General features: G+C 37.4%; 1 protein-coding gene and 1 pseudogene across 1 annotated transcript; both read left to right on the top strand.

Moving 5' to 3' along the window:
* Positions 1-40275: 40275 nt before the first annotated feature.
* On the top strand, positions 40276-41814 carry LOC124971469 (germ cell-less protein-like 1). The gene has a single exon (XM_047535233.1). It carries the CDS (start codon positions 40276-40278, stop codon positions 41812-41814), a length of 1539 nt encoding a protein of 512 aa, XP_047391189.1.
* Positions 41815-52402: 10588 nt separating this feature from the next.
* LOC124971468 (hypoxanthine-guanine phosphoribosyltransferase-like) lies at positions 52403-65398 on the top strand (annotated as a pseudogene).
* The last annotated feature ends 6691 nt before the right edge of the window (positions 65399-72089 follow it).

Genomic DNA, 72089 nt, shown 5'->3' with positions numbered 1-72089 from the left:
ATTAAAAAAAACTAAAAATATAACTAGTGCATGACCCAGTTAATCCAATTCTTGGTGTATATCTAAAGAGATGAAATTAGCATACTGAAGAGATACTCACATTCCCATGTTTATTGTGACATTATTCACAATGCTAAGTTGTGAAATCAGCCTAGATGTCCATCAAAAATGAATGGATAAAGGAAATCATATATATTTGTATATATAGTTGCGTGTGTGTGTATGTGTATGTATATATATATTAAATCTCCAGTGAAATATTATTCTGCCCTAAATAAAACTAAAATCTTATCATTTACAGCAAAAATAATGGAATTTAGGGCATTATATTTAATAAAATATGTCATGTGCAAAAAGACCAGTACTACATGTTCTTCCTCATATGTAGAAGATAAAATGATTTGACCTGAAAGTAAAATATGGATGACTAGTGATTGGGAAATGTTTTTGTTGGGTGAGAGATGAACAGAAAAAGGGACCTTGTATGTGAACAGTACTCACTAAATTAATGTATGGGAATATTACACTAAGCACCATTAATGTGTACAGTTATTAAAATTTAGCAATAAAATTAAAAAGACATTTACTTTGAATTTTATGATACAAAGTGGCTAATAATCTCTTTCAGCATAATAGAACACCATAAATTATTCCTTTTTCTGGACATGATTTTATTCCTGTTAGCTACTACCTCACCATTGCCCTTGTGCCCTACAAATCCTGGCCTCAAGCAACCACTCTTCTTATATTTCTGTGATCTCATATATTTTAGATTTCATATGTGAGTGAAGTAATGCAGTGTGTGTCTTTCTGTGCTTGGCCTATCATGCTTAATAGTTTAAACTCCAAGTTTGCTCAAACTGCTACAAAGGGTGTGATTCCATTCATTTTTATGGCTTAATATAAATCATTTTATATGTACCACATTTAATTATTCACTAGTCCCTCTTTAAATACATCGGTCATTTCCTTATATTGACTATTGTGAATAGTGCTGCAGTGCACATGGGAGTACTTTGATGCACTGTTTAACTTCCTTCTGATATATACACACCCAGTAATGAATTGAATGGATAATTTCATTTCATTTTTAATATTGTGCATAACACCTCTAATGTTTTCCATAGTGGGTGGACTAATTCACTTTCTGTTTCCATCAACATTGTAAGTCTCCCATTCTCTGCCTCCTTGCCAATATTGGTTACATTTTGTCCTTTTAATAACAGCAAATCTAACTCTGTTGGTATGACATATCATTTAAGTTACATTTGCATGTCTTTGGTGATTAGTGCTTTTGAGAAATTACTTATATACTTGTTATCATTTGCATATATTCTTTTGATAAATGTCCATTTATACAGTATACCTATTTTAAAGTATGTTGTTTTTTTATCTTCACTCTTTTGAGTTTCTTATATATCATATATTTATCCCTTTCTCAAATGCATAGTTTGCATATATTTTCTCATTCTGCAAGTTTTCTCTTCACTGTCTTAATTTATTCATTTGCTATAAATATTATTTTTAGTTTAATATACTGCAACTTCTCTAATTTTCTATTGTTGCCTAGCTGTTATATTATTTTAAAAACTGTTCAAAAGAAGAGAGTAGAGTACAAACAGAATGTTGATCTCAGCTCCTCCAGTTTGGAATCAGAAGAGTGAGATAATAGCTACTTATTCATATGGGTGACAAAGGAAATGCACTGAAGCATAACATTAGTCTGTAAGAGACTGGAAGATACTCAGATTTTGGGGGTACTAGAACAGGAAGCAAAAAATGATTTAGCTCTGAGCTTGCAAGTACAGCATCAAGGTGGGGCAGGGGAATGGGTGACAAATAAAGAAAGAGAAACAAAACCAATGAGCTTGCCTCAGACTCAGTTGTAGAAGACAAAGTCAGACTAAGTTAAGTTGTAGAAGAGAGCTGCAAAGTGGGCCAGCACATAAGTGCTCTACTTTTTCAAATTTTTTTCGAACAGTGGTGGGCAGTTATTTTTAAAAGAGAACACCTAAATCAAAAGCTCTGAAAAGGACTAAATTTCTGTAACATTGTCCCACCTAGAGGTGGGACAAATGTTTTCATGGGGAATGCCTTCAAACTGGGCCACCATGTTAACATATGTAGTGGGATTTCTGTGTTGTGAAAGTTACTGAGCCCTGACACGATCGGCAATGAAATGGAGTAGAATTGACAGGGAGGAGCAGGCAGGGTATTGATACTGTCCAAGCATGATACCTTGCTGAATAATGGGAACTATGTGGGTGCACACACATTTTGCAGCTCAGTACAGATTAATTTGCCTGATTTGTGGGAAATAAAGTGCCGTCTTTCATTGCATCACTTTCAGAGTCACCTAGGCCAAGCAGAAGGGAGGGATGAAGTCTGTAGTGAGAGCTCCAAACTCTGCATTTTCCATTGAGTTCATACTGTCTCATCTGAGCCAGGGAGAGATGTGGTCACTGGGTAGCAGGTAAGACAGGGCAATATCCTTGGAAACCTCCCAAGAGCTCTGAGGATCCCAGACATGCCACAAAACTGCTACTTTCACTTAGGATTATGCCAGAGGTGAGTGGGATAGGTCTGTGTGGAGAGGCATCAGACTTGGAATTCTGCAGCTTTTGAAGCAGAACACTAAACTAGATTGGGGGGAAACTGAATAGACAGCTCCTTGAACCTGTGCAAAGATACGTGTGACCATCACTATTCCATTCTGAGAGATTTTCAGAGGATGGGCTAATGAGACTCAGGAGTTTATTATGCTTGCCAACACCTGGAAGAATCCCAGTCAGAAAGGCCCAGTAGGATATATCCCATTTCAGCTATCTCAGCAAGCAGTACTTTTAGACTTTTTTTTTGTTTTAGACTCTTTATTGTTAGTTTTTGGATTTCTGTGTTGGTTAAATAGGTTTCCACTCATTATTTGAAATTACATATATTAATCCAATTTATTTTTTCATGTTTTGGTATCTTTACTGGTTTTATTCCTTTTTTTTCTTCATTTTTTCACACTGTATTTCCCCTCTTTACCTTCTAATATTTTCTTCTTCACTTTTTCATCCACCTCAGTTTATTTTACTGTATTTTATATTTAATGTTCCTTAATTCCCCTTAATTTTCAACTTCTATTTAGTTTAGTATTAATTATATTTCCTCTTAAAATTAATTTCAACCTTTTTATTCCCCTTCTCTAATTTGGATTAATGGAATAGAAGGAATCATTTTCAGTAACTTTTCATGGTTTATAAGTATATGGTTTGCTCTCAAGTGTTTGCAGTTGCTGGTAATTATTATCTCCCCTCAAAGTGATGCTAGGGACTGATCACACTTCTCTGAAAACTTTACTGGGATCATCAATGCAGAGATATACCCCAAGTCTGAGGCATATAGTAAAGAGAAAGCTCACTAAAAATAAGCTCACATAATAGTGGAAGAGATGCCCATCCCAGTAGATGGGTAAATCTCAATACACAAATACAAGAAACCTGAGACAACAATGAAATAAGACTTCTCAAGAGGTTCATAATCCTTTAATAACTGAACCCATAGATATTGAAGGAGAATAAATACAAAATAAATAATCTAAAAGTTGATTGTAAAAATGATACATGAGTTAAAAGAAGTTCTAAGGATTAAACTCAGGGAGAAAATACAGGATATGAAACAGCATTTCAATGAAGTGCCTCACACATGTGAGGCAAGCATGGAATTACAGCCCCAGCCCTAATTTAAGAGTAGACCAGTAGAATAGATAAAGTGGAATCATAGGGAGGTAGGAAGGGAGAAAAAAGGGGAACTGGGGAATGAATTGGAGTAAATTAAATTACATACATGTATGGTCATGTCTAAATGAATCCAATTATCATGTGCTACTGTGATGCACTAATGAAGAAAAATATTTTATTGACCTTTTTTATCATTCTTTCTGTCTTTACTTTCTTTATTTCTACTTTGATCTCTATTAGGTCTTTCATTCTACTGAATATACCATTTACTTTTTTCTCTTTTATCTATTTCCTTGAGGTGCAACATTAGATTGCTTATTTATGATTTTTCTATTTTCTTGATGTGGGCTTTTATTACAATAAGTTTCCTCTTAATGTATTTTCCATATTCCATAGGTTTTGCTAGTATGTGCTTTCATATTCATATGTACTGAGATAACTGATTTTTCAATTCTTTTGCTTTTATTGGTGTATTATGGTTACACATAAAATTGGGCATCTTTTTTCTTTATTCAAATACATATGGGACATAATTTGTTCTAACTCAATTCCCAGCATTTGTACTTTTGTTCCCCTTCTACCTTTCCCTGTTCCCTTTCCTCTATACTGATCTTCCTTCTATTTGTTTATTTTTATTTTTTACTCAGTATATAATGGAAACACAGAAAAGAGGAATTCATTATGATACCTTTCTACAAGCACATAGCTTGATTTGGTCAAATTAATTGCAGTTTCTCCCCTTTCCCATCCCTCATCCCTTCTGCATGATTGCCTTCTTCTGTGTTATTCCTGTTTTCATGAAAATCCCCCTTTTAAAATTTCTTATTTTTCTCTATTTTCCACATATGAAATAAAACATTTGACCTTTGAAATTTTAAGTCTGTCTTATATAACATAACATGATTTTCACTGTTCCATAAACTTACCATTAAATGAAAAATTCATTCTTCTATATGACTAAAACTGCATTGTTCATGTATACCACATTTTCTTGATCTATTCACTTGCTGATGGAATGTGGACTGATTCCATAACTTGGCTACTGTGAATTTTGCTACTATAAATATTGATATGCATGTTTCAAACTAACTGTGTGTGTGTGTGTGTGTGTGTGTGTGTGAGAGAGAGAGAGAGAGAGAGAAAAGAAACAAAATTAGAGATGAGAAAAGAGAGAGTACCACAGACATTACAGAAATCCAGAGAAAACTTAGGAATTATTTTTAAAGTAAGTATTCAATAAATTGGAAAATGTAGAAGATTTTGACAAATTTCTGGCACATATGACCTGTCCAAATTGAAACAAGAGGATATAGAAAAACCTCAATAGAAAATATAAAGTAAGAAGATTAAAGGTCCAATATAAAGCCTTCCAACAAACAAAAGCCTGGAACCAAAATCCTGTTGAGCTGAGTTCTACCAGACCTTTAAAGAAGAATAATTGCAAATGTTCCTGAAATTATTCCATTGAAATATAAAGGGGGGAATCCCAAATTCATTTGATGAAGCCAGTATCACTCTGATATGAAAGATAGACAAAGACACATCAATGAAAGAAAACTACAGGCCAATATCCCTGAGGATTAGAATGGTGATTATCAAGAATGCAAGCAGCAATAGGTGTTGGCGAGGATATGGGGAAAAAGGTACACTTATACATTGCTGGTGGGGCTGCAAATTAGTGCAGTCACTCTGGAAAGCAGTGTGGAGATTCCTTAGAAAACTTGGAATGGAAACACCAATTGACCCAGTTATCCCACTCCTTGGCCTATACCCAAAGGATTTAAAATCAGCATACTACAGAGATACAGCCACATCAATGTTCATAGCTGCTCAATTCACAATAGCCAAATTGTGCAACCAACCTAGATGACCTTCAATTGATGAATGGATAAAGAAACTGTGATATATATATATATATATACACACACACACACACACACACACAATGGAATATTACTCAGTCATAAAGAATAATAAAATTATGGCATTTGCAGGCAAATGGATGAAATCGGAGAATATCATGCTAAGTGAGATAAGCCAATATCAAAAAACCAAAGGACAAATGATCTCGCTGATAAGCAGATGATGACAAACAATGGGGAGTAGGAGGGGGGCAAGAATGGAGGAAAGAGGGACTGCATAGAGGGAAAAGAGGGATGGGAGAGGTAGGGGGAAGGAAAAAAATAACAATGAATCAAAAAGTATTACTGTAGGTAAATATGTGATTACACAAAAGGTATGCCTCTACTTCATGTACAAACAGAGAATAAGATGTACCCCATTTGATTACAATAAAAATAAATTTTAAAAAAAGCAGAAAAAAACATCCCTGAGGAGCCCAGATCCAAAATTCCTTCATCAAATTTTGGCAATCTGCATTCAAAGTAATTAAGAACATTGGACACCATGATCAAATTGACTTCATTGCCGGGAGGCAAAATTGTTTCAACATACACAGATCAATAAATGCAATTCATCACATAAATAGAATTAACAACAAAAATTAGTGATTATTTCAGTAGGTTCAGAAACAGCCTTTGACAGAATGCCGCAAACGTGTTTGCTAAGAACCCTGGAGAATCTAAGAATAGAAGAAACTAACTCAATATCATATAGGCCAGGAATGAAAAAACCTGAAGCTAAAATTATAACGAATAGAGAAAAAAATTGAAAAGCACTTCCTCTAAAATCATAAACAGGGCAGGATTGTCCACTATCACTAATCCTGTTCAATATAGTCCATGGAAATTTAGCCAGAGAAATCAGGCAAGTCAAATTGTCTCTCTTTGCTGATGACAAAATATTTTAGGAGACCCAAAAATACTCCACCAGAAGAATTCCAGAACTCAAAAAATTAGGTAATTACCAGGCTACAAGATCAACATACAGAAGTCAAAACCTTTGCTATACTCTAATAATGAGTCTGCCATGAAAGAAAACAGGGAGAACAATTCAATTCACAATAAACTAAGAAAAGAAAAAAGAAAAACAAACTAGGGAATAAATTTAACTAATCAGATGAAACAGTGATTAAAGAAATTGAAGTAGGACTTAGGAGATGGAAAGACCTCCAAAGTTTTTGAATTGATAGAAATAATATCGTCTAAATGGCCATATGACCAAAAGCAATATACATATTAAATGCAATCCCCATCAAAATACCAATAAAATTCTTCACAGAACTAGAGAAAAAATGTTACTAAAATTCATGTAGCCAAAGCAATACTGAGCAAGAAGAGAAATGTTTGAGGCATCACAATCTCAGCTCAAATTATTGACAGAGCTATAGAAACACAAACAGCATTATATTCATTATATTGGCATTACATTAGACATGGAGACCAGTGGAACAGAATAGAAGACACGGAGACAAAGACATGTACTAATATTTGACAAAGGTGACAAAAACATATTTTGGGAAAAAGATTTTTTTCAAAAATGGAGCTTAGAGAAGTAGATATCCGTATGTGGAAAAATGAAACTCCCTTGTTATTTTCCATCCTGCCAAAAACTCAAGTCAAATTGGATCAAAGTTCATGGAATTAGACCAGAAAATCTATATTTGCCAAAACATAAAACAGGGTCAAAATTCCTACACATTAAATGAGATGCAGACTTCCTTAAGTAGACTAATATAGTTGATGAAATAAAACCAAAAATGACCAAGTGGAGTAGGATCTAGTTAAAAAAGCTTCTTCATAACAAATTACAAACCTTCTGCATAATAGAATCAAAATAAACAATGTTGTTATTATCGTATGGAAGTGTGCAAAGAAATACATCTTGGAATGGGAGAAAAATCTTTGACAACTAGTCCTCCAAAGGATGTTAATATCTACCAGAGAAACCCAGAAAACCAAATCAATAAATGGACATGAGATCAATGTAAATTTCTCAAAAGAAATAAAAAGACAGAAATGACCAACAGATACATAAGAAAATGTTTAATGGAATAATTGTCACATGACTTCACATTTAATCTGTACATGTCCTTAACACTGAAGTGAATTTCTTGTATACAGGACACACTTGATTCTTGTTTTCCATTTTATCTGTTTGATTTATCCATTCTATGTATTTTATTTTTTTACTTAAAATATTTTTTTATTCATTATAAACAAAAGGGGTACAGATTTCATTTCTCTGATTGTACAGGAAGTAGAGTCACACCCTTTGTGTAATCACACATGTACATAGGGTAATGATGTTTGTCTCATTCCATTACTTTTCCTTCCCTCTCCCCTTCCCCACTCCTCATTTTCCCCTACACAATCCATCCTTCCTCCATTCTTCTGTACCCCCTCCCACCCCCAATTATGTAGCATCATCCACTTATCAGAGAGAATATTTGGCCTTTGGATTTTTAGGATTGGATTTATCTCACTTAGCAGGATATTCTCCAACTTCGTCCATTTACCTGCAAATGCCATAATTTTATTCTTCTTTATGGCTGAATAATATTCCATTGTGTATATATACTACAGTTTCTTTATCCATTCATCTATTGAAGGGCATCTGGGTTGGTTCCACAATCTAGCTATTGTGAATTTTGCTGCTATAAACATTGATATACTATAAACACTATACTATGCTGACTTCAAGTCCTTTGGGTACAGGTCAAGCAGTGGGTTAGCTGGGTCAAATGGTGGTTCTAGATCAAGTACTCTAAGGACTCTCCACATTGCTCTCCAGAGTGACTGCACCAATTTGCGTTCCCACCAGCAATGTCTGAGTGTACATTTTCCCCCACATTCTCGACAACACCAATTGTCCCTTGTATTCTTGATGATAGTCAATCTAATTGGGGTGAGATGAAATCTTATGGTAGTTTTGATTTGTATTTCCCATATTACTAGAGATGTTGAACATTTTTTCATATATTTATTGATCACTTGCATATCTTCTTTTGTAAAGTATCTGCTCAGTTCTTTAGCCCATTTATTGATTGGATTATTTGTATTCTTGGCATAAAGTTTTTTAAGTTCTTTATAAATTTTTGGAGATTAGTGCTGTATCTGAAGTGCATGTGAAAAACTTTCTCCCACTCTGTAGGTTATCTTTTCATATTATTGATTGTTTCCTTTGCTGAGAAAAAAGCATTTTAGTTTGAATCCATTCCATTCATTGATTCTTGCTTTTTCTCTTTTGCTTCAGGAGTCTTACTAAGGAAGTCTGGTCCTAAAACAGAATTAATATTGTCAAAATGGTCATACTACTAAAAGTGCTATACAGATTCAGTGCAATTCCACTTATAATCCCCATGCTGTCCCTCATAGAAATAGAGAAAGCATCATGAAATTCATGTGGAAAAATAAGAGACCCAGAATAACCAAAGTAATCCTTAGCAGGAAGAGCAGAATAGGAGGTATCACAATACCAGACCTTAAACAATACAGAGCAATAGTAACAAAAATGACATGGTATTGGCACCAAATAGACAGGAAGACCAATGGTACTGAATAGAAGACACAGAGACAAAGCCACATAATACAGTTATTTCATACAAGACAAAGGTGCCAAAAGCATACAATGGAGAAAAGATAGACTCTTCAACAAATGGTGCTGGGAAAACTGGAAATCCATATGCAGCACAATGAAACTAAACCCCTATTTCTCAACCTGCACAAAACACAACTCAAAATGGATCAAGGACCTAGGAGTTATACCAGAGACCCTGCACCTTATAGAAGAAAAAGTAGGCCCAAATAGTCTATGTATTTTAATTGGACAAATCAACCAATTTACATTCCAGATAATAAATGATTAATAAGGACTTGTTCCTGCCCATTCTGACTTGTTTTCTATTTGCTTTATAAGTCTTTTCTACATTACTGCTTCTCTTGCTGATTTCCTTTGTGATTCATTGATTCTTCTCTATTTAGTAGGATTTAAATCTTTGATTTTTAGTGTATCTATCATCAGTTTTGATTTGTGGTTACAATGAGGCTTAAAAATATATCCTTTTTATAACAACCTATTCTGGGAAGAGAACAGCTTGTTTTGATACACCCAAGAAGAAACAAACAGAATAAATTACCTCCAGTCACTGTGACATACTTAGAATATTTTTTAACGTATGGAAATTATTGATTTTAAAAATGTCATAGGAAAGCTCCGTTACAATTCTATTTTTTAGATTACCATAGAACCTTTATCAAAGAATATGATAAGAATATGAAAGAATAACTTTTTTTAGGTTTCTGAGGTTATATTTCTTTTAAGATCATTTCAGACAAATGACTAGAAGAATTCCATTTCTTCCTTACAGTTCAAAAGATACAGATGGATCTTTGGCAAAATTCTTTCAAGGCTTGCCCTCCAGCCCTTCCTAGGAGGCAGATTGGGCTACAGCAACTAAAGAATAATAAAAATCCCAAACTGAGTACACGGAAAATAGCAAAAATAGGTGGAGCACAGGAAGGAGGCAATGGGCAGGAGAGCAGGAAAAGATGGGGAGAGATGGGGGTCTTTCCCAGGCTCTACAGCCCATGGTGTGTTGTCCTTCCTCACACTACTCCTGAGCTTCAACTGCTGTGCCCTGATCCTCTGGGTGGGTGGACTCACTGGTTGATGGTTTCCTGTGCTGTGCTGTGTGAACTGACCTTGCCCCATCTAGGTGAGGCCTGTTTAGATGAGTCTTCTGTTATCTCCTGAGTGCAAACCATTATGTGAGGTACACAGGGATATTCCAGAAGAGTCCAGAACTTGCCTCTCAAGACACTGGGATCCTAGAGGTATATTGTTCAGTTTTTCAGTTTACTATTCTGTAATTTTCTGTTGGGACCTTTGTTCTGTAGGATAGTTTAAATTTGAAATTTCCGTATTGGTATTTTTTCGTATGACCTGTCCACTGGTGAAAGTGGAATTTTGAAGTCACCCGTTACTCCTGTACTGGATCCTGTATCACCCCTGAGATCTAATAGTGTTAGGGGTAGTCCAACATTAGGGGCAGGCACACTTACAATCATTTTTTCCTGTAGAATTGACTCCTTTATTATTATATAGTGGCCTGCCTTGTATCCTCTACTGGTTGTTTTACATTTTCTTTTCTCTTAAGGTTACAGTGTTGGACAAATATTTTGTGTCGCTCATTTTTAATTGTATTTTTGTGGAATGATTCTTCCATCGTTTTGCTTTCAGTCTCTGTGTGTAGTTTCTTGTGTAGTGACATTTTGCAGAGAGCATATCATTAGTATTGGTTGTTTTTTTTTTTTTTTCTCTATCACACAGTCTATATCTTTTATTTGGGAGAATTAAGGGCATTAACGCTAAAGTTTATTATTGAAAGGTCAGAAAATATTCCTGTCGTCTTGTTAATTTTCTCTTTATTTATTTACTAATTTATTTAGGATTGTGTTTTAGGTTTGGCTCTTTCTATTTGTCCTTTGTGTACATGCTCTTTGGGTGGATATTAGAGTTTCTTAATGATAGTGATCTTTATTTCACTTCTGGATGCAGATATCCCTTAAACATGTTTCGTAAGGCTATCATGGTTTTGATTAAGATTTTCAGTTTTCGCTGTTTTAGAAGGTCTTAATTATTTTTTCCCAAGAGAGAGCTTCTCTGACTATAGAATACATGGTTGGCATTTATCTTCTATCCCAACATGGATGCCATTTTATTTCCTCTGGGCCTGTAAGGTTTCTTCTGTGTTTTTACAATTCTTTCCTTATCTCCTGCATGTAACAGTTTGTCTACAATACGCTGAGGTGACAAATTTACTGCTCAAATCCATTTGTATTTCAATGGACCTCCCATGTATGGATGCCTGTATCTGTCCCAAGAGGATATGGACTATTCCAGCTATTATTCCATTGAATAGGGTTTCTATTTTCTTCACCTTTATATTTTACTTCACCTTCATCTATCCAATAAATGTGACTCTTCCTTTTTGTATGTTCTCTGAGAGGCCTTGAAGTCTGTAAGTCTGTCCCTTGCCGTTTTCCCCCTGTATTTTTGTTCTAATAGGGGTAGTGCAAATACTGATAGGGATACTGCAGATGTTCCTTTCTGTGCTTGATCAACAAGCAGACTTTCTTGGAATCTGCATTGTTCTGGAGGCTTTCAATTGTATTTAATTTGATATATTGAGTTCTTTATTTCCTTGATTTCCATTTGGTTCTTTTTGAAGATCTCCATCTTCTTCTGAATTTCTTCCTCATGTCATGAATTTTTCTTAATTTCATTGAATTGTCTATCTGTGTTCTCCTGAATCCTTTTAAGTTCTCTTATGATCAGTCTTCTGTACTTTTAATCAGGCATTTGTTCAATATTATTTCCTTTGATGTCTACTGCCACAGTTACTTTGTTCTGTTGCTGTCATGCTACTCTGTTTTACATTTTTCATGTCTCTTGTGACCATACACTGAGATTTGTATACCTGGTATATGAGTTGCCTTTAACACTTTTCTAAGCTGACTATTGTTCTAAATGTCTTGCTCTTGAAGGTATGACTTGGGGCATTGGTTTGGTAAGCTATGTTGTCTTTGGCTCCAGTTGTCTGCCATAGATTAGTGTTCCTACAGGTTATTCGGCTTTAAATGAGTAGTTAGATTCTGGTGCATGGGGTGGTGGGTTGATAGAGCCCTTTGTCTCCAGGGGCCATGGGAGGATACTGGTTGTACAAGATGGAACAGTGTATGAAGAAACATGGGTGGTTCACCCAATGTGTGGCTACCGCCACAGTGGAATTGATGAAGGAAAAAGCAGGGACAAGAGTGGGTTGTTTCTTCAACTGTGGGGCAAAACCCTTACAATATTGCAAAAACATAGAAACTGGCAAAATGTTCTACCCAAATTCTTTGGAAGAGAACTACAAATGTACACTCAGAATGCATGGGAAATCCAGCATGTGACTCCTTTCTAAAGAACTAGTAGAAGTGTTCTCTTATAGCATGACTCATTACCGTATGTGTGTGTTTATGTTTGTGTACGTATGCATGTGTATGTGAGCGTATACATGTTTTACAATACTGGATGGTTAAGGTTGGTCCAAAATAACTGTGAACATTTATCATGGAGTGGAACGTATGCACAGGCCCAGTGGTGACTGGGACTGTGCAAGTGACTCTGGTCAATCGGGGAATTGGCTCAGAAAATTTATGGAGGCGGTTCAGACTAACTTTGTGATTTGGGTCAAATAGGGTAGCGGGGTGGCTGACTTTGCCCCTTGAATTTATTACAGAGGTGGCACAGGCGGCCAGGTGTCCTCAGGCTCGGCAGCATAAGTCAATATTGGGTGACTGTGTAGCTTCAGCCCCAATAATTTGTGCATGCTGAATCAATCTGTGCCCTAAGAATTGGAATTGGGTGTGTAGCAATTCAAAGCCATGATGCAGTCTCTAAGAATTTCCTTTTGGTTTTTACAAGCCAATAGGTTCCTTGCTTGCACAATGAAGAGGCCCGGTGGGACCCTCTCCTTCACTTTTTTCCCTGAAATTGAATGTCCCTCCATCTGGACAAGTGGGGTTGTGGTTGCCAGTGTACTATATCTCACACTCTGTGCTGCTATTCCAGGTCTCTGTGTCTTATAGGGTTCTCAACTCTACCTTGCTTAAAGTCCAATATCACTCACCTAGAAATGCATCCATTTATTTATTATGGTTCCTCTTCATGGAGGAAGAGGTGAACTTGGAGCTGCCTCTGTTGGGCCATCTTGCCCTTCCATCTGTGTCTTTTTTTATGGTTATGTCTTTCTAGTGAAGTATAAGGTAGCTGAATTCCCTTGATCCGAGGTAAATGCCTACTTTAGACACAAGATGGCGTGATAAGCCCAGGTTTGCTGCCAATTTGCAATAATTTTGAATTGGGCAAGGTGTAAGATCTAAATGATCCTAAAGAGGAACCCAAGCATACACTGAGAATGCACTGGAAGGCTAGCATGGGACTCCCTTCTGAAGGACCAGTGGAGCAGGTCTCCTGATACAGCCTCTCAGATTTGGTCCTTCCCCTGACTGAAATGGAGAGTCACCAGAGTTCTGTGCAGCAGCTGTGACTAGCCCCACCTCTGTTTTATTTTTAGTTTTATTTTCGCTTTAGCTGTCTTAAGGAGCCTGGCAAGCCTCCCAATAGCTGATGTAGCAACATTTTTGTTTAGTCTTGAAACTGTGAGACTGCATGGAATTCACCACACACAAAGTATTGCTGATGGAGGGGGTGGAGTCAGAATTGCTGATTTTTCTTATGATTCACTCCCAGACCCAGCTTTCTGCTGCTCTGTGGCCCTGAGAGATGGCCACAGAGTCCGTTTCAAGTTCTGAAGTGTTCTGGCTCCAAGTTTGCCACAGGGTAGTTGCAATAGGTTTCCTGTGGGAGAGTGAAGGCTCATTGTTTCTCTTCTGCCACATAAAAGGGGTGACAACACACCCCTTTTATCACTCACTTGATTTCTTCTTTGGCCCCATTGTTCAGGAGTGTGTTTCATTTCCACATATTTTTTGAGTTTTCTGAAATTACTCCTATTATTCATTTCTGCTTTCATATTGTTGTGGTCGGAATTGATAATCAAAACGATTTCCATCTTCTGGAATGTGTTAAGACTTTCTTTGGGTCCAACATATCATCTCCTAGAGAATGTTCTGTGAGTTGTTGAAAAGAATATGTATTCTTCAGCAGGTAGATAGAATGTCCTGAGTACATATTTAGGTCCGTTGTGTCTATCGTGTTGGTCAATTTTGCTGTTACATTAGTGATTTTTTTATCTGTATTATCTATCTATTGCTGGCGGTGAGATTTTGGTGTTCCTTTATTATTGTTGTATTTTGGTCTATTTCTCCATTCAGTTCTGTTAATATTGTGTTATATACCAGTGTTGGTTGTGTATGTATTTAAAACTGTTATATCCTCTTAATGAATTGATCCCTTCATTAGGTAAAGAACTTCTTTGCCTCCTGTAACTGTTTTCAGCTTAAAGGCTATTTTCTGCTGTTACAAGAGCCACCCGTACTCTATTTGGGTTGTCATCTGCATGGACTATTGTCTCCAAACCTCGCCAATCAGCCCATGTGTGTCCTTGCAACGGAAGTGATTCCCTTGTAGGTAGCACATAGTAAGATCTGAATTTTTAATCCATCAGTCACACTACGTCTTGTGATTGGAGAATGTAATACATTTACAGTGAAGTAATGACAGGTATGGACTTATTAATGACACTTTCTCTTTTTTCTGTTTGTGTATCCATAGTTCCATTCTCCTCCTCCTGCTGTCTTCCTTTGCAGTTTGATAATTTTTTTGGAATTGTGGGTTTTGATAATCTCTCTTATGTTTTTTGTATCTACTAAAGGTTTATCCTCTGTGGTTAATATGAGGCTTACATAATACTCTTGGTGGCCAGTGTCTATTTTACACTGATATCGCAGAACACACAAAACGTCTACTCCTTACGTTCTGCTCCCTCCACATTATGATATTGATGTCATAACTTCCCATCTTTTATATCTCATGTATCTATTAGCTAATTATTATAGTCACAGTTATTCAAATATTTCTGCCTTCTCATTTTTAAGCCAGAGGTGGTACAGTTATGTATGTACCACCGTTACAGTATCACTGTATTCAGAACTTAATTACATTTTACATTTAGAGTGAGTTTTTATACTTTGACATGTTTTCCTGTTGTTAGCGTCTTTTCCTTTAACATCAAGAACTCCCCTTTTAGTAATTGCTGTAAGGTAGTTCCAGTGGTGATGAAGTCTCATGGCTATTTTGTCCTGTGTGGGAATATCTGTACCTCCTCCTCTTCCCCCAAAGGACAGCCTTGCCAAGTATAGCATTCTCTGTGGGCAGGTTGTTTCCTCACTTTCAGCACTTTAAATATTAGCTCAAGTACCCCTGACCAGACAGGATTCTGTTGAGAATTCTGCTGATAGGCTGGGGTGGGGACACTCCTTTTCATGTGCTTCTTTCAAAACCCTCTCTATTCATTGTTTAGGAGAGTTTGATTATAATACAGTGTCTAAGAAATGTCTTGGCTCTAAGTTTGCCACAGGGTAGTTGTAATTGGTTTCCTGTGGGAGAGTGAAGGCTCATGGTCTCTATTCTGCCATTTTGGTGACAATACATAAAATGGCTGTGTTTGGGTGATACTGGCCATCTGTATTGCTCCATCGTTCCTCAAGTCTTGGAAGTGTTCAGCCGTTATATCCTTACATAAGCTTTTTCACCTTTTTCTCTTCCTCTCCACCTTATTATACTCCCATAATGTATATATTAGTTCATTTGATGGTATCCCATAAACCTCATGGGACTCCTGCACTCTTTGTTTTTCTTTTCATTCCTCCGACTGGCTAAATTACAAAACTCCTCTCTTTGGGTTCACTGATCCATTTTTCTGTATGACTGAGCCTGCTGTGAAAGTTCCCCATGGAATTTTAAATTTTGGTCATTGTGTTCTTGCAGCCTAGAATTTCTTTTTTTGTTTTTATTTCTTTTTCTTTCGTGATTTCTGTCTCTTTATTGTATCTTCTCATTTTATTTTATTTTTTTACATCGTTCCATTGATAAATTCTTTTTTCTTCTTTCTCTTTCTTTCTTTCTTTTTTTTTTTTTTTATGGGGATGGTACCAGGGATTGAACACAGGGGCACTCGAGCACTGAACCACATCCCCAGCACTATTTTTTACTTTATTTAGAGACAGGGTCTCAATGAGTTGCTTAGTGCTTGCTTTTGCTGAGGCTGGCTTTGAACTTGCAATCCTGCCTCAGCCTGCCAAGCCGCTGGCATTACAGGCATGCACCACTGCACCCAGCAATAATGTTCATTTTCTATCTGTGTTCCCTTGCATTTTCATGATCTGACTTAAGGCCTTTATTTGGAATACACTGTCAGGTAATGCATAGATGTCCACATCTTTAGGGTCATGTACTGGTGTTGTACATTGCCGTTGTGATTCCCTGATTATTCATGATACTTGTGGTTGTGCACTGGTTTCTGGGAATGTAAAGGGGAAGGCACACCTTCTAGTCTCCAGAGACCAGATTATTCAGGGCAAGCTATTTGGCATCAGTAGATCCAGAGATTGATTCTGATCAGACCATTTTTCAGAGTTCATGTGCGGGTTTGCTGCTGGAGTGCTTGTGTGGGATGGCCCCATGCTTGGGTTCATTATGTGGTGCAAAGGTGCCTGGTGCATAGGTGTGCTGGGGAGGGCCTAGAGCCCGGGTCTGTGGGGATTGTTGGGCAGGCATGCTGCGTCTTCTGGAATGTGAATCCAGAACCTGGGTGCACAGGCAGTTGGTGAACAGCAGAAGGGCTTGGTAAATGAGTCTGCAAACAGTCTGGTGCTGGCTGAGAGCAGAAACTTGTGTGTGTAGGAGCCAGCCTGTAGCCTGGGTCCACAGGTTCTACACTGGCACTGAGTTTCACTGAGGTAGGCATGGTTCTGGGGTCGGTGATGCAGTCAGTGGTTCACTTCATTCTCCTTTAAGCATGTTAAGGGTATCTTTTCTGAGGTCTTTCAGCCTTAGTGTGGGGGAAAGGTCACACAGTTAGTGTGAAACTGTCATTTCCACCTTCTTCAAAGGGTCTATTTCTAAAATTTTTTTTTTAGTTGTCAATGGATCTTTTATTTTATTTATTTATATGTGGTGCTGAGTATCAAACCCAGGGCCTCCCACGTGCCAGGCAAGTGTTCTTCTATTGAGCCACAGCTCTGGTCCCTCGATGGGTCTATTTTAAATCTGTGTTTACTCCCACGTGCTGTAACCTCTCACCTGGATTCCTTAGCTCCTTGGTGAAGGTAATTTTGTGCAGGGATAGCTGTCCAGCATTATTTTTCTGGAAAATTCCATTCTGCCATGTTGGTGAGGTTAGTTTGCTCATCATTTCTCTACATGAATTTTAGCATCAGCTTTTCAGTGTCAAATGGGGTGTTGATATGGAGTTTCATTTCATCTACAGATGGACTACTTCTGTCTTAAAACATTGTCTTCGTCTATGTGAGCAGGTTTTGTTTCCCCACACATTTAAAGCCTTGATTCTTTTCAAAGATTTTCTTTTGTTTCTTCCCAGGTGCACCTCTTTTGTTAAATTTAATCATAACTATTTCATTCCTTTGAATGCTAGTGTAAATGAAAGTTTCCCAATTCTGTTTCCATTACTAGCATATGGAAATACAGATGCTTTTTGCATGTTTGTCTTCTTTCTTGAAATCTTAGGAATAATGTTCATTATCCCTGGCAGTTTTGTGAATTCTTTTGTATTAACTACACACAAGATCGTGGAATGATCACTTAAGACCTTATTTTTCTATCTGGTTGCCCTCCATTTCTTTTTCTTTCTTACTTCCCCTAGCTGGAACCTCCAGTGTGATGTTGAACAGAGGTGGTGAGAGCACACTTCTTTTTGTTCTTAATGCTAGGCAGAAAACTCTCCTTTCACCATTAAATGTGTTGTTACCTGTGAGTTTTCCTTAGATGACCTTAATCAAGTTTAAGAACTTCCTATTCTTTTGACTTTGGAGTGCTCTTTTGTTTATTGTGTTTTTTTTTTTTTTTCCTTTTCTACAAATGTTACTATCTAGTTTGTTAACAAGGTAACAGTTAAAATGAGAAGAGAAGTATTCCTTATTCCTTTATTTTGGGCAGGAATTTCTGAATGTGTGCTGTTAACTTTTCTTCAAATGTTTTTAGAATTCACCGGTGTAGCCAAATGACCCCAGGATTTTCTTTTGGACAAGTTTTACTGTTTGTTTAATTTCTAATACTATCTATTTCCTTGTTACACACAGATTATCGTTTTATCCTTCCTACACAATTTTGACATCTTGTGTCTTTCTAGGAATTTGTCAAGTTTGCTTGGGTTATCTTGTTTGTAGTCAAACAATTTTTCATAGTATTACCTTATAATACTTTTTACTTTATTAAGGCCAGTGGTAATTGTCTTTATTCCATTTTTAAATTATTTACTTCCTCTCGATTCTTTGTGTCCAATCTAATTAAATTATTGTCAGTTTTACAGATATTTTCGAGGGAATAATTTTGACAATGTTAATTTTCCTTTTCTTTTCTCGGTTCTCTACTTTTCTCCCCGACAATCTTATTTCTTTTCTTCTGTGTGCTTTGCATTTTGTTTGGTCAGTGTGCTCTCATGCCCTCAGGTGGGTGTTTAGATTATCAACTAAAGGTCTTTCTTCTTTAAAAGGTAATTTTTCACAGCTTTATGCCTTCTTAGCATTGCTCTCACTGCATCTTACTTCATTTCAGCCTGAAGGACTCCCTGAGTACTACTCAAACACAGAAGAGCAGTGGTCAAAAGAAAAGAATTATAGAACGGATCCAAGGATTTAATGCAGAAGACACTCCACCCAGAAGAGTTTCAGGCTTCTAACGCTACTGAGTACAATAATGAATGTGTTTCTTTATATTCCTCAGCTTCTTTCAAGTCTTTTCCTCTTTCCAGCATTTTCTGAAGGTTGGTATAGGCAGCTTCTAAGCTGTGCTGGCAATCTGGGGTCATCATCTGAGGCTCTAGCAGGAATTCTGCATGCTTTACAATGGCATAGCTTTCGCCACCTTCAACTTTCATCCATTTAAATCTTTTCTTGTAGTTTTTTCCGCTTTTTCATTCATCAGTTTTCCATTGACCAATTGCTCTCTTGACTCCCACCATACCACTCTTGATCTTGATCTGCTCACTCCAGAAATTCAGCCATGGTCCCTCAAGTTCCATCGAAGAGGGAAAACCAGGGTAAACCTGAAGTCTATCTCCAATTTTCCATGGCAGGATTCCTAATGAAAATTATTTCATGCTTTCCTTTATATATGAGTGTCTCCAATTTCCTAACAGTTTTAGGGGTCATAGTTATGCTGGGTATAGAATTCTTGCTTGACACTCTTTTTCTTCCAATACTTGGAGTATTTCACCCCATCATCTTCTAATATCCACAGTCCTAATGAAAAGTGAGCTGTTGACCTTGTTGAAGATTCTACATATATGATGAGCCACTTCTGTCTCTCTGCTGTTAAGATTGTCTCTTGATCTTTCATTTTCAAGAATTTCATGTTGTTGTGTCTAGGCTATAATCTACTTGAGCGTTTTCTTCTTTGAGTTCAAGGAACTATTTGGTTGTGTAGATTGCTTTTCTTGGCAATTTGAAAGTCTGTAGCCATTATTTCATAGAAATCTATTATTAAAATATTATAAGAACTTTTTGCTTTATGAAAGGTCACCATAACCCGATTATTTACATTTTTGCAAATTGCAAGCATATTTCCACCAATTAGTGCATAGACACTAATTGTAATACTGAAGTCATTTTGAATTTTCTTTGTTCACTTAGGGGTGTGGCAAAGACTATCTATCCTACTATTCTTATAATTGGTTAGTATTCTTTTATAAATAGTAGTGGACTTCAAAGGGCATTAAATTAAATTTAAAAAAAATAAACTTTAGGATTTAACAATTCAGTGGTACTTAGCACATGCACAGTGCCCTGAAGTCACTGCCTCTAGTAAGTCTTAAATCATTTTCATTCCTCTAGAAGGAAAGAGCTGAACGTTAAATAGTCAGTCTTCATTCTCCCCTTCCCCTAGAACCTGGCCACCAGTGATTTTTCTCCTGGTCCTTGTGGAATTACTCCTCTAGATATTTCCTAACTACCGGGAACATACAATATGGAAATTTTTGTGTCTCACATAATTTAAAATAATAATTTGAGTTTTATGCACATTGGCACGTGTATCATTATTTCATTACTGTTTAGGTTTGAATACTGTTCTATTTTACATACATAGCACACTTTATTTATCCATTCATCTATTGATGGACTTTTGCATTGGTTCTATCATGTGAGAAAAATGCTGCTGTGAACGTCAAAATACAAGTATTTGTTGAGTTCCAGTTTTAAAATATTTGTGGTATAAACCTAGAAGTTCAATCACTGTGCCATATGGTAATCTGGCTTAACTTTTGGAAAAAGCACCATGGCAGCCACTGCACCATTCTACCGAGATCCAATTTCTCCACGGTCTTTCTAAGACTTCCCACTTTCCATATTTCTGAAAGTAGATAGATAACCCTGTGCCTAAGAAGTAATGTGCTACTGCGATTTTTATTTGTATTTCCAGAACGCTTAATGATGTTGAGTGTCCATTCACATGATTGTTGGGCATACGCTGACGTTCTTTGGACAACTGTCTATTCTTATTCTTCCCCATTTCTTAACTTTTTTGGTCTTTTCATTTTTATGTTCTTTATGCATTATAGATTCTTGACACTTAGAAAATATATTGTCTTCATATATTTCTCCTATTCCGTGGGTATCTTTATATTTGGGACCAAACACCAAGAACTTATAGATGTATGATCCATTTTTGAGTTATTTCTGTGTCATGGTGTGAGGTAGGTCTCAACTGCAGTTCTTGGTATGTGAATATCCAGTTGTCCCTGTCAGTAGCTCAACTGAACTGGGGGAAACTGAGCCTCCAGGTGTCCAAGCAACCAATTAAAAAAATGAGACAAAATGAAAGTTTATAATCAAACCTTTAATCCCTTGCTTTGATGGTGTAAGAAACAGCACAGAGGTTGAGGGTCGAGGAGATCAATGCTGGCATGGGGTTTATTTCACTGCCACATGAAACACCCAACCCCCTGCCTGGAAACATTTGTTGTAGAGATCATTCTTTCCCCAGTGAATGTGTTTGGCACCCATGCCAAAATTAACATGTCAATGATGTATGGGATTATATCTTGCCTCTATATAATATTTGTTTGATCTATATGTCTCTGCCTGTGCCATTATCTGTGGTTTTGGTTGCTGTAACTGTAGGATGTTTTTGACATTGGAATGTGCAAATATTTGCTGGTAAGGAGGTGTGTGCATAGATTCTTGTGCTGATTGGTCACTGTTGTAAGTTCAGGGTTGGCCTAATTGAATGGGTGTGGTAGTTTACCCACTTCTGGTTCTAACTGACTAGGAGAAGAATTCATTTTAATGCTTAAATTTTGATAGAATCTATTTTGATAAAATTAAATGGTGAAGTCAGTTGTTCCAGAGATTTTTCTTGCTGAGAGTTGTTTTTTTTTTTTTTTTTTTGATCCAGTCACTGTTTTTGTTTTAGGCCTGCTCATATTTCTTATTTTCTTTTGTATTAGTTTTGCTAATCCGTGTGCATTTAGGGAATTGCCCTTTTCATTCGGGTATATAATCTGCTGGCATAAAATTGTTCATAGTTTTCTATTTTTACCATATACTATCTTTATCTTTGGTTGTTATTATTATTTGAGCTTTATGGTTATACACAGTACTTGGGTTCGTGCCAACAGACTCATATATGCATAGGAATCAAATTCCATTCATGAAATTCCCACTTTTCCCCCCTGTCCTCCCTCCTCTTTTCCATTCTCCTTCTGCTACTCTAGTAGACTTACTTTCTCTTGGCTATTCATTTGTATTTGATTGTTTCTTCAATTCATCTTATCCTTGCCTCCCTCATTTCTTCATTTTAATCTAGCTTCAACATATGACAGAAAACATTCGACCTGAGATTCTCTGAGTTTAGCTAATTTCAGATAGCATGATATTCTCCATGTCTATTCATTTACTGGCAGTAGCCATGATTTCATTGCTTTTCATGGTCGAGTAGTAATCATGTGTGTGTGTGTGTGTGTGTGTGTGTGTGTGTGTGCACGTGTGTGAATATATATCTATATCTGTCTATCTATATATAGATATAGATATAGATACAGATATAGATATAGATATGCTACAATTTCTTCATTCATTCATCTATTGACAGGCATCCGGGTTGATTCCATAATTTAGATATTGTGAATTGTGCCGCTATAAACATGAGTGTGGCTGTATCACTGTAATTTTCCAAGTTTTGATCTTTTGGTAAAACACCCAGGAGTGGGATAGCAGGGTCATATGGTGATTCCATTCTTACTTTTTTTGAGGAATCCTATACTGCTTTCCAGACAGGTTGTGCACGTCTGCAGTCCCACCAACAATGTATAAGTTTTCCTTTCTCCCCACACCCTCACCAGCATTTTGTGTTTTTCATATCCCTGGTCATTGCCATTCTCACTGGAATGAGGTGAATTCTAAGTGTAGTTTTGATTTGCATGTCTCCAGTTGCTAGAGGCATTGAACATTTTTTCATGTTTATTGGCCTTCTGTGTTTCTTCTTTTGAGAAAATTCTCTTTAGTTCCTTTGCATGTTTATTTATTGGCTTATTTGGGTTTTTTGGTGTTAGGTTTTTTGAGTTCTTTGTATATTCTGTACATTTATCCCCTAATGGAGGTGTAGTTGGCCAGGATTTTCTCCCATTCTGCATACTCTCTCTTCATGCTCTGAATCACTTCCATACCTGTGCAGAGGCTTTTAAGATTAATGGCATCCCACTTATCTATCATATCTTTAATTTGGTAGTAAGGTCAATATGATCAGTTCTTATTTGATATTAGATCCTTCCCTCTTCTTTTCCTAGCTATTCCTGTGTAAAGTTGTGTCAATTTTGTAGATCTTTTAAAAAGAACCAATATTTGCTTGCGTGAATGCTTAGCATTGTATTGTTTTCTTTTTCTTTCATTTTTGTTTTACTTCTATTCTAATCTTTATTATTTCTTTCTTTCTGTTGCCTTGGGTTGTTGTTTGCTCTACATTTTGTATTTCTTTAAGGTATTGAGTTAGACTATGGATATAAAATCTACCTTCTTTCCAATGTAGGCACTTAAATCTATAAACTTCTGGGAGAGCACTGCTTTCTCAGTATCCCACTGGTTTGAGTACATCCTGTTTTTATTTATGTTTTCTCAATGTATTTACTGATTTCCCTCATTATTTATCCTTTCATTATTTGCACAGGCACTGTTTACTTCCTCACATTTAGCAATTTTGGGGGTTTCCCTCTGTAATTTATTTTTCTTACCTTCATTCTACTGTGTTCAGAAAAAAAAATATGTTTTGTGTGATTTAAATACTTTTAGTATTGAGACTTTTTTGTGGCCCAATCATGGGCTATTGGTGGAGAATGTTCCATGTGATTGAACTTAGTTTATATTCTTCTGTCACTGGATGCAGTGTAGTGTTCTTTGTGTGTCTGTTAAGGCATAGATATGTCGGGGCTTTGTTGTGTCCAAGTGCTCTATTTATTTACAGATCCTCGCTCTTGTGGTTTCATGCATTAATTAAAGTAAAATGTGGCATTCTCTAGCTACTTTGAAGAACTCTGTGTTTTCCCTACAGTTCTGCTCACCTGATTCTTGGACTATTGCATGCAGCATACATATTTAATTTTTTCTCCCCTTTTGATGAATTGAACTTTATACCCATACCTTTCTTCTGTCACAATTTTTTCACTTAAAGTTAACATTTTTTACAATTAATGGTGGCTGATTTTATGTCCTTTGGGTATATGCCGAGGAGTTGGGTAACTGTGTCAAATGGTGGCTCCATTCCAGGTTTTCTGAGGAAACCTCATCCCGCTTTCCAGAGTGGTTGCACCAATTTGCAGTCCCACTAGCAATGTATGAGTGTAACTTTTTCCCCACATCCTTGCCAACATTTATTGTTACTTGTATTCTTGATAATCGCCACTCTGACTGGAGTGAGATGAAATCTCAGTGTGGTTTTAAGTTGCATTTCTCTTGATGTTGAACATTTTTTCATAAGTTTGTTGATCAATCATATTTCTTCTTCTGTGAAGTGTCGTTCAGTTCTTTAGTCACTTTACCGACTGGGATATTTGGAAGATTTTCAAGTTTTTTTTATATCCTGGAGATTAATGCTGTATCTGAGGTGCAGGTGGCAAAGATTTTCTCCCATTCTGTAGACTCTCTCTTCACATTCCTGATTGTTTCCTTTCCTGTGAAGAAGATTTTTAGTTTGATGCAATCCAATTTATTGATTCTCGATTTCACTTCTTGTGCTTTCAGAGTCTTGTTGAGGAATTTGGTTCCTAAGATAATGTGATGGAGGATGGGGCCTATGTTTTCTTCTAGTAGGCACAGGGTATCTGGTCTAATACCTAGGCCCTTGATTCACTTAGAGTTGAGTTTTGTGCAAGGTGGGAGATAGGGGTCTCATTTCATTTTATTACATATGGAGTTCTAGTGTTCCCAACAACATTTGTTGAAGATGCTATCTTTTCTCCAATGTATGTTTATGGCAACTTTGTTTAGTATGAGATATACCCAAGGGACTTAAAATCAGCATTCTATAGTGACATGGCCACATCAATGATCATAGCAGCTCAATTCACGATGGCTGTCCTATGGAACCAACCCAGGAGCCCTTCGATAGATGAATGGATAAAGAAAATGTGGTACATATAAGAAATGGAATATTACTCAGCCATGAAGAGAAAGAAATTATGGCATTTGCCAGTAAATGGATGGAACTGGAGGTTATCATGCTAAGTGAAATATGCCAATCCCAAAAAAACAAAGGCTGAGCATTCTCTCTGATATTCTGATGGCAGCTCACAATAGGCGTGGGGTTGTGGGGAAGGAAGGAGTGGAGGTTCACTGGATTGACAGGGGAGGGAAGGGGATGGAAATGGGAAAGACAATAGAATGAATCAGACATAACTTTCCTATGTTCATATATGAATCCATGACCAGACCAGTGTAAATTCACATCATGGGAAGTTATGCAACATGTACATATGATATGTCAAAATACATTCTACTGTCATGTATGACTAACAGGAACAAATTTTTAAAAAGTGGGAAAAAAATTAAAATTAATGGTGGCACCACCTGGGTGTCTTTCGTCACAATCTTTCAATGCAATACCTTTTCTCCATCCTTTCCTTTTCAATGTATGTTGAGCTTATGTTGAAGTGCTTGGATATAAATCATCATTCTCTTACAGACAGACAGCAGAGTTGGATCATGTCTTGATTGTACTTTTTTTTTTTTTTTTGCTGGAACTCATTCTGTGTATCTAGGACTTTGAATTGATGAGCTCAATGCTTATAAATTTAAGGTGAATGCTGATAAGGAAGCCCTTCACTTCTGTCAGTTAGCCATTCGTATCATCTAGTTTTCATTTGCGTATATCCTCAACACTGCCTTACCTTTTGCTTGACTGGTTTTCCTACTGTACCGTTTTGACTTTCTCCTAACATTTTTTTCTTTATATTTCCCAATGTATTCTCTGTAGCTGTCTTAATGTTTACTAATAAACCATTCCTATTTGTTCCATGGACCCCAATGCTGGAGGACGGCCTGGTACACCGGCTCACCACCACAACACAGATGGAGACCTGAACACCGCAATCATGGGAAGGACTCAGTTTACATGCCGAGATCTGAGGAGAAGAGCTTTATTCGGGGGAGATGGAGCACTTGTCACAAGGAAGCTGCTTCTGTCTTTACTGGGTATAACACTGTCCTTTATATACTCGCAGTTAAGTTAGCCATACATCTCAAAGGTCAAGCCTTGCATAAGCAGTTACTAGCCTATTTGGCAAACTATCAGCCGGTAGCAGAAAGTAACAAGCAATTTTGTGAATTCAGGAGGTGACAGGCTCACAGAGCAGAGAAGAACGTTTTTACCAACCACAGGAGAGCATCCTGTTCACAGAACACAGGACAGGAGGATGGGTCCCTAGTCCTCGAGTGGCCTGAAAGGCACTCGCCATGTTGGCCTCCTTCCAGGGGGCAGAGTAGAGCCCTAGTCCCCAAGTGGCCTTTTTGGTGTGTCTGTCTCCTGACAGATTGCCACATAGGCCTCCTTCCAGGAGACAGGTCACATACCCATTTGTTAATTAGCTTGTTTGAATAGATACCCACTTAAGCTCAATAGCATATGAAAAGTATGCTCCTAAGTAGCCATCCCCATTATTTTCTTGTTTCCACCAATTCCATATTCATAGACTGCATGTTTATTAACATGCTTTTATAATTGCTGTTCTATGCTTTTATTTTCTAAATCATGTAGCAAACAGAATGTATTTTTGCACACAAAAAACATAGTTATACCAGCTTTACTTTTATCTACAGAGTTTTACCTGTGATCTTCATTCCTTTTTAAAATGTCAATATAATGTCTCATTTAATTTCAGCCTTTGGGACTCCCTTTAACATTTCTATATGACAGATCTTTCAGCATTAAACTCCCTCAGTGTTTTCTCATCAGGGTATGTCTTCATTTCTCTTTCATTTTTGAAGGACAGTTTTGTTACTTATAGAATCCTCTCACAGCAAGTTCTTCTTTCAGCATTTGAAGTAAGATATTCCACTGCTTTCCTGGTTTCTGATAGAAATTAGATCTTAAATTTATTGAGGATAGCTTGTACCTGAATAGTCCATATTGTCTTGTTACTTTCAAGATTTTCCTTTTGTTCTTCTTTATCTACAGCTTAATTATAATATGGTCCAATCTAAATCCCTTTGATTTTATTCCACTGCGAACTTATTGAGATTCTTAGATTTGTAGTTGCACATCTTTCCTCAAATTTGGGGAGTTCAATCACCATTTCTTCAAATATTCTCTTCCCCTGTCCCTCTGTTCTTCTGTCAATATGTGTGCTCATGCAGTTCATGGTGTCTCACAGGTCCCTTGAAATCTGTCCATTATTTTTCTTCTTTTTTTTTTTTTCCTGTTCCTCAGAATGGATTATTTCAATTGTCCTGTCTACATATTCACTGATCATTTATCCCTCCTGCTCAAATTTTCTGTCGAAATCCTTGGTGATGTTTTCATTCCTGTTTTTTATTGTGACTTTCAGGATTTCCATTTGGTCATTTTTTTAAATATATATTTTTATTTCTTTAATGATATTCCAAATCATTCACATACTGTTCTGTTTTCTCCACAGATTTTCTTATTTCTTGGAACATATTTTCAGGCAAAAGTTTTCAAACATTTGTCTATTAGGTTCAATGTCAAGTTTATCTGATTAAAACTTGTGGCAACTTCATGTTTTTTTGTTGTTGTTAACTTTTACCTGTAAATGGGCCAAACTCTTAAAACATTTATATGCCTATTAATGTTTTTGATTAAAATCAGACATTTTTCAATATTATAATGTGGTCTCCAGAATTCACATTGAACTACCTCTCTTAGATTTTGCTGTGGTTGTCTTTTGAGGATTGCCAGCATCCATTGCTTTAGTGCATATTTAAAACTATTTTTGTATAGACAGATTTCCTTGTCCTGTGTGGTCAGAGAAATCTCTTTTCTGTTATCTCATTCATCTTCCACTGCCCAGAGAGAGGTTTTCCTAAACAATTTGCACCAAAGCAAGAGAAAAAAAAAATTCTGTTCATTTGCAGAGCTGGCATCTTTCAATGTTTATTGAGACCATTTAAACTGTTCCCTAACCCTTGGCCTCCTTCTGGAATGGAATCCAGCAATTGGCTACTGGTGGATATCTAGGGTTAAGTTAGGTCCTTTCTGAGCACTCACCAGTGTCTGGGCGTGTGCACTGAACTCACACAGCACGAGAAACCTCTGGCTTCAGCAAGAATATCCCTTGGTCTCTTTCTTTTCCTGAATTGAGAGCCACATGTTACTGCAGTCATCCACTATCCCTGGCCCCAGGCATGCTTGAGTAGTTTTTGTTTTAAAATGCTCTGAGTGATGATTCCCAGAAAGTCACTACAGATAAAGGTTGATAAAACAACCAAAAAAACTTCTCTGCTTCCTAAAATCATTTTTTATAACATATTGGTAACCACTAGAGCAGCAGGTGTCCAAAAGAAGATGAAATGCCATTCCTTGACTTTTGCTGTCCTGGGTGATGGGAGCTGATAGGTGGGTAAAGAAACATGCCACTCTACTTCCACACAATTTTGTTCTGTTTCTTCTCTATGTTTGATCTTCTGTTTGCTGTCTGTATTTGCATAGAATACAGATTTCCAAAGAAAATATTGGTTCTGCCAATTAGTTATTCTTTTGCCAGCTTCTTGGTTGCTCTAGTGGCAGGACCTCTCTCGGAAGCAACTTACTCTGTCATTTTCATCCCATAAATCTGGACCTTATTTCTTCAAATATACATTCTTTCCTTTTCCGTCTTCCCTCTCTTTCAGGGCACCTTATTATATGCATCTTGGTATATATGATGATGCCCCATAGGCTTCTTAGTTTCCGTTCAATCTTTTCATTCTTTTTATGTTATATTCTGCAGCATGGATAAAACTCTGCCTGCTTAAATTCTGCTGCTGATTCCTTGCTCGTGTACTTTCACGTTAGTTCTTGTACTTTTTAACAACTCTAGAAGGTGTATTTGGTTCATTTTTTTAATAATCCATCCCCTTATTTTTTATTTTTACAGACTGCATTTTGATGAACTGTACACAAATGGGGTACAACTTTTCTTTTCTATGGTTGTGCACGATGTAGATTCATACCATTCGTGTAATCATACGTGTACACACATCACTGCATCCTTTCCTTTAGCATCTTAAATATGTATATTTTTGTGTTTTAAAGTCAAGACTCGATGCTGTCTTTGACTGGTAATTCCAATGTTTGTGTTTCTTCAGTGATGGTTACTCTTGATTGCACTTTCTCCCTGAATCTGGGGCATATTTTTCTTGTTTCCTTTCATGCCTTCTGATTGTTATCTTTAAAATGAGAAACATTGCCAGGTGTGGTGGCACATGCCTGTATCCCTTCTAGTTGGGAGGCTGAGGCTGGAGGATCAGCAATTTAGTGAGACCCTATCTCAAAAGTTTAAAATGGGGGTTTGGGGAGCGTAGTTCCGTGGTGGAGCACATCTGAGGTCAATCAGCAGTTGCTTTAGATGGTAAGGGGAAGGCAGTAAGATGGTAGAACGGTACTTTCCAGTTCTTATCTCTCCATGGAAACATCAGTCTCAAAGATGGTCCCAAGAACTGTTTTCAAAGATGTTGGAAGGGTTTTAGCACCTGGCAGTAGCACAGAAATGGGAGGGAATGCACTGAAGAGGGCAGGGAGGATAGTTTGTATTATTTGCATTGTTTCTCATCAAACCCCAGTCAGTGTATTGTTCACAGAGACTCCCTTTGGTTGACTAAGTGAGAGGGCAATGAGCATTGACCTTTGCCTTGCAGCACCCCCAACCCATGCCTCTACCAGTAGAACCCAGAGTCCAGCAGCCTTCCACAGTTCCAGGGTCAGAAGGCCAGCTTCTGCAGACTGAGCATCTTGGCCCACCCTGGAGACAGGCTGGGTCTCATGGCCTAATGCTCTAGCACTGCCTGGCATAGACGGTATCCAATCCTGCCACGGAGACTCCAGATTCCAGGCAAACTAGAGCACCAGGTGACCCCTGTGACCCTGCATTTTATGGTTGGCACAGCACTGGATCATCTGCCAAAGACCCAAGCTGTAAGACCACACCAGGGCCTGGTTGGTCTCAGGGTTCCTTTGCTCTGGCCTTCCCCCTACACCAGATGGCCCTCACCTCCAAGGGCTTCAGCCATTCCCCTACACCAAGCCAGCCTCTGCAGCTCTAATCATCTGGCAGGTCCCCCACAGTGACTGACACAACCAGACCACCACTCTGGACCCATGTGCAAGGACAGTCCCCACAGAATCAGGCCACTTTCTGACCTCAACGTCCAAGGTACTAGACCAGGCCCAGTGGATTCAGGCTCCAGGTCAATCACAATGATCCAAGACTGACACACAATCATGGTTCCACTCTGGCCCTATAGTCTCAAGCTCCCAAGTTCCAGGTAGGATACTCTGCCCTTAGTCTCCAGTGGCACCTGTGTCCAGGCCTGCTCCAGCAGACCCCTTTAGTATCTGGAACAAGGTTGGTGCCTATGCAACGAGGTTCTAGGCCAGTCCCTGGAGACTCAACAGCAATGTTCAGCAAAGTTCCAGGTCAAACTTTGTGAAAAAAGTCTTCATGGACTTGGAACCCAGGACACCCAGTTATTGAGATCCACCACTGGGCTTGACCAGTAGTCTACTCTAGTGGAGCCAGGTTTCAAAAGCAACACCTTGGAGCCAGCAACAGTCCTGCTCACCTGAAATACTGAAACCAGGGCAGCCTGACAAAGGGTTCTTTAAGCAAGAATGCCCATGGGCCATATCATATGACACACCCAGAATCTCTGGTTAATATGGTTGCTGAAGGACATTGCTAGACAAAGCGAGTCTGAAAAGACTGCAATAATTCCATAATTCTTCAGATGTTACAAATTCCAAAGCACGGACATGAGGATTAAGGTCAATCAGGAAAATACTAAACCTTCTAAAGGGAGAAAATAAACTTCCAGAAATAAAAGGAAACAATTCTGGAACTGGAAATTACAAGGAGTGAAATGTAGAATGCAATAGAGAATCTTGAAAGCAGAATGGGTCAAACATGAGAAAGAATTGGTGAATTTAAAGACAGACCATCTGAAAATACTCAAGGAGGAAAAAGGGAAAAGAATGAAACAATAAAGAAAGCTCACAGGATTTATGGTAAATCATATGAAGAGAAAATATTTATTTTTTCAACCTCAGCTAAAAGGAGACGCAAATAAGTAACATGAAAACATATAAAAGCATAAAACTTACTTGGAAAATTGAGTGCACTGTCAAATTCCCAAGAGATTGATATTAAAATTTTATTTTAAAAAGATTTTTGGGGGGACAGAGCTCAGAACTGAACCCGGGGACGCTCAACCACTGAGCTAGATCCCCAGTCCTTTTTAGTTTTAATTGTGAGACAGGGTCTCACTTATATTGCTGAGCCTGGCTTGGAACTTGAGATCCTCCTGCCTCAGTCTCCAGAGTCCCTGTGCCCCCACACCTGGCTATTATTTTGGTTTGTCAGTCACTTATACCTCATGCATGAAGGTTCAAAGAGAAAACTATTAGAAAATAGAACAAAATTGGAGGGTATTTTACAAAGATGGAGTAGGACTCTCCAGCAATCAAGCCCCACAGGAGCTTCATTTCCAACAATTATCCATACATAAGAAATGAGGAAGTCAAGATAGATGTCAGAGCAATGGAGGGTAACATAAAAGTACAAAACAAGACACTAAAATGGGTAGGAAGGAAAGTTTGGTCCAAGACCAATCAACCACTTAGACTATATATTTTACTGGATCGTTGGTGTTAACAGCCAATCTGAGCATAGAAGAAAGACTGGCATCCTGCTTGGACCCTGCAGAGTAGAGAGAAACAAAGGTTGCTCCCATCTGAAATTGACAGACTAATCTGTATGATAAAAAGTGTAGCTGACAGGGCGTGAGAATCTTGGTCTGAGCAGGATTTGATGGAAAGTCTTGTCCTCACTCCCAAGGCTAGGACAGGGACAGGGACCCCAAAAATGGTACTTGAGATTTGAGCCAGATCAGTGTATAGATAAAGCAGATGGAGGAGCACACCAATTTTCCTGCCAGTGTGACACTCACCCCTGGATACAACAACAGAGCTATTCTGAGAGAGAAAAACAATTTATTCCCATTGTCTTCTCCAGCAGAGGTGAGGTTTGGATTCTGTCTATAGACTCACTTAAAAAATGTGTCTAACTTGAGCCAGGGCTACAATCAGATGAGATTTGCTGCTCTTTTTGGTTTTTTTAAGATGTTTGCATCAGTGCTTTATGGTTATACCTAATAGCAGGGTTCATTTTGCCATTATCATACATTGCATGCAGTATAATTTGCTCCATGTCAGTACTCAGTAATTTCTCTTTCCCTCTCCGTCTCCCTTCCTGTGTTTCCAATCCTCTATTCCACTGGTCTTCTTTGTTTTTAAAATTGGTGCTTTACAGGTATAGAAAAAGATGGAAATAACCATGGCATATTTGTATATGTACACAGCATAATATGGTCAATTGAATCTTGCAGTCTCTCCCTTCCTGGCCCTCTTCCTTCCCCCTCAGTTCTCTTCCTCTACTCTATTAGTCTCCTTTCTATTTTGAAAAGGGCCCCCTTCTTTATTTTGCTCTGGCTTCCACATACAACAGTAAACATTCCACCCTTGACTTTCCTGATATGGCTTATTTCACTTAGCATGATGTTCCCCAGTTCCATCGGTCCCATCCACTCAACAGCACATGCTGTTGAATGTCATTGACTTTTGTGGATGTGTAAAATTCCATTGAATATGTAAACCACATTTTATTTATCCATTCATCAGTTGATAGGCAACTGCACTGGTTCCTTAACTTGGCTATTATGAATTGTACTGCTGTAAACATTGAGGTGCCCTGTATCATTACAGTACGCTGATTTTTATGCTTTTGGATAAATAACAATAATGAGATATCTGAGTCATAAGGTTGGTCCATTCCTAGACTTTTGAGGAATCTCCATGTTGCATTTCAAAGTGGTTGCACTAATTTTCAGTGTCCTTCTGGATTTGCTTTCTAATGATGTCCCCAAAATGGAAAATTTCTGAAGTTTGAAACACCGCACTTAAAAGGCTCTATTACCAAAACTTCAGCAATAATTAGCCTGAATTACTGAAGGATAATTAACAGGTTAATCAGTTAATATTAATTAATACTTAGTGTCTCCTACATACAACTATTCCATTTTAGCTTCCTCTTCTGTATCCAATTTATTCTTCCTGCTTTATCTTTGATTTCCCTTCCCTCCCCCACCCACAGCCTTCCATGTTTACTGATATTTCTTTCCTGTATTTTCTGTCTTTTTTATCCCATCATTCAATTCAATTTAATATACAGTTGTGAATGTTTAACCAGTTCGGCCTGTACTATATTAGTCCACACCCATCTTCCACCGGTTAATAGAGTTGTAGAAATAATTAGTAATTGCATGCCTATTATACATTGATATACAGTTTGTATGTAAGTTTTTTAACAATTGCAAGTTTTTTCTAAGCATTTTCCATCCACAGTTGGTTGAATCTGCAGATGCAGAACCCTTGGATGCAGAAGGCTAAAAAACAAAAGTAAATATTGATTGGCCGCTTATAAATATCCACAGTCACCTTCCATCATACATATAAGGAGTTGATAACCACTGCTTTTTGGTGTAACCTTCTATTCCTCAGAGCAGACGACTTTAGTTATTTTAGCGCCTTTATGACCAGAAAGATATTGGGATTAGACTTCAAATCACTGTAGTGGAAACAAGCAGTAGAGGTGCTTATGGTGACTATATAAGATCCACAGATACTGTAACTCATCTTAATCTAAATTATATAATGTTATCTTGGTGAGGAGAACTACATCAGGACAGTATCTTGAATCCAAATATTGTTTTTAATCAATTAATTTTTGTATTTATTTATTTATTTATTTTGGTACTGGGGATTAACCCAGGGACACATTACTGCAGAGCTACTTCCCCAGTCCTTCTTATGCATTTTTATTACTTTATAACTCTTTAAAATATGATTTTTAGATGGTGATAGACCTTTATTTTTAAAATTTATTTATATGTGGAGCTGAGAATCAAACACAGCACCTCACACATACTAGGCAAGTGTTCTACCACCAAGTCCCTATTTTTATTTTTTTTAATTTTGAGCCAAGCTCTCACTAAGTTGCCTGTGGCCTGGCTAATTTGCTGAGATGGGCTTTCAACTTAAAATCCTCCTGCCTCACCCTTTCATGTCTCTGGGATTACAGGCATCTCCCACCATGCCTAGCTCTTCCAAATGTTTCTTAATGAACATTTAAAATATGAAAAAGGTTTCATTTGGAAAGATATTGTGTGCAAAATTAAATACCACCAAATTATGAGTAGAGAATTGAAAAGTAACTACCATCTCACATCCAACTCAAGTCTTGGGGACCCATTATCTCCCTTTTGGTAGAAAGGAGTAATTTCTGTACTAAAACCAACAACAATAAAAATGATGATGATGATGATCATCATCATCATCATTATTATTATCATAATTCAGGCTAAAGGAAAATTTGAATCTTACATTAGTTGACTGAAACTACAAGCTTGAGTATTAGAAAGTTGATACAGTCTATATAAAAGGGGAACTTCCACAGAGCACAAAAAGCAATGTTTTAATCTTTCCTGAGACTTAGATTTGAAACTATGATCCTTTTTTTGTTTTTCCATGAAATGTAACATGATTCAAAGCGTAATGACCCTTCTTCAATGCAGAGATATTTGGATTTTTTGTTTTTCATTTCCCAGTGGCATAGACAAATCTTACTCAGGTAAGAGATAAAGGATAACTTCATGTCTCCAGTCAAATAGAGTGGATGGGCAGTCACTAGAATTACACAGCAGTCATAATCACGCTATCATTAAGATAATGGTATGGTAGGCTGATTGCAATAACAGTCACAATCACAATGGCTTTCTGATATCTATATTTTTTATAGCATTACTTTGCAAGACTATGTGAGAAGTGGAATCTGGTTTTTTCCCACCTTTTAAATCTGTGTTGGCTATGTGACATGTTTAGCCAACAAAATGTGGCAGAAGTAACAAGCTAAATTGTGTGCTTCCCCCCCAAAATATGTCCAAGATATTTTGATATGATATGATGAAGGCAGAGCAGAGTGATGCTTCCACAAGCCAAGGAATGCCAAAGATTTCTAGGAAAGCACCAGAAGGTAGGAAGAGACTTTTCTTCCTAGCCTCCTACTTCGGAAGGAACCAAGCCTGCCGGCAACTCAATCTCAGTCTTCTAGCCCCAAGACAATGACAAAATATATTCTGTTATTTCTTGCTGAAGCCACTCATGCTATGGTGCTTGGTAGCATCCCAAGCAAAGTACTACAAAGTGTGATGAGGAAGAAAATTAAAATTTCTTATTGGTGCATTATATGAGTGATTTTAAACTATCATTGTTACTTGCAGCAAAGAGGCGTTGGGGTTGAAATTAACATTTGGATTTCCCTGAGATTATGTGTTAAACTTGAGGTATACCAGCAGCACAGTGTGTATTACAAACCGATGAGAAAACTCACCCAAAAGCCCCACATCATCAACAGATGTGCAAGGCTAGGAGCTCCAAAAACTTGAGGAGACACACAGAAATCTCCCCCGAAAATATACAACCCCCTAACAAATGAAAACACAGATATTTAAAGGTATGGAATTCCAGAGATAGAATACAAAAGGTGAATGTTAAAATGATTAACAAGCTCTAAGAAGATCTAAGGCATGGATTAGAGAGAAAGTACAGGAAGTAGAAGACCACTTCAATAAGGAGATAGAGATTATGGAACGAAACAAATCAGAACTCATGGGAAAGAAAGACACAATAAATCAAATTTGAAAAATTCGGTTGAAAGAGTCTTCAAAAGATTAGATTATGTGGAAAACAGTACTTAAGGTTGCAAAAAACAGAACTTCCAGACAGTTTGGAAACCTCAGAGAGCAATGAAGAAGAAAAACAAAAGACCATGATGGGAATATAGAAGAACTCTGGGACAACAAGAAGAGACCAAAATACAGAGTCATTCTAATTGAAGAGAGCATGAAAATACAAGGTAAGGGCATTAAGAAATTTGGCAGTGAAACAGTAGCAGAAGAATTTCCAGATCTTAGGAATGAGATGGACATTCATATGCAGGAGGCATATAGGACCCAAAAGAGAAGATGAACATAAAACTTTCTTAGACACATCATTATCAAATTGCCTAACAGAGAAAAAGGAGGGAATATTAAAAAACCTCAAGGGAAAAAATAGTATGTCACATTTAGAGGTAAGCCATTAAAGATCTGACTTCTCAGCTCAGGCTCTAAAATACAGAAGAGTTTGCAATGAGGGAATCCAAGCTCTGACAGAAAATACGTGCCAACTAACATTGCTATACCCAGAAAAGCTTTCCTTCAGGACTGAGGGAGATACAAGGACTTCCTAATATAATGATAAACTGAAAAAAAAAATCATGACTACTAAGCAAGCACTTCATAAAGCACTTTAAATGAGAAGAACTTAAAAGCAATCCCCAGTTTTTGAATGGGTAACGCTCTCTTAAAGAGCAGATGAAGAAATGGAAACTAAGACCAGATTAAATAATGGAAGTAAATCAGAAGGGCAAGATATATTAAACTGCTCTTCCATAGTGACTTATACTGGAAATGGTCTCAACTCTCCAGTTGAAAGACAATGACTGACAGAGTGGTTTTAAAATGAAGGCCGGGGGCTGGGATGTAGCTCAGTAACAAAGTGTCTGCCTTGCATTTGCAAAGCCCTGGGTTTGACCTCCAGTTCCAAAAAAAAAAAAAAAAAAAAAAAATGAAGGCCCAACAATGTGGGTGTGCAAGAGACTCATCGTATAGGCAATGAAATATCCAGGCTGAATTTTAATGGATGGAGAAAGATATCCCATGTGAACGGGGACCAGAAGCCAACAGTAGTAGCTATTCTCATATCTGACAAAGCAGATGTTGTGCAAAAATTAATCATAGGAGACAAGGAAGTTCACCTCATACTGGTTAAGGGAACAATCCACCAAGAAGATTAACTATACTAGATATTTATGCCCCCAAATTTGGTGCAGTTAAATTCATAAAACAAATATTTCTGGACTTTAAGTCTCAGATAGAAACTGACACCTCAATATGAGGTTGTTTCAATACACCCTTCACACCAATAGACAGGTTTTGAAAATGTGCTCCTCATGTGCCCCCATAAGTAGTCTTAAGCCTTATGGGTCACACACTTCAAGAAACCTGTGGATCACCACAGAGGGACATATCCAGTTGGTCTCATAGAGGAACTGAGAGGAACTGGCATCTGGAGCATGCTAACCAATGTGACTCCAGGGAAGAGCAGTCCAGCCCTCAAGTCTTTTGCAGGGGTCCACTCTCTAAGAGGATGTACAGGAAGTTACATGCCATATTTATGGGGAGGATCACATCTTGCCTACATGCCTCTGCATGTACTAAGCCCACAGTACAAGGCCTTTGCAAACACTACTAATTTTTTTTTTCATAGTTACAAATGTTACTAATGTAACTAAGTCATAGTTAACTTCTTAAACTACAGTATGTAGTATCAGAAGGGCAAGATATATTAAACTGCTCTTCCATAGTGACTTATAATGGAAATGGTCTCAACTCTCCAGTTGAAAGACAATGACTGACAGAGTGGTTTTAAAATGAAGGCCGGGGGCTGGGATGTAGCTCAGTAACAAAGTGTCTGCCTTGCATTTGCAAAGCCCTGGGTTTGACCTCCAGTTCCAAAAAAAAAAAAAAAAAAAAAAATGAAGGCCCAACAATGTGGGTGTGCAAGAGACTCATCGTATAGGCAATGAAATATCCAGGCTGAATTTTAAAGGATGGAGAAAGATATCCCATGTGAACGGGGACCAGAAGCCAACAGTAGTAGCTATTCTCATATCTGACAAAGCAGATGTTGTGCAAAAATTAATCATAGGAGACAAGGAAGTTCACCTCATACTGGTTAAGGGAACAATCCACCAAGAAGATTAACTATACTAGATATTTATGCCCCCAAATTTGGTGCACTTCTTAAACTACAGTATGTTGCACTCTCAAAAGTTGCATTCAATTGAACTTTGTGTTCCTATGAGGACCCTTATATTGTGTTTGATTGAGTGACATAATAGTTTCTGTATAACTTCCAAAGCCCCTTTGCAATGATGATTTCAACTTCACAAAGGGAATTTATTTTCAGCTTTGCAGCACAAAACAATACATGTCCTTGGGGGAAACATTCAAGTCCAGGAAAGCCAAAGTGATGTATGAGGCTTCGTGAACAAAGATTTCTTTGGACTCTTAAAATAACTTTTCCTGGGGCCCTAAATGACTTAGAATTTTCTCTCCTTGGTAAACCCTGGTGACCAGTTCATACAAATATTTTTATTTTAGCACTTTCTTTTCTCTTCATAGACCAGATCTCCTCTGCAACGTCTTGTTTGCTCAAAATATCGCACTTGTCCCTACAATATATAAAACTCCACATTTCTTTGACTCATTCATAATTTTTCTTTCACTGAAGATGTATTCAGTGACAGGCCTCAACCCTGATGTTGATAAGCCAGTCAATTCACATGGAGTCCTTCAGTGGTGACAAACTGGCATACAAGAAAAAAATATATAACTGCAGATATATGGGAGAGAGGGTTGATCAAGGCCTTATGGAAGTACAGTTGATGGAAAAGTATCAGGAAATCTGAGAAAGGGTGTTTGAGCCAGATCTCACACCTTGAGTAATGGGTAGGGTTTGACAAGCAACAGAAAAAAGGCTGTGACTCAAGATGTACAAACAGTTGGAAGGAAAAAAGGTCATAAAGGGCATTCTGGGGGTTTGAATTCTTCCTCAAAGGTAAAGGTTGGGTGTCTGTGAAGAATGAAAACAATGAAACAGAAACATCTGATTTGGAAACACGTGCAGTTTAAAAGACTATAACTGAAAACACTATTAAAATATTTTTTTAAAAAGTTAAAACCAAAGTAGAATTTGGGACAAAAAATAATTAACACCTTTATCATAGAAAATGGCTTTACTTAGCCATATTTTTGATGAAGCTTTCCCTTTGGATGCTCCTGCAGGAAACATGTTATCTTTATATTCTGGTCCATGGTGGGGAAGACCCTATCTTGACTTTGGGCACCTGGGATGGAGCAGGAGGCTCAGAACATTGTTCCTATGCTATTTACAAGAGGATGGGATTGAGATGCACCTTTCTTATTAGAAACTTTGAAGAGCACTCTGAGAAACATCCCTCCTCCAGCAGCACAGTAGCCATCAGTTGCTATAGTAAGTGAGGTGGTCTAGCCCAAGAACACCACAGCAGGGCGTTGGCAGCAGGGTTCTGGGGAACAGAGCAAGCTTGTGTTACTTCAGAGGTAGGCAACACAAATAAAATGAAGAACAACTCTTGGAGGCAGAGTACTTTGGCCCCTTCTCAACTAGCAGCATCCTCTTGAAGTCCTAAAGTGACCTCCCTCACCAAAGCAGTGAGAGGAGAAACCTCCCACTATTAGCAAGGGCCCTGAAGGCTCCCATCCCAGTGTCACCTCAGTCCACCTGGATGGTACTCCTGGTTCTGAGCCCATTGATGGGTTGGAGACTTCTGTCGGTAGGTGAGTTGATCCAGACCATTCCACATGTCCTCCCACTGATGACAACTCATGTCCATTTAATAATAAGTGAGTATAGAATCCTATAGTAATCTAAAATTTATCTGTCGTCTGTGTTAAGTCATGGTTTTATTGCAGCCATAGGCTCCCTACAGATAAGAGTTGGCATATAATCAACAAAAGCAATTTCCAAAAATCGTGTGTATTGTAATTACAATAAAAACATTATATGTGGTTAAAAAAAAAAAGGCTTTACTGACTCAAGTATTGAGGTAATCAGGAAAGTTAATAAGAAATGAAGATGCCTGGAGGACAACGCTGGGACTCAACTCTCCAAAGGAAGTTATCCTTAAGTACTCCTTGTGTTCTTGAAAGTAATGGGAGAAATTTATTTCAAAATTGCCTCTATCCCGGTATCAGCATGTGAAGGGAGCCCCAGAGTGAGTATTTTTCAGAGAGAAGGTGCACAGTGCGGTCCTCCCTGGTAGGGTGCGCCCTTGTGCAACAGGATTGAGGGCAGAGCAGGGCGTGGCTTGTCTTGGCGTCAGTGTTGACGTTGGAGGCCGACGTAAGCTTTCCCAGCAGCCCTTGGAGCTTTTGGCTGAGCTTTTGCCTCTGGAAGTTACGCCTGGGAAGGAAGTACAAAATCGTGCCCTTGAGATTCACAGACCATGGGGGCACTAAGCAGTCGGATGATGTGGCTCAGGCGGGATCGTGCCCCAGAGGAACCAGGAGCTGTTAGAGATGAGCAGGAGGCAGTGGAGGAGATGGAAGCAGCAGTGGTGCAGGGGGAGGAGGAGAGTGAAGAATCCCAACTCTCCACCAGTCAGGTAGGCCGCAAGCGGAAGACCAGCCCAGGAGGGCCACTGGCAAAGGCTCCTCGCCAGGAGCGGATCAAGGACAAGTCCCGGTCCATTTACCAGGCGCTCTTCCTGAGGGGTGAGGGCAGTGACATACAGATCCGTGCATTGGGGGAGGAGTGGAACTTACACAGGGTCTACCTGTGCCAGTCAGGGTACTTCGCTAGCATGTTCAGCGGCGCCTGGCGGGAAACAAACATGAATACCATAGAGATACAGATGCCTGATGAGAACATTGATCGTGAGGCCTTGCATGAGGTATTGGGCTCCTTGTACCGTGAATCCATGATCATCCCTCCCTGTCGAGTCATAGCCATCCTGGCTACTGCCAGTATGCTGCAGTTGGATGAGCTAATTCAACAGTGCAGGGAGATCATGAAGGAGACTGTCAGTGCCCAGAGTGTGTGTAGCTACTACTACTCGGCGGAGAACTACGGGCTTCAGGACATCAGAACCATTTGCCGCCAGTGGCTGTTGGACAACTTGATGACCCAGCGTAGTGAGGAACTTTTGACGGAAGTCAGCCTGGATCTCATGAAAGAGCTCATCGCCTCTTCAGATCTCTTGGTGTTGGAGGTGGAGATGGACATATACACCACACTGAAAAAGTGGATGTTCCTGAAGCTGCAGCCCACATGGAGGGGCACCCGAAGAGCTTTACTGCCCGATGCCAACTCCTGGTTTGCCAGGCTTAGAGGGGAGTCAGAAGGTGCCCCTTTTCTGGAGACTGAGCAGGGCAGAGCCTTCATGCCAGTGTTCCAGCAGCTACGGCTGGCCTACATAATCTGTGACCTGCCATCTGCTCACGTTATTGACCAGGATGCACTGATCCCTGCCACATGGTTGACCCCGGTATACAAAGAGCAGTGGCTAGCCCTTCTCCGGGCTGAGCAGACCAAGGAGGTTGGGCCTGTAGATGTCTACATGTCTGACCTCCAAGAAAACAGCATGCGGTGTGGGGGCCAGCTCCGAAGAGATGAACAATGCAGCTGGAGGTGGGCAGGCTTTAACTTTGGCTGGGACTTGGTGGTGTGCTACACCAACCGCCGGATCGTATTCCGCCGCAGTGCACTGAACAAGTCCTGTGGTCTTGGGGTCAGCTTACTCTGGCAGAGAAAAGTTGCATTTCGGCTCCGGCTTGTCTCTTTGGACAGGAATGGAAGAGCCATTTTCAGGAGGGACACAGAATATCAGATGCTTTCCCTAAGAAAGGATCAAGAACTAGAGGTAGTGAACCTAGAGAACCAAGATGTGGTCTTCCCCCTATTCATGGCATGTAACTTCCTGTACATCCCCAGGGAGAGAGGCACTGCCCAGAGTGAGGACCCCTGCAAAAGCCCAGAGAGCTGAACAGCTGATCTGTCTTGATGCACACAGGCTTTATTGCAGTGTATTCCCTAAGACTTGAAACTGTTTACAGGGGCATAGGAGGAGCACACATTTCAAAGCCAAATCACCTCCAGAACTCAATTGTGCTGTTAATGTGGCAACCTGTCCACCTGGTTTACCTTCCTTCAACTGACACATAATTTCTGAGAAGACAAAGGCCAACTGACTTTAGCGAGGAACTGAGTGTTACCTACTCTACTACTCTTTGTGAAACTCTTTAAAACATGGCTTTCCTGTAGTTCGATTAAGTGGATGTTGTTGGGATATTTTGACTTCGCTCTCAGTTGACACATTTAGAGCTCCCATGCTCCACTTGTTAACTGGTTTCATTCCTTGTTCCCCTTTCCCCATTTCCTGCCAATGAGCATACTGCTTACTTTCCATGATTCCCATTATGTGAACCCATGCAGACTACACAGATGGTCTTCTTTGTGTTGGTTGTTCTTCAACAAAAGATCATCTTGATGTAAATTGGAACTGGCTTTGATTTCCATAGCACTTTAATCCCAGAAAGGCATTTCAAAGCTTAAAACACCCTACTTTGGGCTTGGGTGGTAGGAAGCAGTTCAGTTCTATGAGGATGTTCTTTTACTACATACGGATTTGTATGTGGCACAGTCAAGAATTATCTCTGTGTCAGAAAGTGCTCTTTAAGCAAGTTCATGTTCTTTGGTCTTTAGACATGTTTGAAGTTCAAATTGCATTTGGGGGCTAAAGGTTTACATGTGTTTTAGATTTGCAAATGTACAGACACCAGAGCATGGTCATGATGATTATGATAATCTGGAATACACTTTGGAGGAGTGTAAAAATCTAAAGCAAAATTTACAAATAAAACAAAATCTAAAAGTGTAACACTTTACTTATTCGAAACCAGAATTTTTATGGGTTTGTAATTCTCTTCCAATTACACTCTTTCCATTTCCACCCAGTTTAGAAACCCTGACCTTTTGTTCATTTTTTTTCTTAAGTAGATTTGAAAGGCTATTCCATATCAAATCTTCATTCTAATGTTAGGATAATACTTTGATGACAGTAATACGAAGTGCCTCGTTGAAGGTGCCCTTGTTGCACCCTTTGGTGTCTGTCCTTTATTTTGGTGTTTGTCCTTTATTTCCTTCCTGTCATGTTCTTTTATGCTCTATATGTGAACAACAAACCTCATTCCATGTTTTTAAATACAGTTGATGAATGCAATGTAATGTTTAGTATAATGGTAAAAATAGGTTTATGCTTTACCACTTTTACTTCCTTTATGTAAACGTTTGAAGTAATTTCATCTTACATTTTCCTGAACTGAATAGCAGGATGACATTCCCTCAAAAATGACATATCCTCACTTTTGAAATTCAGAAGCTACTTAGCTGAAAATGAACATTGGCCGCAAGATTTTTTCTGCTTTGTTTCCCAGCTAACTTTCAACTTTCAACTGATCATTGCTGTCTACAGTACAAAGATATTTGATGAAGTGCAAAGAATTACATCTGAAATACACACATTTAAACTCACTCAAACCTTGACTGTTTCCATTTGCCAGCTTGGGGCACTTATCCAAAACTAGATTTTTTTTTTCACTTTAATTTTTTAAAATTTATTTTGTCTGCTAAGTCTGAGATAGAATGCTTCCCACAGTAATGCTGTATTTGTTTATAGACTCTCAGTAAAGGAATGTGAAGTAGGACAAGATATGCAGTTATGGCGATTGCACACAAAATCATCTAACTAAATGTGACCAAAGTATATACTGCACCAAAGGAGACATAAGCCTGTAGGATGCAATGTAGTCCTTAAACATGATCAGGACTTTTTTCTGCCTTTTCTCTCTTCATTTCTCTCTGTTGTCCCTATCAGTATTTGTCTCATTATCTGTCTGTCTGTGTCTGCATCCATGTCCACCTTTGTGTGTCTTTATCTAATTTGCCTTTCTTTGTGTCCATTTTTCTCACTCTTACTTTCTGTGTCTGCCTCACTGTGTCTTCCTCCTCTGGCAGTCTCTGCCTCTGTGTGTGTGTGTGCGCACGTGTGTGTGCACATGCATGCTTTCACATGCAGGTACACATGGTCACCAGCTTCTCATTTTTAACAGGAATAAGAACATACAGACTTTATTACATTCTTAAGCTATGGACCTTTTAGACTGTCATAGTTTCTATATGCTTACCTCTGTATCTCTCTGTTACTTCTGTCTATGTTTGTCTTCATCTCACTCTGTGTCCCTCTTTCTCATCTATTTCTGTCTCTCATTCTTTCTGTGTTCATCATTCAATTCCCTTCCCCTGTCTCTGTCAATAAATATCTCTCTCATTTCCTGTTTCTGCCTGTCTTTTTTTCTTGGACTTTATTTCTATCTCTTTCTACTTTCCTCTTCCTTCCCCTTTTCTGTGTATACTGGTCTACTTGCCTGTTGTTTTAAAAATTGGCATATATATCAGCATTCATGTTTTCAGCTATCTCTTTCTGACCAGCTTTTGTTTTTTTTGGGTGCCAGCTTGTCCAATCTCTGAATGTTTCTTTCCCTGGAACCATTATATCTCTTCTTATGGTCTGTCTCTGTTACTTTTGTCATAATCAACAAATTTACACTTTCTTTGGCAGTTGTTATCACTCTAATGTGTCAATTACAGATCATGTATAAAAAGTGAATCAGTTAATCTTCCTTGGAAATTTCTAAAGGAATCAGCTTTAAAGTTTCTGGATGTTTCTTCCCACATTCCCCCCTCTCCAGGAAAACTAGAGACGCTGCAATGCTTAATTCTAAATATCTGAAGGCCTTCTAATGTTTTCCCTGATAAGTGGAGGATGATATATAATGGGGGTGGGGGTGGGGAATGAGAGAATAAAAGGGGAACTTTAGACTACGTAGAAGAAAATGAGAGGGAGGTGGGTATGAAAAATGGTGGAATGAGACAGGCATCATTGCCCTATGTACATGTATGATTACTCGAATGATATGAATCTGCATTGTGTACAACCATAGAAATGAAATTATGTACCCCATTTGTGTACAGTGAATCAAAATGCAGTCTGTAAAAAATTAAAAGCTAAATAAAAATAATAATAAAATATCTGAAGGCCTTTAACATGTATTCTAAATACACAGGATAATTTGTCAATTTCTATATGTGTCTTTCTGTAAGATATTTATATAAAATGGGTAAGATGGTTAATGTCAGATCCAGCATTTGTTTTAACTTAAGTGTCAGAAGAACACCATAAGGTATAAAAGATAATAGGATGTAGATAAGGTTGGCCATATTAGTGTTCCTTATATCATCATGATAGTAGGTGCTAAAATGATCAGGCTATTTTGACTTGATTTGCTTTTGTCATATTTGGAAAAATTTTATATCAAATTGTTACTTTCAAATTTCACATAATAGTGTAAACAGGTTCTTCAAATCTGTATTCCAAATAGTTATTGTTTATTTTAAATCTCTTAATGAGAGATATGCTAAACATTTCCACTTTATGTATTTGGCAATTTCAGTAAATTTTTGAAATGTGTATATTTTGAAGATTCTTGATTTCTATATACAACAATTAGAAGTTCAGTTTCTGCACCCTGAATTCCTCCCATGATCATTTAAGAATTCAAATGTGCAGGAGATTAAACAATGGGGTTTGAAGGGAAGATATGAGAAATAGGAAAAGGAAAGACAGTTAAATGAATCTGACATAATTTTCTCACGACAGGTATGAAAACAACACAGTGAATTCCACCATCATGCACATCCATAAGAATGGGATTCTAAGTAGAATAAGATCTATTCCATGCTTGTATAATTATATCATAATGGATTCTGCTTTCCTGTATAACTAAAAACAACCAACAAATAAAAAAGACTTCAAATTTCAAATCATTAAATGAATTACATAATTATTTGCTTTTAATCCTTCATCATGCTTATGACTTAGATATTGCTCCCTCAAATATCAAACATATGGATCTGTTCTGAATTTGTCCCAATAATTTCTATCTTTGTAGTTGTTTCTGTCATCTTACGTCTCCTTTATACTTCACTGATTTTTTTTTCTTTTTCTCTTGCATCATCCTCTTTTTTTTTTATTACCGGATTGTTGTTTGAATGTCTTCGTTTTCTTTTTTAGTACTGGGGATTGAACTCAGGGACACTCGGCCACTGAACCACATCCTCAGCCCTTTTTGTATTTTATTTAGAGACAGGGCCTCCTTGAGTTGCTTACCACCTGGCTAAGTTGCTGAGGCTGGATTTGAACTTGCAGTCCTCCTGCCTCAGCCTCCAGAGTTGCTGGGATTACAGGCGTGTGCCACCGCCCCCAGCTGTTGCTTGAATTTCTATTGGCTGGACTGCAATGTTCTTTACTGCCTTATTACCCGTAGCGGTTTGGAAGTCAGCTATGATATCGTGAGTACATATTTTTCTCAAAAGATGCTCTACCCCAAGTCAGTGTCCATTTGGACACAATTTAAGACCCCAACATAAGGAAACAGATACTTAAACTAAAAATTAAGCCAGCTATTTTGCCTTGGAGATTGAAGGGTTGTGGTAGAGCAGGGATCTAAAATTTACTGAATAGCATAAATATTCTTAAAGCATGGTTGTATGTATGCATGGTTTTCTTCATTTGATCATCACAAACATGATACCACGTATCCATTCTTACATCCTCATTCAAAATGGGAAAACAATAAGAATCAGAGTGGTTAAGTAACTTTCCAATATGATGTAGGTAGTAATTTCTGCATTGAGAATACGAGTCTAAGTCCCTTTGGGTAGATTTCAGGAAACTTACACCAATCCACATTGTCTTCAAAGGTAGATATATAAATGATAGCTATATGTGGCCTTTCGCATAAGAAAGTTATGTACTTGAGACCAGGAAAATTTTCTTGAAGAAGTACAACCACAGGAAGGTGAGATTTTATGTCCCAAGCCACAATTTTTATTATTTTTTGCATAAAACTGTCACTTCCACACACCTGCAGAGAACCTGTCCTTCATGGATTTGTTTCAGTAAAAGGTAAAACTATGATTCGTACCTTTCATGGGTTATGTGCCATCACTCACTCCACCTAACTGGCTACCTGTGAACTCTATATTCTTTAGAAGAGAGATGGTCTCCAGTGATTGATAAATACACAGTTATGGGGAATATATGAAGAGTGTAACAAAATTCTTGAATTCTCAGAAGTCTGCGTCCCTCTATATATGTTATGCAGTCTTCCCAAAACAATTCATGTTCAGTCGTTTAACCAAAATCCTTGCTTAACAATCCCGGCTTTCACACAGTCAGTAAGTCAGTCACTCACGTGAGGGTCCTGAGATCCTTATGTTCTATATCTGCAAAGTAGCACTACTCCGCCACCCGAAAAGACAAATAGAATTAGAGATAATAGAAAATATCATTGAACATGTGGTAAGTACTCTCAGTACATTGAGAATTGATTATTAATCTTCTTTAAATATGTTCATTAAAACATTGCTTTGTTAAATAATTTTTCTGCATTGAAAACTACAGATAATGGTATGGTTTTTGCTTCAACCATGAAACAATTTTGAGAACTCAAGGGAAGTAAATGCTTTTTGCATACAATATTATTATTTCTCATGTTCCTTTTCCATCCCCGATGTGCCAAGATCCCTTCTTTTATCAATTACATAATGTTCTGGAAACTTTCTTTAGCTATTTTAAAAGCAGATTTACTGGCAATGAATTTGCTGCTTTACTTTGCCTGAGATGTGTTTATTTCCACTTCATTACTGAACGATATCTCCACCATTGATGGGTTTCTAGGACGAGATTTTATTTTTCTTTCAGAACTTAAGAAATGTTGTATCACTTCTCTCTGGTTCCCACAGATTCTGATGAGAAATCTAATGTGATGCCAAATGACATTGTTTTTTTTTTAATTTCTTTTGTTATAGGGTCCCAAGTCACTGAGTCTCTGTTAAATATTTTTCAATATATTCTTTTCTCTCAGAATGTGTTGTTTTTATTGTTCTGTCTTCAAGTTCACTGATTCTTCTCTCCAGTTTGTCATCCAATCTATCCAATGATTTTTTAATGAAATAATCTATTTTTTCTACTCTATCTTCATTGTATCATCTCTACTTTTGGTGAAACTTCCTATTTCTTCACTTTTTTCAAGTGTGTTCATAATGATGGTAGTATATTTAATGATGCAGTTTAATGATGGCTTCCTCAAAAGCCTCATCAGGAAATTCTATACAGCTGTATCATCTCAGTTTTGCCATCCATTAATGTCCTTTTCTCATTAAAGTAGAGTTCTTGCTGGTTCTTTGCATGACAAGTGTCCTTCTGTTATATTTTGGACGTTTGTTGTGTTATAAGGTTTTGGGTATTACTTAAATTTTCTGTCTCAACACACCTCCTATGACACTATGCTGGAGAGTGAAGGAGATTCACTGCTGGAATTTGGAGGTAGAAATCCACTTTTTCCTCTAGGCCCATGTTTATGTTTATAACCTAGGGGAGAAAAGTGCCTGATCAATGTTCCCCTACATGGTTTCCATTGAAAGTGCATTATGTTGGAAGTCTCGTTACTCCTGTGAAGTTGTAATATTTTCCTTTGCTGCTTCAGTAAATTGCCTCAAACTTAGTCTCATTTAAAATAACACATCGTCTTACAGTTTTTCAAGTCAGGAGTCTATTATGTGTCTCACTCATCAAAACTCCAGATATTACCAGGCTGTGTTCTTTTCCAGAATCTCTGGGAAGATCTATTTTCTGTTTATGTAGTTTGCTACTGGGTTAAAATTCCTTGTGGTAGTGGGACTGAGGTCCTCTCTCCAGCCGCCCGAAAATTAAGATCCACTCTGTTTCTATTTGCTGCCACTTATAGCCTGTATGTTTCTATTGCTACCTTTCTCCAATTCCAAAGCCAGCAATGATGGGTCTGGGTCCTCACATATTGCATCACTATAACTCATTCTTTTACATCCCTCTTGTATTTTTGAGGGCTCACATGAGAAGAAACCCTACCTCAATAATCCAGGAAAATATTCATGTCTTAATGCCATGTGATAAGCAGCTTCAGTTCCACCTGCAAACTTAATAATATTTTTTACATGTAAAGTAGCATATTCACAAATTCTGGGGATTAGGACAAAACTGCAGATTCTGAGGATTAGGAAATAGACATACTGGGGAGTCATCTTTTTACCTATCACAGCACGGATAAAAGTCATGATGCCTATAGACCTCTTCTGACATCAACCCAATGATGAGGGGGAAAGTTACCTAATTTCTGCTCCATGTGCATGAGTGGCCTGGCTTCCCACCCAATTTTTGATGATACCATGCTAGTGGGGAGGAGGAGGATAGGGCATGAGATTTCCACCATGTGAGGGTAAAAGTTTAGATTTCTCATCCTGTATTTTTTGCAAGGGTTGGGGATAAGGCCACTATTTTCCTCTGGTGTTTCACAGTTGTTATCTAAAAGTTTTCTCTAGTGCTAGGCTGACCCTTTCATGATCTTTTGGTTAAAGTGATAATGATTTTGGAGGAGCTTTTCTTCTCTGTGTCTGTTGTCATTTTGAGGTTGCTGCCTTCAGAAGGTCCCACTCCAGTCTGGGATATATGAAACAAAGAAACAAATAAAAATACCTCAAAAATGAGTACCTTGTTTCAACAACTCCAAGGTCTGCAGCTGGTTGCCCTTCTTCTCAACATCTTTTAGATCCTATTCTAATTTTGTGTATACATCATATATATATATATATATATATATATATATATATATATATATACACACACACACACACACATATACACACACAAATATTTAGGTGGATATATGTATATGCATGTATATATGTGTGTTTATATGTGTGTGCATATATTTGTGGGTTTAAACTATACTTTGTGGGAGGAATATGGAAAACTGCATCTATGCCATCTTGTCTCCAAACCAGAAATATGTAAAACATTTTTAAATATTATTGAAATATTTATTGAAATATAATTTCATCTTTAAATTAATTATATTTAAATTCCATTCATTACAAAACATTTTAAAATGTGCTCTTAAGATATTATATTTGACATTTTTTCCCTTCTTCTAGGTTAATGAAAGAATTCAGAAAGATGCACCACATAAAGCATCCCATAAACTGGTTGTGAATTAGGGACACTGAACAGCAAGTGTTAACACAAGGAACACTTAAGAACCATTCAGATTGGGTTCAGAGTGCAGAGGACCCACCTGATCACTAGTGTGTGACTTTGGACAAGTCTTCAGTCCCTTTGAGCTTACCTATCTCAAAAATTGACAAATAATGAGTTCCAAGAGCACAGATGTGAGGGATAAATGGCTATTGTATATACTCTGGCTGCAGGTAGAAAGCACTGACAACATACCCATTTTTTCTTCCATGGTATATGTGAAGCTGCAGAGAATGCTAAAGAACACAGAAGATGGATCTGATATTACTGAACTGAAAATGAATCATTTACCTTCTAGGATAAATTTGACAGAGTTCTGGGAGAGGGGTAATTTTTCAGAATCCTGTGAGTTTGGACTCCAAGCACACTTCAGAAACCTGGAAATCAGTGTCTCTTGATCCAGTAGTTTCTTTTGCCTCAAGGCAAAGGAAGCACCTGCAAAATTATTAGAAGATGCTTCTGATTTGATCTCAGTTCACCTCTGCAGCTAAGGATACCTATGCCCCACCAAAAGCACCAAACATTTTTGCTTTTCCACACTCACTATCTACGAATTGAAGCTTCTATTTAGTACACAACAAGGGTGCTGGAGATTTATATCAGTGGTATATCACTAGCCTGACACACATGAGGCTCTGAATTCAATTCCCAGCACTGAACACACACACACACATACACACACACACACACAATTTTCCAGCATACATCAGGGCCCATAGGTGTCATATGCTGGTCACATCACTATTTTAAATGAGGATGGGAGAGAATCTCATGAGTGTTTATGCTTAGAATTTACCCTGTCTCTGTAGTAGGCAGCTCACATATTAACACAGGGCAAGCATATTTTCAAGTTTATCATGCAGTCACCATTTCCCAAGAGCATATACAATCCAAACACCTTTCTAAAATCAAGTCAGCACAATTAGTCAAATTTATAGCCTTGATTTTAGCCTGTCTCCTGATAAGCGAAAAAAGGGCTAACATACACATCAGCAGCAGCAGATAAACTTTTGGTGTGTTGAATAATTTGGGAATGCTCTGGATGCCTTGATTCTTTCCTGCTGCCTTCCACAAATTGGATGTGATTAAGCTAGAAGAAGTGGGTGAAGCAAAAGGAAGTGTTTTGGCTGAGCACTGTACTAAAGAGGTTGCTTCCAATGTGTTCAGTTGGCTCAACAAATTTAAGACAATTTGATTACTCTGAATCACTTCTTTGAAATTTTGAACAAATTTCGATCACAAGTACTACATTCTATAAAATTATATTGGGAGAAATCTGCACATGATCCCGAATTAGATGGATTATGGAATCCCCAAGCTTGCTGCTTGGTCTCTCTAAGCTTTCCACTATGGAGATAGATGAAAATCTTGCACACTGTGACCCACAGTAAACCAACTTGAAAATTATTATTACATATCATTGATGGGAAGATTTTACTTGGATATCAGAGGGATGTTCCCAATGCATGTAAGACCTGCTTGATTCTCTAAATCGAGGTTTCTGTGAAAGAACTAAAATTAAGTATTTAAAGGATATAAGAAATTCTGTCTTTCATGGCTTCTCTACTTTTAGAGAGATCCATGCCATGTGTATTTTATTGCATTTTGGACATATACTTAACAAATAATTTCTGAGCAACTAATTTGTTCATCTGGTTCTGTGTTGTAAAACAAGAGATAAAGTGGCGAGCAAGAGATACCACATGACTGCTTTCAGAAATTTACATACTGTTAGGAGGCAGACAATAAAATATAAACACAAGAGGCAATTTCTAAGTGATGGGCAATGGGATAGAAACTGGCTAATTATTGTAGTATATTTAGAATTTTGAGGAATGTGTGGCATTTTCCCTTAGTCCTAAATAACAAGAAGGATTCAGTCTTATGAAAACCTGGGGTAAGAGCCAGCTTACAGATATGTCAAAATTATGTAATGGGTTATATTCCATGATCAGACAAAAGTTCTCTGTGGTGGTTCCATAGTGAAAAAGGAAGAGTGGAGGTAGATTGGAAACTAATGGCTTAATGCTTTGTAGACCAAAGTAGATGGATTGAATTTTACTCTTAAAGAGAAACCAGAATGGGATCCTATGCCAGCATGTGATCAGAAACCATTTAGGTTGTCTGTTATGTGGAGAGAAGACTAAGTTTGGGTGGAGCATACAATGGCTAGTTTTTCAAGTCAACCTCCATTATTCACTAACTACTTATGATTATATCCCTGAATTTTAGTCAGTTGTTTTGTTGGTTGTTTGGAGAAAGCATTACATTGAAGAGTGATTGTTGTGATCCTTAGAATGTAGTTTAAATGGAATATCCTCAACTGAGAAGGACCCCTATCTTCCCTTTTGTTTTACCATTGTCTTCATTCTTCAAAAGGGACATGAAGACTGATGTTCTAGAAAACACAGTGAACCGTGATGAGGTCCAGATTTTTGAAGGTATGTGCCTAGGTGGTGGAGAAGAAAGATTGGTGCCTGGTTATCTCATGAGTATATGTAGGCTTCATACCTGCCTTGGACTGATGCCCTCCACATTTCTCTGATGTGAGGAAGAAAAGCAACATCATTTTAGGTTGCTTATCCATTATTGTGTGCAATCAAGGCTAGAAAGAACAGATATAGGAGGGCTAAGGTAGAAGCAAGAGATTCACTCTAGGAAGGTATTGGAGTAATCTAGGATAGAGAGAAGGGTAACTTTGGACACAGGTCCAAAACTACCTTCAATTCTGCCTTCGATTTGAGGCAGAGCGATGGGATGCTAAATATATTTTGAAGGTCGAGCCAATGGAAAAATGTCATAGATTCGAAGTGAGATGACTATTGGTAACCCTCAATAAGAAAAGGGCAACTTAGAGAGGAGAATATTTTGAATAAAATAGACATGTTTTGGACTTTACAGTTCTGTGAGGCCTAGTAGAAATCCAGGAGGAGATGATGAGGTGCACTTAGATATATCTCAGGGAAGAGGTAGAGGAGGAGGTTAATGGGCTGGTAGTCGTGAGCATAGTGAGACTATTTAAACCAGGAGACTGAATGGTATCACCTAGGGTGAATGTAGGTAGAGAAGACAGCAACAAATAGCTTCATGGAGTACCCTCATATTTAGATGATCATTGTGCATACAAATACCAGCAAAACTGACTGAAGAGGAGAGTTTAAGAAGATGAGAAGAGAAGGCAATAGAGAGAGAGATTGATAAGAGATAAAGTAGATGGCAGAGGTCAGAAGGTGAGGGCAAAGTGATTGACAAGACAGATATGGAGAAAGAAACAGTCAGAGATAGGAAAGCTAGACATAAATTGAGATTTATAGGAAAAGAGTGATAAGGAGATAGAGTGATAGAGACACAGTCTGAGAGATAGTCTCTCTCTCTCTCTCTTTCTCTCTCTCTCTCTTACACACACACACACACACACACAAACATACGCACACAGCAGAGTACACATGCAAGACACAGAGGCAGACAGAGACCGACAAGACAAAAATAGAAATACAAAGAGACAGAGAGGTAAATTTTCAGACAGCAACAGTAGCAGACGGTAAAGCAGAATCACAAAAATAGAGATAGGCAGAGAAATGTAGAAGCCAAGACAGAGACAAAGGAAGCTACTCTGCCTCTCTCTAACCAACTGTCTCAGTTTTATTTTGTCTCTGAGTCTCTTTCAAGAGGGGAAAGAGCAGAAGATGTTAGTATATGAAGCCAAAATCCTGGTAGAGTAGAATGCAGGCACAAAACCCCCAATATTCCTAAGTATAATAGACATTGATCTCAAACAACCAAATCCCCTTTGTCAATTAGAAATTGAATGAGGAAAGTAGGGTACTATGCAATACCATAAGTAGTGTATATTGACCAAATATTTTACAAACAAAATTTGCTAAAGATTCATGGTAAATGAAGAACAGGCACATTATAAGAGAGAAGAACATTTCTACTAGGTTAACTGCTACGGAAGTATTTGGACTTAATTTATAAGAGAAAAAAAGTGGACTGAATGCTTTGTTGTTGTATTTCTTTTTTAGTTTTTATTTTTTTCCACTGGGGACTGAATCCAGAGATAATTTACCACTGATTGAGTTACATGCTCAGGCAGTTTTATTTTTTAATACAGGATCTACCTAATTTGCTGAGGGTTTCACTAATTTGCTAAGGCTTGCTTTAAACTTGTGATCCTCTTGCCTCATCCTCCCGAACCAACACTGAATATATTGTTTTAATTCATGCAATGTGAAATTACTATGACTACCACAAATGAGACATTGTTTACAAACTTTATGGAACTTTGGCAATGAATTTAATTCTACATTATGGAGAAAGTTTTCAGTTGTTTGGTTAGGGAAGTGACTCAGTGGTAGAGTACTTGCCTGGCATGTGTGAGACCTGATCTCCATACCCAACACTGGACAAAAACAGAAAAGAACTTTCAGAATAATGTTCAGAATAAAACTGGATCTAAGAAATCAAATTGGCACCACACATGAATAGACTTTAAGCCCAGTCTTGTTCTGTGTATATTTGGTGAAATTTGAGGGCAACCCTTAAACATAAGCCTCTCCTTCCATTGAAATTCTGAAGGTTGTGAGAGAGAGGTATGTGAAGGATAAGTAAATTTACTGTTAAAATTGCATATTAAATTGTATGTTTATCAGGTACAACATAATGTCTTGAACTATATATACATTATGAAGAGATTAAATCTAGTTAATTAACATCTGCATTATCTCATATAGTTTTTGATATTTTATTAGAGTATTATAACTAAACATAATAGTGGGTTCATTCACATATCAAAATTTGTTCCATTTCATTCCCCAGTACTTCCTCTTTACCTTCCTTCTTTACTCCCCTAATACCTTTGTTCTATTCTACTGATCTTCCTTCAATTTTTAAAAATTTTTTATTGGTACTTTATAATCATACATAAAGTTGGGATTTGTTGTGATATATTTAATATATGCACATAGCATATTTGGTTGATCTCATTTCACACAGTCTTCACTTCTCCCCATATTGATTCCCTCCCTATATTCTAATGTCCTCCTTTCTATTTTTGTGAGATGTCTCCTTTTTATTCCTTCTTTCTCTCTGACTTCCACCTGAATAAACATTTGAACTTTGACTCTGAGTTTGGTTTCTTTCAATGAGCATGGTGTTCTCCAGTTCCATCTATTATCTCCTTTTATATTACTGAATCTCCATTTATCTTTAAGATAGTACATGTACTTTTGGAAGTCACACTCAAATCTTATCCAAATCATAACAGACACCTAGCCAAAGAGAAGCATATTAAAGAGAACAATGAAGAAAACTTACTGATAGATGGCAAAGGTAGAATACATCAAATGATATGGGACTTTGTTGTGGTGAGAAACTAGATATTCCCCAAAGTTCATTTGTGAGATGATTTAAGAATTTTTAGAGGTGAAATAATTGAGATATGAGAACCTTAACCTAATGAGAACATTAATCCTCTGATCAGGGTGACCTGTGGTAACTGAAAGCGGGTAGGGTGTGACTCGAATATGTGAGTCCCTGGAGTGTGACATTGGAAAATATTTTGTCTGTAGTGAGGGGAATGTCTCTCTCTCTCTTTCTCTTTTTATCTCCCCCCTACACTCTCTGTTTCCTGGTGCAATGTCCTGAAATGCCTACCAGATAGGGCAAAAATAGAGTCAATATTTCCTTCCTTCCTTATTTCATTCCTTCTTTTCTTCCTACTTATGAGACTTTGTCGTTTTACTAATAAAGGGAGTTGTAGAACAATGCACCACTCATAAATTTGTCCAAATGCAAATTCACTATTCCAAATGGTGTTCAAAGTCACTATACTGAATGAGCTCTCTAAGGGAGTGAGAGGATAAAAGTAAGATAGTACAAAGATGGAGGTTGGGACTCACTACATTTAGAGTTCAAGAAGAAAACAAGAAAAATATGGAAGGAACATTCGGTGAGCCCAAGGAACATTAAGAGAAGATAGGTTTCCAGAAGCCAAATGTAGAAAAGGTTTTGAGGAGGAGGTGCTGATCAATTGTCTCAAGTGCAGCTGAGCTAGGTAAGATGGGGACTGAGGAAGTGGCCTTTGAATTTAGCTCCATGTAGACCATTCATGACATCAATGAAGGTAGTTTCAGTAGATTAATGGGAATAAAGCAAAAGTGGTATGAGTTTAAGTGAGAATGGGTAAAAACCATTAGGAGAAAGTAAGTACTGAAGAATCATTGAGAAATATTCTTCACAAATGGGAAGATGTAAATGGTGTAATAGCTGGAGGAAAAGTTGGGGGTTATAGCAAGTCTGTTTAGAATTATGGGGAAATAAAGAAGGAAAACTGATGATACAAGAAAGGGGAGAGAACATTCAAAGTAAAATTCCTTGGAAAATTATTAGGTGAAAATTACATACAAACACAAATTATATATTTACACAGTGTTAATACGAACTGAAATTTTTATATTCTATATGGAATGATAGCACAAGTTGAGGGAACATTCTATTAGAGTTTACATTCACAGTTAAATTAAAAATTGTTTACCCTTTCAGAAAATCATGCTGTCAGCAACTGCAATATGTGGTATTATAGTGACCAGTACAATACAGCAGACCCATTTTTTTACTTTACAGTGAATCCTCTGAGTAGGTACAGGGATAAACTTGTTTCTCATTTCAAAATGGGTAAAATTACTGTACCTAACTTTTAACACTATTAGGAGGATGTATAGAACCCCAAACTGTCCCCAGCAAATAAAAACACTCAACAGTTATTAACTATTATTTCTATCATAATAGCAAGGATAATAATAAACTCCATCATCACTGCTCCCCCATCATAATCATTATCATCATAGGGATCCAAAAGTTATAAATTACTATGGAGTAAACATCTGATGCTATCTCCAAGATAGGAAGATTTTCTTTTATCTTTTTATTTATCTCTCAATTATCTTGTGTACTAAAAGGACAAACCTGAATGTCAGCAGGTGTCTCTTACATAGAAAATCTATGAAGAGACCCAAGGCCAAGATGATGCAAGGGGAAGTTCCCAGAAAGAAGATCTTGGATATATAATCTAGGCTTCTCAATATACTTTTGTGAAATCCGGAAAGCTCAAGTTTTTCTTATTTGGTAGTACATGTCATTTGACTCTTCCCCTCTGGCTTTTCAGAAGACCAATTTTTTGGAAAAGTATCTTCCTGTACTAACAATAATTTATTCGACCTCCCTGTTTTACTGTATAAATTCTATTCTTCAAATTTAATAATACCATTAGTGGAAAGGAAGGGAAAAGGGCCACTACCACTGGAAAATTCTCTCCTTCTTAAATGTCATTACAAAACCAGTATTAATACATTGGCATGAAAATTTACATAACTCTGGGCACTGAACAAAGGCTTGGAGAATACCAGGAAAAATTTAGATAAATGACTGAATATTACAAGAGCAGCAGAATTTCTGACTATTTGAATGTGTCCTATTCTTATTTCACCCTCAAGTTTGTGATAGCTTTGAATACCAGCAACCTGTCATCACAGTGAAGGCAAGTAGCCTGATGCCTGACGTAAGGGACAGTAAATGGTTAGAACTCAAAGAAAGAACTTTTCCAAGGATTTTCTGTTTCCCCAGAAGCTACCACTCAGGAAATTTTCTTCATTTGATTGACTCAGAAGTATTCCCACAGTAGGAAATTTTTTCCAAGATATTAAAGTAAAAAACCACTACAGGTAATTTGTTGTGACAGCTGTGTGTCTCAGTCGATGAACATGTTGGGTAAACCATAGTTTAATGAAAATGCTGAAATGGATTTTTGGGAATTGAGGTGTCTATATCCATAGGATCTTGGACAAGCTCCTACATACTATGGAATTCAGTAAAGTAGTGGGTTACAAGATCAATGCTCATAAATCCAATGCATTTTTATACATAAGTGATGAATCTTCAGAAAGAGAAATTAGGAAAACTACCCCATTCACAATAGCATCGAAAAAAATAAAATACTTGGGAATCAATCTCACAAAAGAGGTGAAAGATCACTACAATGAGAACACAGAACACTAAAGAAAGAAATTAAAGAAAACCTTAGAAGATGGAAAGATCTCCCATGTTCTTGGATAGGCATAATTAATATTGTCAAAAAAAATGGCCATACTACCTAAAGTGCTATATAGATTCAATGAAATTCCAATTAAAATCCCAATGATGTACCTTACAGAAATAGAGCAAGAAATTACGAAATTCATCTGGAAGAAGAAAAAACCCAGAATAGCTAAAGCAATCCTCAGTAGAAAGAGCGAAGCAGAGGGTATCGCAATACCAGATCTTCAACTCTACTACAAAGCAATAGTAACAAAAACGGCATGGTATTGGTACCAAAATAGACAGTTAGATCAATGGTACAGAATAGAGGACACGGAAACAAACCCAAATAAATACAATTTTCTCATACTAGACAAAGGTTCCAAAAATATGCAATGGAGAAAAGATAGCCTCTTCAACAAATGGTGCTGGGAGAATTGGAAATCCATATGCAACAGAATGAAACTAAACCCCTATCTCTCACCATGCACAAAACTAAACTCAAAATGAATCAAGGACCTCAGAACCAGACCAGAGATCCTTCATCTTATAGAAGAAAAAGTATGTCCACATCTTCAACATATCAGCTTAGGATCAGACTTCCTTAACAGGACTCCCATAGCATAAGAAATAAAAGTAAGAATCAACATCTGGGATAGATTCAAACTGAAAAGCTTTCTCTCAGCAAAGGAAACTATCAGTAATGTGAAGAGAGAGTGTACAGAGTGGGAGAATATCTTTGCAACTCATACTTTAGATAGAGCGCTAATTTCCAGAATCTATAAAGAACTCAAAAAACTCTACACGAAGAATACAAATAATTCAACTAACAAATGGGCTAAGGAAATGAACAGACATTTCACAGAAGAAGATGTACAAGCAATCAACAAACATATAGAAAAATGTTCAACATCTCTAGTAATAAGAGAAATGCAAATCAAAACTACCCTAAGATTCCATCTCACCCCAATTAGAATGGCGATTATCAAGAACACAAGCAACAACAGGTGTTGGCGAGGATGTGGGGAAAAAGGTACACTCATACATTGCTGGTAGGGTTGCAAATTAGTGCAGCCCCTCTGGAAAGCAGTATGGAGAATCCTCAGAAAGCTTGAAATGGAACCACCATTTGACCCAGCTATCCCACTCCTTGGCCTATACCCAAAGGACTTAAAATCAGCATACTACAGAGATACAGCCACATCAACGTTCATTGCTGCTCAATTCGCCATAGTCAGATTGTGGATCCAACCTAGATGTCCTTCAATTGATGAATGGATAAAGAAACTGTGGCATATATATACAATGGAATATTACTCCGCCATAAAGAATGATAAAATTATGGAATTTGCAGGCAAATGGATGAAATTGGAGAATATCATGCTAGGTGAGATAAGCCAATCTCAAAAAACCAAAGGAAGAATGATCTCGCTGATAAGCAGATGATGACATATAATGGGGGATGGGAGGGGTTAGCGTTAGGGTTAGGGTTAGGTTTAGACTTAGGGTTAAGGAGGGTGGCAAGAATGGAGGAAGGAAGGACTGTATAGAGGGAAAAGAGGGGTGGGAGGGGTGGGGGAAGGGAAAAAATAACAATGAATCAAACAACATTACCCTATATAAATTTATGATTACACAAATGGTGTGCCTTGACTTCATGTACAAATAGAGAAACAACATGTATCCCATTTTTTACAATAAAAAAAAAGAAAACAAAAAGAAAATCTAGAAGCCCTGGCATATGCATAGGGTTGTGCCCGTGCTGAAGACCTTAAAGAACCTTAAGCTCTTCACTCAATTTGAAAATGAAATTCTGTTCAAGGATAAGATGGACACCAAAGTGGAGCTATCAATTGCCTAGGCATTGTGGAGGGTATGTACCAAAACATATACAGAGCAATTTAGCATACTGGGAAACTAATTGGTCCCAGACATATAAGCAAATCCATGTCCACTTATTAGTTCTCTGCTAGATAACATTAAGAAGGTGCTTCAGTGGAGAGCAGAATAATGATGTTCAACTCTTCTGTCCCATAAGACTAATGGTCACTTGTATGTGTTCTTTTGAGAAATATCTGTTTATTTTCTGGACTTTTCCCTAATCCTCCTATCTGACTGCAATCATATCTTTTGAACAGCATCACTCTGTTCCCTTCTCTTCCCTAATGATCAAAGCATCTCGTAATCACTATCCACCACTCTATTATCTACTTCCGTCAAATCAACTATTTAAAATATCAGATGTGAGTGAGATTATGTTGTAAATATATATCAAAACCTGACTTATTTAACTAGCTACATGTTACCCAGGATCATCCATGCTGATACAAATGACAGAATAAAATTTGATTATTTTTATGGCTCAGTAGCAGACTATTGCATTTATGTATCATACTTTCTGTTTTTCATTCATTAGCAGATTTCTGCTCAGATCTTCCTAAATTTTTCAATCAGGTTATTTGTTGTCTTGTTATTGAGTTTCTTGTGTATCCTATGTGCTACAGATATTAACTTCTTATTAGTTATATGCTTTGAAAATTCTACCAAACTCTGGGTTATGCCTTCACATTCCTTTGATATGCAAAATTTTTGTAATCTGATGTTATCAAACTGGCCAATTTTTGACTTATTTGTATTTTGTGTACTTTCCAATAAATCACTGCCCAGAAAAAATAATTGAAGCTTTACCCCTCTTTTCTTATAGTAGACGTACTGTTTCAAGTCTGACATTTAAGTCATTAGTCCATTTTGAGTTCATGCTTTTATTTCATATGAGATTAATTCTGATTTCACTCTACTTGTAGATATCCAACTAAATCCAAAGAAAATGAAGTGACACGTTGAAGACTCAACTGCATCCCCATGTTTATTGAAGCACTATTCACAAGAGTCAAGAGTATGGAAGGAACCTGAATTCTCATCAATGGATGAGTGAGTAAAGAAATGTGGTATAGAAACACGATGTAATACATATAGACATTAAGAAACCATGCAATTTACAACACTATTTATTGAAGACACTATTCAGCCTACACTTTTCCACATGTTGTTTAAATTTATCTCTAAGTTAGGTTTATTTATTTATTTATTTATTTATTTATTTATTTATTTATTTATTTATTTTTGGTACCAGGGATTGAACTCAGGGTCATTCAACCACTGAGCCACATCCCCAGCCCTATTTTGTATTTTATTTAGAGACAAGGTCTCACTGAGTTTCTTAGTGACTCATCCTTGCTGAGGCTGGCTTTGAACTCACAATCCTCCTGCCTCAATCTTCTGAGTTGCTGGGATTACAGGCATGCATCACCTTTCGCAGTTTTCCCTAGATATTTTGATAGCTATTATCAATAGGATTTTTTACAACTTATTTTATAGATATTTCATTATGAGAGGGTGTTAACCAACTTTCTGATTCTGATTTACCTGAGCTAAATCAACTCAAAGGGATAACAGACTTATTTTAGTAAAACCATAGTCAGTTGGATCTGCTGCTTTTGAATCTGTGGCAAGGTAGCATGTCATGGTACAGAGTATGTGGTGGAGCAAAGCTGCTCATCTTTTGGTGGCCAAGACGCAAAAACAAAATAGGGGTTGGGGTCCTAACACCTTCTTCAAAAACACACCACCAGGGATCTAAGTTCATCCTACCACCTTTAAGTATCACTGCTGGATATCAACTAATCCTTTAACATGTAGCCCATTGGGAGATATTTAATCAACCCACTCCAGCTTTCCATTTTCCTCCAAAGTCTCATGTTTATATCACAGTGCAAAGTGTATACAGTCCTTTTTCAAGAGTCCCTGAAGCATTGCTCAAAAGTCTTAGTCCAAAGCCTACCTTGAGGTTCAGGACAAATTCATTTGTGAGTTCCTATGAGATTTATTCAGTTATATATTTGCATGCTACTATGGCACAGGGTAAACATTCCCATATAAAGGGTGAAAAAGGGAAATAATAATAATGAACCAAATCAAAGCAAGACAAAAATCCAGCAGGCTACACCTTAGATTCATAAAGCTCCATGTCCAGTATCGAGGGCACAAAGTGACAGGAAGTAATCTCCAATGTGCTTGGGTTGCCCTGTCATTATGACTGTGCTGGCTATGCTCACATGATTACTCTCCTGAAGTGGCTCTGCTTATACTTTCAGCTTCTCTTGGCATGTGTTCTGTATTCCTGGTATTGCTAATTCCCCAAGTTTTCCATTGCAGCTCTGGCTTCACTCTCACAGCTTTATACATTACCCTGCCAAAGGCTACTTTCTGGGACTCAGAGTATGCCAAACACAATGTGGTATGCCACACTTACTTTTGAAATTCTAGTGGAAGTATCCATGACCCCACAACCCTTGCATTCTATATCCCTGCCAAACCATCATCATGTGGATGAGATTTAGGGCTATTGCCTGCAATCATGGTGAAGAGCATGTGGTGAAGCAAAATTCCACCTGCCCACTTGAATCAAAGCTTCAGTGGGCTCTTAAATGTGTTAACAACTGAACATGGGAAAATAAACCCAAGGAAAATAATTTCTTAGGCAGTCATGTGTGACCCAAGTGCCTTAGACCTGTCTTCTTAAAGCATAAACTTCTATGTGAATTTATATTTATACTTTCCAGCCTGTGATAGTTAAGATCCTGCCATACCTAAGATGACTTTGATTTATCTTTTATTGACCCAGTGCAAGGTAGTTGGCTTCATTTTAGTGGCACTCTTCCTTCCATAACTTTAAATTTGCTCCTTTACTGAATAAAGTGCACATTTTAAAAATATATCCACTGTGCTTGTCATTACTCTTATCTTTCCCTGTAAATCTTTATAAAAGCAGCCAGCAATACCAATGCCACTTCTTGAATGCTATGTTGTCTTAACATTTCTTTGACAAGATTAATTAGTTCATTACCTCTAAGCTCAGTGTCCCAAAAAGTCAACAGGGCATTGACATAAAGCATTAAAGATTCTGCCATGGTGTAATATGGGTATCCTGTAGTATAATTTTGAGTAGAGTCTTTACTTTTATCTGAAATACTTGGACATAACCTGTAACATCCATGTTTCTAACAGGATCCTTGTCTGCTGAATGCTCACCAGAATTTCCCATTACCTGTGTTTATAGAATTCTAGACTTGCTGTAGCCTACTCCTCCAAACTTTTCCCAACTCCTGGAAACCAATCCCAAGGGCTTCTTAACTACATCATCAAGTGTAGTGACAACAAGGATCTTGCTTCTCAGTAGAAATTGTCTGTGTTAGTTAGCATTCTAGTATTGTAAACAATAACTGAGATAAATCAACATATAGGGGAAAAGGTATTTTTTTTCTCAAAGTTTTGAAGTTTTCAGTCCATGATCATTTGGAACCATTTCCTTTGGGTCTGTGGCAAGACAGGATGCCATGAAAGTGAACATATATCAGAGAAAATTTCAAGGCACCTTGGCATGGTGGCAAGAGAGACAGGATGAGGTTTAGTATCAATATCAGCTTTGAGGACACACTGTCAGTGACCTAAAGTTATGGATTAGATAAAAAGTGATCTCCAAAAGTTCATGTATGAGGAAATGCAAGAATGCACCCAGCACCTCCCAATACTGCCCACCTGGGGTCTAATCATTTGAATATAGGTCTGTTGGGATTATTCAACTTCTGAATTTTAGCCCAACATTGCTAACCCTAAGTGGGTTCATGTCCATCACACAATGAAAACTGCATTTATTTCATCCTCAAGTCTCTCAAGATCTCAATTGTTTTAGAATCCCTTGAATCCAAGAGCAAAATCTCATCCAAGTTTGAAGGTCAAGTCTCATCTGTGACTTCCTATGAAAACCAAAAGGAAGGATAGGGAAACAGAAAAGAAAAATCAGCCAAGATCATGAACAAAATCAAAAATAGGGAACATTAAATTTTTATTTCTGACATCGTAGACACACAGTGTCAGGCAAGCTACAAGTGCCTGAGCAGCACTGCCCCTATAAACCTACAACTTTGCTAGTTGCTCTCTGAGAATGCAGACAGACAGATGTTGTTTCCTGAGACTAGTTTGAAAAGATGATTTCTGAACTTCATTGGATTCTCCATTTTGGTTTCACTCCCACAGCTTTCCAGGCCTCACTCCACCAGTGACTCTCAGCAATGACTAATATTGTGGCACATTATTGGCTTTACCAGGCTTTCCTCTGAAATGGAAGGATGCCTTGACCCCATGATTCTTGCATTCTGTACATCTGTATAACTGGCATCACATTTACAATGCCAAGATCTTCTACCAACAGAATCTTTACCTGGGGTTGATTGAACCACGGCTGTGGCCATGAAGATTTTTTTCCAGTTCAGCATGGGGAAAGGCATCTAGAAGCTTTCCTGGACATTCAAGGTATTCCAGAGCTTTTACCTGAAAGGATCTTTCCTGGAAGATACTTGAATAATTTTGAAGTTCTAAACTTCTGATCTTATGATAGGAACAGTGGCCTAAAAAATTGCTTGCATGGCTTTGAGGCATCTACCTCGTTGTCTTAATAAAAAGCTCTTTCCCTGACTCTCTTTCGCTCTGAGCAGTTGCCTCAGAGGCAGAGAGCACTGGACAAACCTCTTGGCTTTCCTTTGCCCAGGTGCCCTGCCACCTCCTCCAGTGCCTCCACTTCCTCCTCTGCCTCTGTTGGCTTCCTCCTTCTCAGACTACCATCAGCCATGCACCTGTTGGCTGTGTTACGGTGACTCGCAGCCCCAGCATTGTGATTAGTGATGATGAGCCAGGCTATGATCTGAATTTATTCTGTGTAACTAATCATGTCAAAGATTTGGAAAAGGTGTTTATTCCTCATGGACTAATTATGGGAGGCCATCACATTGTGTGCTCAAGGGGGGCTATAAATTATTTGCTGATCTGCTGGATTACATTGAAGCAAGGAATAGAAATAGTGATAGATCCATTCCTATGACTGTAGATTTTATCAGACTGATGAGCTACTTTAATGACCAGTCAACATGGAATATAAAAGTATTTTGAGGAGATGATCTCTCAAATTTAACTGGAAAGAAAGTCTTGATTGTTGAAGATATAATTGACCCTGGCAAAACAATGCAAACTTTGCTTTTCTTGGTCAAGTAGCATAATCCAAAGATGGTCAAGGTTGAAAGTGCTGGTGAAAAGGATCCCTTGAAGTGTTGGATATCAGCCAGACTTTGTTGGATTTGAAATTCCAGACAAGTTTATTATTGGATGTGTCCTTGACTCTAAGGAATACTTCAGGAACTTGAATTATGTGTTTCTCATTAGTGAAATTGGGAAAGCAAAATACAAAGACTAAAATGAGAGTTCAAGTTTAGTCTGGAATCATCTGGAGTCCCAATGACATCACCAGTAAAATTATCAAATGCTCTAGTTCTGTGACCATCTGCTTAGTAAAGCTTTTTCCATGAATTTTCTATCAATTTTATCTATTTTGTATTTTAGAAATGTCAGTTGCTGCATTCCTGCAATTTTAATTTGCACTATGGGCTTATAGACTATTGGATTGATCATTGTTTAACTTGTGAATGAAAAAAATATCTTAAATTATACCACTATTAAATGAGAATATTAAAATTGTATCTGTAAGAAGCATTGAAAGAGAAGATACATTCATTTTTAATTGGTATTTAGTTTTTTATATATTCAGGAAAGAACAAATGATTGATTTTTTTTTATTTTCAGGAGGTCATACAGGATTTAAATGGAATAATTTCAAGTAATGAAATAAAAAAATGCCATCAAAAGCCTACCAATTTTTTTCTATGTACATGTATGATTACACAAATGGTGTGACTCTACTTTGGGTACAACCAGAGAAACAACAGTTGTACCCCATTTGTGTACAATGAATCAAAATAAATACATTTTTAAAAATGTAATTATGCATAAATATAAGGAGATAATTAACATTCTCAGCCAAGTTCTACAAGACCTTCAAAGAAGAATTAACATGAATAGAAAATTATCCCATGAAATAGAAAAGGAGGTAACCCTTCCAAACTCATTCTATAAGGCTAATATCACCCTGATACCAAGATACATCAAGGAAAGAAAACTCAGACCCAAACTGTTGATGTCATTCTTAATAGAAATAGAAAAAGCAATCAGGAAATTAATTTGGAAAAATAATAGACCCAAATAGCCAAAGCAAGTCTTAGCAAGAAAAGTGAAGCAGGAGGCATCACAATACCAGACCTCAAACTGTACTACAGAGCCATATTAATAAAAACAGACACAGAGACCAATGGTACAGAAGATACAGAGACAAACGCACATAAATACACATAAATACAGTAATCTCATACTAGACAAAGGTTCCAAAAACCATCACTGGAGAAAAGATAGCCTATTCAACAAATGTTGCTGGGAAAAATGGAAAGCCACATGTAACAAAATGAAACTAAATCTTTATCTCTCATTCTTCATGAAACCCAACTCAAAGTGAATCAAAGACATAGACATTAGAACAGAGACCCTGCACCTAATGGAAGAAAAAGTAGGCCCAAATTTTCACCATGTAAGCTTAGGATCTGACTTCCTTAACAAGACCCCTAAAGTGCAAGAAGTTAAATGGAGAATCAATAAATGAGATGGCATCGAACTAAAAAGCCTCTTCTCAGCAAAAGAAGCAATCAATAATGTGAAGACAGAGCCTACAGAGTGGGAGATAATCTTTACCACATGCACCTCAGATAAAGCATTAATCTCTAGGATATATAAAGAACTCAAAAAAACTTAAAACCAAAGAAACAAATAACCCAATCAATAAATGGACTAAGGAACTGAACAGACACTTCACAGAAGAAGATGTACAATTCATCAACAAATATATGAAAAATTATTCAGCATCTCTAGCAATTAGAGAAATGCAAATCAAAACTATTCTAAGATTTCATCTCACTCCAGTAAGAATGGCAATTATCAGGAATACAAACAAAATAAATGTTGGCAAGGATGTGGGGGAAAAGATACACTCATGCATTGTTGGTGGGATTGTAAATTGTTGCATTATGGAAAGCAGTACGGAGATTACTCAGAAAACTTGGAATGGAGTCACCATTTGATCCAGGCATCCCACTCCTCGGTTTATACCCAAAGGACTTAAAATCAGCATAGTACAATGACACAGCCACATCAATGTTTACAGCAGCTCAACTCACAATACCTACTATAGAACCAACCTAGGTGCCCTTCAACAGATGAATGGATAAAGAAAAAAATATATATATATATCACATGGAATACTACTCAGCTTTAAAGAAGAATGAAATTATGGCATTTGTTGTTAAATGGATGGAGTTGGAGAATATCATACAATGCAAAATAATCAAACCTCCCAAAACCAAAGGCTGAATGTTTTCTCTGATATACAGATGATAATTTATAATAAGGGTGGGAGCACTAGGGAAGAGTAGAGTTACTTTAGATTAGGTATAATGGAGTGAAGGGAGGGTAAGGAGTATGGGGGTAAGAAGGATAGTAGAGTGATACAGTAATTATTACCTAATTTACTTATATGACTGCATGACCATTGTGATTCTACAATCAGAAAAACGAGAAATTATACTCCATTTATGTATGATTTATCAAAATACATAAATGCATTCCACTCTCATGTATAACTAATTCGAACAAATAAAAATACTTAGAAAAGAAAAAAAAGGTTTTTGTCTTCTTTTTATCAGCATAATATCTTTAACAACCACATCCTTCTTGTCTGCATCCTTATGCAAATTTTTACTACTTTTTTGACCAAAGGACAAATCTTCCAAATCTTTCCATCCTACTCTTTTTGGTTATAAAAATTTGGCTAAAACTGACCAATACTCACTGTCCCAAGGGTTTGCTGTTTTTAAATCTTCTTTGTCAAATACATCCATCGGTGTTGGTTAAATTGGCTCTTTTTGACATAGATATAAAATTATGGAATATAATTTATTCTAACCCAGTCCCCAGTACTTATCCTTTCCCTGCCATCTTCACTCCCATTCCCTCCCCTCTATTCTACTGATCTTTCTGGTGTTTACTTACAGTTGTTTTTAGTTAATATCTTGTGGATATAAATGGTGGTGAGATTCCCTTTGGTATATACATATATATATATAGAAATGTTAGGTCAGATTCATTGTACTTTATTCCTCCTTTCTCTCTTCTCCTTTGTCTCCTCCACTGATCTTTCTTCTAGATTTTTACCGCCTGTTTTGGATCTCTACAAAATCTTAGGGCATAGACAATATGTCCAGGTTCTGCTCCATGGTTAACAAAAGTGGCCTTTACTCCACTTCCCTTGGAAAACTCATAAACATACCTTTCTCTTCACATTTCTATCAGCATTATTTTTTTCTGACCTCACATCATAATTGCCCATAATGCTATGCTCAGTTCATTGAAGATTTTCACTAGCCTGCTCATTCAAATTCTTCCAAACTGTTTGTCACCAATTTCAAATGTTTATATAAATATTTAGGTATAGTTATAATAATGACCCCACTCATAAATACCAATATCTACATTAATCTACTAGGCATTATTATAGCAAAATACCTAAATTCCCTCACTCTATGAAGAAAAAGCTTTATTTTTTTTAATATCATAGTATTGGATGTTCAAAGTTCAATATCTAGTGAGAGCACTGGTTTTATCTCAGATGAGGGCAGCAGATGGGGGCATATCATGGCAGGAACACATGTAGTAGCAAATGGTAATCTCTAGAACCATAGCAGAGAGTCAGTGAGAGAAACAGATCAGAATCTACTAATCCACTCTGAAGGCATGTCCTAAATGACTCTGACTATACCTCACCTCTTTTTTATTGATATATTATAATTATACATAATAGAGGCATACATTATGCCTAATTGTACAAACACATAATTTGATCAATATTATTCCCCATTATGTTCCATTTCCCTTACCTACACCCTCTCCCTCATGCACTTGTCGTGCTCTATTGATCTCCTCTGTATTATTATTATTTTAATTCGTGTTTTATAATGACATATAAGAGTGAGATTCATGTAGACCCAGAATAATTTGGTATATTTCATTCCCTGGTAGTTCCCTAGACCATCCTTCCTCCCTTGTGTTCCTTCAACTCCACCCTTTTGTTCTCACTTCTGTTTTCATTATATTGCTGCTTTAGTCAGCTTTTTCACTGCTGTGACTAAAGGACCCAGTCAGCACAATTGTAGATGAGAAAAGGTTTACTTGTGTGCACGTGTTTTCAGAGGTCTTAGTCCATAGAAGGTCAGCTTCATTTCTCGGGGCTTGTGGTGAGGTTGAACATCATGGCGGGAGAGTGCAACAGGGGGAAGCAGCTTGTTGATCAGAGAGCAGACAGAGTCTCCTCTCACCTGTTATAAATATATACCCCAAAGTCACACCCCAATTCCCACCTCCATACCCTACCACTTCAGTTACCACCTCCATACCCTACCACTTCAGTTACCACTCAGTTAATCCCTATCAAGGAGATTAAAATCACTGATTTAGTTAAAGACCCTTACAACCCAATCATTTCTTCTCTGATCCTTCTTGCATTGTCTCAAATATGAAATTTTGAGGGACACCTCACATCCAAACTATAATAATAACCTTTTTTATTACTTTTTCTTGCTTGCTTCTACAGATGAAAGAAAACATTCAACACTTGACTCTGAGTCTGGTTTTTTCATATAGCATGATATTCTCCAGTTTCTTCCACTTACCACAAGAATGCCTAATTTTGTTCATCTTTGTGAGTATAACAACATTTTGTACATAAATGACATTTTCTTTGTCAGTCTGTTGACGGACACTGACACTGGTTTCATAACTTGATTATTGCTGACTTGTTGCTTTAAGCCTTAGTATGCATGTATCAATGCTGTGTACTGATTTTAGCACTTCTGGATAAATGCAAAGGAGTCAGATAGCTGGTTCTTATAGTGGTTCCACTTCTAGTGTTTGGAGCAATATTCATACTTCTTCCCCAAATGGGTATACTAATTTATAATCCCTAAAGCAATGTATAAATGTTTATTTTTCTTCACATCATTGCCAGCAGTTATTTGTATTCTTGATGATTGCCATTCGACCTGGAATAAACTTAAATATCAGTATAGTTTTTATTTGTAGTTCACTGATTGCTACAGATGTTGAAATTTTTTCTCATCTATTTGTTGGTCATTCTGACTTCTTCTTTTGAGGAAAATTCCTTGTGGATCTTTTGACCATTTATTGATAGGGTTGTTTTCCTGATGTTTAAGTTTTATATTTCATTATATATCTAGATAATAATAATTTTTGGAAAAGTAGCTGCAAATATTTTTCCCTTTCTTTAGGTTTTCTCTTCATGCTTTCAATTGTTTCCATTTCTGTACAGAAGTTTCTAAATATGATGACATTTCAGGGTTTTTTTTATTCCTGGCATTATTTCTTGAGTTTTATAGTTCATAATGAATATGATATATGCACCAATATGTTGGAGTGCAGACCCTATTATTTCCTCTACTATTTGCTGTGCTTTCTAGGTCTTTGATCTAATTTATACATCTTTGATCTAATTTTAGTTGATTTTTGTGCAGGATGTGAAATCTACATTTATTCTTTTATATGTGAATATCCAGTTTTCTCATCATCATTTGTTTGAAAGGCTATATTCTTTCAATGTGTATTTTTGACACATTTTTCAAGGATAGGATAAATGTATTTATGTGAATTTCTTTGTTTCTTCTATACCATATCATGTATTTGTCTCTGTTTCTTCTATCCCATAATACAGACCTTCATGTCTATTTTTATGCCAATACTATGCTGTATTTGTTACTGTAACTCAGTAGTTTAATTTTAGATCCAGTAGTGTGATGCCTGCAATATTGCTCTAATTGCTGAGGGTTACCTTGGCTATTCTTTATGTTTTATTCTTCCATACAAATGTTAGGACTGTTTTTCCTCATTCTGTGAAGAATGTCATTGGTATTTTGAGGTGGTGGTTATTTCATTCAATCTGTAGATCACTTTTTGTAATAAGACCACTAAGTAATATTAATTTATTGTTAGTATAGTTCTTTAGTATAGTTCATTCACCTTCTTGGTTAGATTTATCATCAAGTAATTTTGAGGATGCTTTGAATTGAATTATTTTTCTGATTTCTTTTTTTTTAGGTCCACTATTGGCATATAGGGAAGCTATTGATTTTGGAATGTTGATCTTATATTACACCATCTAGATGAATTTGTTGTTAGCTATAGATATCCTCTGGTACAGTGGCTTTTGGAACTCCTAAGTATAGGATCATATCCTTAGAAAACAAACATAATTAGTTGCCTTGTTTCATATTTGTATTCCTTTAATTCCTGTGACTTATTTGCTCTGACTAGAGATTCAAGAATGTTTTAGTCAGCTTTGCATCACTCTAACCTAAAACTTGACTAGTACAAATTACCAGAAGAAACTTATTTGTCTCACTGTTTCAGAGATTCTGTCCATGATCAGTGGGCTCCATAGTTCTGGGCCTGAGTTGAGGCAGAACATCATGGCAGAAATATGTGGCAAATGAAAACAGAGAAAGACAAAACAGCCAGGAAGCAGAGAGAGCTTTGTTCACCAGGTACAAAATATAAAACCCAAACCATGTTTCCAGTGACATGCTTTATCCATGCCTACTCTACCTGCATATAATTATCACCCAGTTAAGTCATTTAAATGAATTAATTAACTAATTTGTTTTAAATTCTCAGAGTCGAATCATTTCACCACTGAAGGTCCTTGCATTATCTCAAGCCTGAAATTTTTGGAGACTTCGTATAGCCAAACCATAACAAAGTAATATATTACATAAGACTGATGAAACAGTGCATCCTTATCTAGCTCATAGTTTGGTAAGTCATGTTTTCATTTTTTTCTCCATTTGATATGTTGTTGGCTTTGTGTTTTTCATACATGCACTTTATGATCTTGAAATATGTTCCTTCTCTCCCTGACTACTTCAGTGTTTTTAACCTGA

This window comes from Sciurus carolinensis, chromosome X (genome assembly GCF_902686445.1).
Source record: "Sciurus carolinensis chromosome X, mSciCar1.2, whole genome shotgun sequence".
Taxonomy (NCBI): Eukaryota; Metazoa; Chordata; class Mammalia; order Rodentia; family Sciuridae; genus Sciurus; species Sciurus carolinensis.
This window is presented reverse-complemented; position numbering and strand designations above follow the sequence as displayed.

Excerpts from the sequence above, each read along its gene's own strand:
- LOC124971469 (XM_047535233.1), top strand. The coding sequence starts at position 40,276 with ATGGGGGCACTAAGCAGTCGGATGATGTGGCTCAGGCGGGATCGTGCC.